Raw genomic sequence first — 72089 nt, forward strand, 5'->3', positions numbered from 1 at the left:
GTTGTGACATTGTGTTGGGCATTCAATAGCTGGTTACTTTAGACACTATAACTTGAAATTTTTCCAAGTTGTAGATGGGTTTTACATATGGAGGGAAAAGAGTGGAATTAAAGGGGTTAAAATTAAACCCATTTGTGGTAGAAGATGGACACAAGCTGCTCAAGGCCACCACGACTAAGAGTAGGGGAATTTTGCTACAATTTATGACCCAAGAAGTGAAGGAGCAGAAAAAAGAATTGTTAGATCCTGAGTTTACCAAACTGGCTGAGTTGAAAGGGGTTTTTAAAGAGCCTGAAGGGTTACCACCACCCCGTACACATAACCATAAAATTGTCGTCAAGGAAGGCACCCAACCCATTGCTAATAGGCCATACCGATACCTGTATTACCAAAACCCTGAGATAGAAAAAATTGTAGCAAAATTGTTGAAGTCTGGAGTTGTAAGACCAAATATGTGCCCCTTTTCATCTCTTGTTTTACTAGTGAGAAAGGCAGACGGGAGTTGTAGATTTTGTGTGGATTATCGGGCACTTAATAAAGAAACTGTGAAGGTAAAATTTTCCATTCCTATAATTGACGAACTGTTGGATAAGTTGGCTGGTTTGATAGTGTTTTCTAAGCTTGACTTAAGGTTCGGATACCACCAAGTGAGAGTGGCGGTGGATGACGTACCCAAAACAGCCTTCCAAACACAAGAAGGGCATTAAGAGTTCTTCGTAATGCCTTTTGGCTTAACTAATGCCCCAGTCACGTTTCAAGGGTTGATGAACGATGTGTTCAAACCCTTTTTGAGGAAATTCGTACTTTTTTTTTTGATGATATACTTGTGTACAGCCGGTCTTGGGGGGGAACATTTGGACCATTTGAAACAAGTTTTATCACTGCTGGAACAGAATTCATTGTTTGCTAAGAGATCCAAGTGTATGTTTATTGTGGGGGAAATTGAATACTTAGGCCATGTCATTAATGCTAATGGGGTAATGGCTGACCCCTCTAAGATTGCCAATATGTTGGAGTGGCCCGAGCCTAAGAATGTGAAGGCCCTAAGGGGATTCCTAGGGCTAACGGGATATTACCGAAAGTTCATAAAAGGGTACGGGACCATCACAGACTCATTAACAGAATTATTAAAAAAGAATTCTTTTGAGTGGAATGGCAAGGCTAATAAGGCCTTTGAGATTACCTGATTTTAACAATCATTTCACTATTGAGTGTGATGCGTGTGGAACGGGGTTGGGTGCTGTGTTAATGCAAGTGGGACAACCCATTTCTTACATGAGTAAGGGCCTTAAGGGGAAGGCCTTGCTGCTATCAACATATGAAAATGAACTCTTGGCTCTTGTGACAGCAGTCCAAAAATGGAGAAGTTATTTGCTTGGTCAAACTTTTATTATTAAAACTGACCAAAAAGCGCTTAAATATTTGTTAGAATAAAGAATGGGGACTGAAATGCAGCAAAAATGGGTGGCTAAGTTGATGGGCTATCATTTTGCTATTGACTATAAGAAGGGAAAAGAAAATAAGGTGGTGGATGCGCTCTCAAGAAGGATGAAGGCCCAATTAAGGGTGAGTGTGCAGCTATACTTTCTTTCCTTACCCCTCAAGGTTAGATGAGTTAAAACACAATTATCAAGAATCAAGTGAGATGGTTATGTTGCTTGATCAATTCCAAGCAAATCTAAATGTGCCTAAGGGGTATTCGTTGAGGCAAGGGGTGATTCTAAAAGGGGGGGCGTATTCTGCTACCGGAAGATTCTGATTTTTAACAAAAGGAGTGTTGCAATTTGTCCATTATAACCCTCAAGCAGGCCATTTGGGGTACTTGAAAATTATGAAAGGGCCAAAATGGATTTTTACTGGAAATGGATGAAAAATGACATTGGTTACGGAGTGTGACACTTGTCAAATTATGAAGAATGAGACAATACATCCAGCCGGGTTACTCTAGCCACTCCCCATTCCCAACCAACCCTGGATTGATATATCACTTGATTTTGTGGAAGGGTTATCAGTGTCGAAGGGTTTCAGTGTAATATTGGTGGTAGTTGACCGACTCTCTAAGTATAGCCATTTTATACCCTTGGCCAATCCCTATACTACTCAAGTAGTAGCGGAGGAGTTTATGAAGAATGTTTTTAAGCTACATTGGTGCCCTAGGTCTGTGGTGTCAGATAGGGACCTAATTTTTCTAAGTAATTTCTGGAAGGCTATTTTCACTGCACAAGGGTCTTCACTGGACTTCAGTTCAACTTATCACACGCAATCAGATGGCCAAACGGAAGCAGTGAATAAATGTGTGGAAGCCTACTTGCATTGCTATGCTAGCTCTAAACCGAAAGTATGGGTTCACTGGCTTCTAATGGCTGAGTGGTGGTAATTTAGGGGTGTAAGCTGGCCTGTTCGGACCAGAAAAACCGACCGGACCGAACCGAAAAGACATAGGGTCGGTCTCGGTCCAAAAAGTAGTAGGATTTCGGCCTTCCGTCCAGTCCCGGGGTGGAGATTTCTCTGACCGGACCGATCGAAATCTTTTTTTTTTTTAATAAATATATTATTTTATATAATAATTGTAAAATAAATTATGTAATTTTCATCTAACCTATCCCTAAATATATTATTATATATAATAATTGTATAATAAATTATGTAATTTTCATCTAACCTTTCCCCATTTAGAATATAAAATTTTAAAAATGTAATTACAAATTAATATTATATTAATCATATATTATAAATTAACCTATCAATTCATAATTAACTAATGTGTGACCACTGACATGATGACATCTATGAGACTATGACCTAAGTTACAACTTGCAAGTAAATATAAAGCATGTATGGAATCATGGATAATTAAATTATTTATGCTTATTAGTTATTGCTTCATATAAAAAATGTAAAAAAATTGTAAATAGCTCATTATAATTTATGCATTAACTTAGAACTATCATAAATTATAATACATTAATATACTTTAAGTTAGTAACAAATAACAATTAACATGATCAATATAATTATATAATTATATAATTATAAATTGATAGCTATACTAAATCACTAAGTTTATAAATGATACTAATATATAACTATACTAATAGTATAATATTAATATTATTATATAGTCTTATAGTTATATTAAATCACTAAGTTTATAACTAATACGAATATATAACTATAGTCTAATATTAAATATAGTTATACTAATATATAAATTTATAACTAATATTAAATTACTAATACTAATCACTATAAGTCTATAACTAAATCACTATAGTCTATTAAAAATTTAAATGTATTACAAATTTACAAATATATATAAATTATAATTATCAATTTTTCAAACCATAAAATTTTTAATTATATTAAATATAGTTATACTAATATATAAATTTATAACTCCCAAGTTTGAATAAACGGTGCCGTTTCAATGGATAAGAAACCCTAAGGTCTAAAATTCGTCCCTCGTCTCTCAGTCCCTCGTCTCTGTCTCTGTCTCGTCTCTGTCTCGGACTCTCGAGTCTTCACAGAATCACAGCCCAACGTCTCGCGTCGCGGCTCTCGCCTCTCTCAGTCCCTCAACTCGCCTCTCTCTCAGTCCCTCGTCTCACCTCTCTCAGTCCCTCGTCTTTCCTCTCTTAGTCCCTCGAGTCCTTGACTCCCTCGTCTCGCCTCTCTCTCTCGTCCCTCGTCTCGCCTCTCCCTCGTCCCTCGTCTTGCCTCTCTCTCTCTCGTCAGTCATCCCTCCAAGGGACACCCTCCATCCCGCGTCTCTTAATCAGCCACGCACAAACCCAGTCACCCACGCATAAACCCACAGACTCTCGGCGAATTGGCCTCACAAATTCACAATCAATTCACAGTAATGGACTTATGTAAATATGTTGTTACTTTCAAATCTCAAAGACTCAAATCTGGTAGATGGTTTTATTGGGGTTTTTGAATCCGAAATTTATTCATTTTGTGATTGTGTTTGTGAATTGTGATTAGGTTTATGTTATTAGGTTTTGTGAATTGTGAATTGTGATTGGGTTTGTGTTATTAGGGTTTTGTGAATTGTGATTGGGTTTGTGTTATTAGGGTTTTGTAAATTGTAAATTGTGATTGGGTTCGTTTTATTAATAATTAGGGATTTATGAGGTTTATAACTTTAAGAAAATGATGGTTGAAGTGTAATGTGGGAGTAATGAGTATTGTAAATTTGTATTGCACATTTATAACTTTACATAGCTTCAGCCTTCATGTTAAAATAAAGGGCATATTTACAATGTTAAAATAAAGGGCACATTTACATTACACATTTAATGTTGATCAATGACTAAACCCAATGTTTTTTCAAATATTGTTAATGTTTGCATTTTTAGGAAAAATGTAGATTGTGTATTTTTAGGTCAAATATTTTTTGTAAGAACTAAATTCTTAATTAGTATTTGATTCTCGTTCTTTCTTTTCTAGATGGACTATATTCCAGAATTGATTCCACAAGATTCTACTACAGATGATGTAAAGTCAACACAGGCTACACATGGGTAAGGCATTCCTCCACTCTCACCCAATGTAAGTGCTAATACTAAACCGAGTGGTAGTGGTAGACATAGGTCAATGGTTTAGGATCATTTTACAATAATACCAAAAGGTGATCTAACTAAACCTAGGGCTGCATGTAATTACTGTGGTGCTTCGTATGCATATGATACGAAGACCAACAGTACAAAGTCCATGAAGTATCACATTGAAAAACAATGTAAGAAATGTCCATTGAATTTGAGACAGACGGATAAGTCCCAAACTACTCTCGGTTGGAAGGCGGGTATAGGAAGTGATAGTGGGGGATTTGTATCCATATCATTTAGTGTTGAGGCTTGCAGACAAGCCTTAGCAGAAATAATTATTCTTGATGAGTTACCCTTTAGTTTTGTTGAAGGAGAGGGTTTCAAGAAGTTTATGCTCATTGTTTACCCTAAGTGGGTAGGGATTCCATCCCGTGTTACGGTTGCAAATGATTGCTTTAGTATGTATATAAGGAAAAAAATTAAGTTAAGAAGTGCTCTTCAAGGGCAACGAGTTTCCCTCGCCACGGATACATGGATATCCGTGCAAAACCTCAATTATATGTGTCTCACGGCACACTTTATTGATGATAATTGGAAACTACACAAAAGAATTCTTTCTTTTTGTTTGGTTGAGAATCACAAGGGTGATATACTTGGTAGGGCCATAGAGATGTGCTTGCATGATTGGGGGAGACCGAAAGTACTTGCAATCACACTTGATAATGTAAGTTCTAATAATGGAGCAGTTTCTTATTTGAAGAAAAAAACCAAGTATAGGAAGGACACTGTTTTGGAATATGAATTCTTGCATGTTCAGTGTTGTGCCCACATCATAAACTTAATTGTCGCGTGAGGGGTTGAGGGAATTTGATGAGTCTATTGTGAATGTGAGATGTGTTGTAAAATATGTTAAGTCCTCACCTCAAAGGTGGAGTACATTTAAGAAATGTATTGGGTTGGAACAAATTGCAAGCAAAAGTGGCATTTGTTTAGATGAACCGACTAGGTGGAATTCTATCTATCTTATGTTGGAAGGGGCTTTAAAATTTCGAAAAGCTTTTGAATGGTTGGAAGAAGAAGATTCGGGGTTCCTTAGTAGTAGTGTTGGAGACGATGATAACGATGATGATCAAATTGATGATGTGGTGAATAGGAGAACATCAAAGAAGTTAGGGCGTTGTTTGTAAGGTTTATTGAACTATTTCATGATGCAACTTTATCTTTTTCGGGGAATGAATATGTAACTTGCAACTCCTTTTTTTTGGAGTTAGTTAAAATATTTGATGCAATTGATGTGGAGTGTGAAATAGGAAGCCCCGTGGTGGGATTAATGGCCACAAATATGAAGAAAAAATTTGACAAATATTAGGGCGACTTAGATAATATGAATATGTTGCTATTTGTTGGGATTATTCTTGATCCTCGGTATAAGATGTGATATTTTGACTTTGCATTGGAATGCATGTATGCCAATGATCCCACAAAAGCTGTTGATTTGAGTTGGAAGGTTAAAAATGCTTTAATCTGCATGTATGAGGCATATGCTGATAATGAGGGAGGCAATAGTTCTGATCTACAACAGCAGCGCACAAGTCCTCCACGTGAAGAAGTAAATTCTACAAATGATAGTGGTAGTGGTAGAGTTGATAGGACGGCAGAAAGAATGGCCATATTCAAGCAACGGTTACAGTCGGAAAACACTTTGCAGAGCAAGAATGAGGTTGATAGATACCTAGCTGAAAGTTGTGAGGAGGCATTCCCAAGTTTTGACATTCTTATTTGGTGGAGGGTTAATTCAGTTAGATATCGTATACTTTCAAAAGTTGCACGAGATGTATTCGCAATACCGGTATCTACAGTGGCCTCTGAATCTACATTTAGCATGGCGGGTCGTGTCCTTGATCCTTTTTGAAGTAGTTTATCTCCAATGATAGTTGACGCTCTAATTTGTACACAGAATTGGCTTCGTTCTTCTTCTACTTCAATCAACCTTAAGACTTTAATGAATGAGGTGGAGGATTTTGAGAGGCAGTTCGGTATGTTTCTTACTTACTTCATTTTATAACTGTTTTTTTTATAAGTACTTCATTTTATAACTTTTTTTTTATAAGTACTTCATTTTATAACTTTTATGATCTATAATACTATATGTTATGAAAATTTATATAATTTGTTTTGTTTCTTTATTGTATAGAACTTTTTCGGGACGGTGACAATTCTATGGAGGCTTCAAATACAATGTCTACAACCAATGCAAGTTGATGAGGTGAACTGTATTTTAGCTCGTTAGTTTTCAATTTTCACTTTTGCTATTTGCTAATAATTCCTTTGTTTACACTTTACAGCGTATTGTGAAAACTAAAAAGTGAAAAGTATGCCAATCCAAAGGATGGAGGAAGCTAGAACTTGGAGCTGCCAGGAGAATAATTGTATAATTTGCATTGATGTAAATTGTAATTTGTATTTAAAGATTTTTAATTTTTCAGTTATTTGGGACTTGTATAATTTTTAGTTTTAATTATCTATGCTTTGAAATGGTTTTTTTTTTTTCTTTCTTCCTTTTAGAAGCCAAATTTGCCTTTAACCTTATTTAAATTGTTTGGATGGATTATTAGGAAGAAAATCAAGTGGTTATTCCTTTTTTGAAGTTTTTGATGGATATAGATAAAATTTATTTTTTGTAGTAAAACTTTTTATTTAAATTTATTCACTATAATTTAGTTAGCATATTGCTTTCTAATTTATTCCTTTTTAGACTATCGGTGAATAGTTTTGTAATTTGTATTTTTTTATAAGCATTTTGTGGCTGGCTTTATAAGTTGTATTTTTTTGCTTCAAATTGGATAAAATGTTAGTGGATTTTACTATTGGGCCGAAAAAACAGAAGAATAAGGTCGGGCTATTGGCCCATCTAAATTTGGTTGGACTGAATAGGCCCAACCGAACCGGACCGGACCAGACCGAATTGGACCGGACCGTACCGGTCCTTATGCTATTCGGTTCGGTCCAAGGTGAGAAAACCCTGGACCGAATTGCTCTGGTCCCGTCCACAAAACCTCATCGGGACCGACCGGACCGGACCGAATTCACCCCTAGGTGGTATAATACCACATATCATATAGACCCTCCACACACTCTTTTATCCTATGTACCAGCACAGTCACAAATGAGGCAGCAAATCAGCTCCTCAACAACAGAGATCAAGTTATGAATTTACTGAAGCAGAACTTAACAGATGCACAACAAATAATGAAGCATTATGCTGACAAACAGAGAACTGAAAGGGAATTTAAAAAAGGAGATAGGGTTTACCTTAAGCTTCAGCCTTATCATAAAAAAACCCTAGTTTTGAGGAGGAATTTGAAGCTCTCTCCCAGATACTATGGGCCTTTCCAGGTTGAAGATAGGGTTGGATCCGTGGCCTACAGACTGAAATTCCCCGAATATTCCAAGATCCACCCCACATTTCATGTTTCTTGTTTGAAGAGGAAGTTGGGCTCACAGGTTCCCATACTTCGTGCTCTTCCTCCCACTGATTCTTCTGTAGAGATACAACTAGAACCTGAGAAAATTTTAGAAAGAAGAATGAGGAGGCATGGGGACCGTGCGCTTACAGAGGTGCTAGTTAAATGGAATGGGTTACCTACAAAAGAAAGTACTTGGGAATTTTTGTAGAAACTTCAAGGCCTTTACTTACACCTTGTGGGCAACGTTTTTGAAGAGGAGGAGAATGTTAGAGCTCTGTTTGCGCTAAGGAAGAAGACAGGAGCTAAGTTACGGAGGTCAAGTGCTTACGGGATTTGTTGAAGTGAAGAAGGAAGACTTGAAGCAGTTCAAAAGAGGCTGGAACGACGTCGTGGAAGTTTGGGACTTGAAGAACAAGACGCACCATATTGCTGGGTGTTTTTATTAGCTGTAGATGGGTGTTATGCCCTGTTTCAATTATCTTTATTATTATGAGGTCTGTAAACGCAGTGTTTGGAAATGTTGCATTTGTTTATCAACTGTCTATTTTCATATTGGTCTGTCATTTATTTTTTGAATACTGTGAGGTCAAGTTAGTTTAGTTGAAATCCTGTTAGAGCAACGTCTCAAGGCATGAAAGGTAGTGGAATTGAGCATCAGAGAATATTGGAAGAAGGAATTCTGTAGGAGGTTGGGAGCCCTTGAAGTTACTCCTGTAGCAATACATTTCTTCTAGCCTTTTATCCGAACACCTGGTGTGCTCATTCACGATTGTATCAGTCCGTAGCATTCCATTTCCATTACATTCCTCAATGCAACATCATCCCAATGAATTAATACTACAACCGCACTCTTCCATTTCCACCATCTTCACTATAACAGTAGAGTGTAATGGACCCTTATTCTGTAAATGATTTCTTTATTAGTTATGGCTTCTTCGAGGGAGTCAGACCTCCAGAAAAGTGATCAAGAGGAAGAGAGAGAGAGAGAGTAAAGTAAGAGAGAGAATTAACACTTGAATACCAGAATTGGCCTCAATCCCAACTCATGGCTACCTCTTTATATTGAAACTATGAAAATACAATGCATGGGAGAGACTCTGTTTAATCTCCTAAAATGAATACAAACGGCGCCGTCTAGTAACTAACCTAACTACTAACACAATGTGCAAAACGATACCGTACTTAATCAACTCATTAAAAAAAAGGGCACCGTATGTAAACTAATTACTACTGCCAATACAAGTAGAAGAACGACACCGTATTTAACCAATTCATTAAAAGAAGACGGCACCGTATTACAACTAATAACTATCGATCCTTATGCACTTCACCTTCAATACAGCAACCTTTCATTGTATTCCCTCCAACCTTCAGGCACATAACATAGAGTTACAAGAGGACTTTAACAGCACGACCATCTCCTTTCCAGCAGCTGCTCAGAGCTTCTCTCCAAATCATATTCCTCAACACGGTAAGATACGAAACCCTAGCCTTGATTTTTCTCATTTGTTTTGCTCGGTTTGTTTGGAATCGGCTAATGGGACAGGAGGGAGGAAGGTTCTTACTCTATTTCCAACTGGGGATGATTGAGTTTTGGTAAATGTTAATGTCGTCTTTAACGTCGAAGTTATTGTTTGATTCCGTTTCTGGGTCTTTGTGACATTGGAGTCTGGTGGTATTTATTAGATTTATGTTTAGCTTAGACTCTTTGTTGTTATTATTGTGTTAGTTGGAATCCGAAATTTCTGGGTCAAATAATTTGGGTTAATTAAGCTTCCGTTGCAGCTGGATGTATTTCACCACACTTTGGGAGGTTAACCTTGGGGGATCGGTTCAGTCATGTCGTCCCTCAGTTCTGTGGGCTGCTAAGTGTATAAATTACATTATTTTAGTGGTTTTATGTCTTCTTTGAGCTTCTGGTGACGGAGATTGATCATGATGTCACTCCGGGTGGCAATTATGTTTCTAAGCTCCTCTATGACAGCAACTATTATGGTGTCATGCTAAGGATTTATTCAGGATGTCTTGGATATATCCCATGTTATATGGTCTGGGAATCGGCTGGTTTTCTACCTCTCATGGTCTCCTCACTGGTGAAGGGTTCTTATTTCCAAGGTGTGGAGAGCTGAAGTATTCAATTGACGAACCGTTGAGATTGAGGTGAGGACAAATAATGCGGGAAAGTGCTGTAATGCTTCTCTAGAAATCCCAAAATTGGGTTTAAGGTACTGAGTTTCTAAGCAATATGCAGGAATCTCGTGTATGTAAGATCTCATGTTAATTAGCCTAATTTCATGTAGAGTTGTATTTCATGTAGAGTTGTACTTTTTGTACATTGTGTGACTCTATAGAAGACTTAAAACCCCTGATGCAAGGAGGCCTCTTAAAAAAGTCTGATTGTTATTACATTGTTGAATATTAAATAACTTGGTTCTCTGATTTTTATTTTTATTTTTTCTTTTGGTTACTTAATTTTTCTGCATCGCTTTCAAAATTTCAATTCTGACATAATTTTTTTTAGATTTCCCGGATAGATTAGAAGTTTCCTCCATTGTCAGTTAGGGGTGCACAGTTTTCCAGTTACCCTACCTACATATGAAACATCCATTCTGTTTCAAATGAGTCTGCATTTTGCTTCCCTAGTCCAAGTTTCTCAACTCAACATATATTAAAAGATATTACTGGAGAAAGGTTTTCTTTGAGTTCCCCGAATGAATTTACATTTATTTGGAGTGTGATAAAGTCCAGATTGTTTGCACTTTCTATATGTGATGGGTATTAATTTGTTCTGCATCTTATTATAACATGCATGAGTTTTTCATCTTTATACTCCAGCTGGAATTTGGCCTGAAGTTGCATTATGGTCTATTGTTTTCCAAGTAAATGTAAGGAAATTACAGAACACCTCCAAGCATTTATGGCAGGTTGCAGTTGAAATGATTGTTGTGATGTTTGAAGTCTCACAATTCTTTTCCTATTACTTCTGCAAAGCATATACTTGATCATATTTTCTGCTTCAACCTCCCTGGATTGTGCAGTGTACAGTTTCTAAATGTTGGAGTCTGTAATTCATTTTGGGCTGTTATATGTTAGTGAAGTTCCTGTTTGTAAATGTTGGACTGTGCAGTGTACTGTTTCTAAATAATTTACAGGGTACATCATTGAGGGTTCTACAAGTTCATTGAACATGATAACAAATAAGAATCATAGCTAAATGTTATGTTCATCATCATTATTTCTGTGTTAAAACACATACTTTGCACAGGCCATGAAATACCGATTTAACGGATGATCTTAAATTCTTATATTTAAAAGTCGACATGGCGATGAATAACAAATTTTTACGTCAGATTATTCAAGCTAAATATTCAATGAACTTGTGTATTTGAGGGAAAATAAAACAAAAGGAACAAGAAAAAGGACCTTGGCCGCCCATTTACAATTAGGAGCTGCATCAAATTATAGCAGGCAGTGTAGATATGAGATTTTTATTTTATAGATTGTTTGGTTGTGAAAATGAAAATGAATATGATTTTTGGAGGTTATTGGAGATTATGAAAATAAAATAAAAAAGTATTTAAAAAATATAAATTAATTAAAGAAATATAAATAATAAAAAATAATAATATTTTATTATTATAGAGAGTGTGATGGCTAATCCAATTTAGACTTTAAGTTTTGAGTGATTAGCTAAAAGTAAAAAAGTTTCATATTAGTCAAATTTTGAAGATTGGGATGACTAATCCAATGCCAATGCTCTTACAAGTCATTATCAATATCCTAGTGATTGAAGACTGTTAATGTGTCGGAGGCATCTTCTTCGATGATTGAAGTGATTTCACCAATGCCCCTACTGCTTTCTCGTGCTTTCCAGCTGCTCCCAAAAGAGATCTCACCATCATAAGTTCCCATGGTGATGATGGTGCTATTCGCTTCCACTTTCATGATTTCTTGAGTTGAAAGGCTTGTTATAGCTGGATTAGGAGTTTGGCTGTGATGCACTTCCTCTTCTGCATTTCCAGGGGAATAGGAAGAAGGGCTAATTACTGCTAATGGAGGAAGGTCGTTGTGTTCTGGGAGATGTTTGCTTTGTGTGTTTGATATTGAAGTCTCAGTAGCGTTAAACTGTGAGGAATTTGATGAGTGTCGACTTGAATTGGATCTATTTTTGGAAAGACTGCGTCTGGCATTTTTCTGCCAATTTTCCAGGCCTCTAACCACACGCTCGGTAAACACTGCTCTCTTCATGCTAGAACCCATCTTTGACAATCATTTAGCACAATGAAAAAATGAATTCAAGTTACAAATCCACTCAATAAACTTAATTCTAAGGATGATTCATTTGTTGTCATCCTTTGCACTTTTAAACAGAATTTTCACATGTTGGCATGACCCTACTTAAATCACGCTTAAATTTTAGGTATCTGTGACGAGAGTAATGTAGCCTGATCAGCTGCCCACGCTTAAAGGATTTTAGTTAAGGGCTGCAAATAAGGACTTTACTTGTGATCTGTTAGGACCCTGTGGGTGAATTTTTGGACTGTTTTAATGGATAAAGCTTTCATTCAAGCTGGGTCGGACAAGGTTCCTCCGACCCAGTTTGGAGGAAATATTTATTTTTATTGATTACTGGACAAACAACTATTTGATTAAGGACCAAAATTCAGTCTATTCAAAGGTATGTTTTCATGGTTATGGAGTATTCAATGTTATTTCTATATACATTCTACATACCAAGGATTTAACCTCCTTGGTTTTCAACTTTTTGGAAGCATTGCTAATCTAGTGCTCCTAATCTTGTTTTAGTTTCTTAACACTAGTTTGCTAGTACATAATTTTATATAAGTTGCATGTTACAGAATAGCTTAAGGGATGCATTTTTTTACCTGGGTAACAAGTGCATAAAGAGGCAGGGTCACATAGCCGCAAAGGAGCTGCACAGCCACACCCATGGTAATCCTTATGGTGAAGTCCTCCATGTTTTCATTGAAGCAAGACCTTAGGCCATACTCATACTGTTATGGCTAATGGGTCAGCTTAGGATGTAAAAATCTTTGAGTTTACGAGCTTAAAAAACCTACCCATGTCCATGTGAAAAATGCCAGCTGAAATGAGTTCTGCATATAACACAGTCCTGATCAGTGTGTTATCATCATATCATGTATAGAGAAATCCATTTTTGCATAAACTTCATTTCTGTATTTCAAGTAACGTTTGCTAATTTGTGGACACTCACACAAGTCAACCTGAACTTTTGAAAAAAATTTAAATTTATTGTGGCTATATATTGTTTGCCATTTTTGCTGTATGAATTTTTCTTGTAGTAGGAAGGTTTAAGCTGCATTATTTTCTTATTATCTATGTGTGTCTTCATTTAAGGGGCAAGTTAATATCCTTTCCATGGTTTAGGGCAAGGCACATTGTTGGCAATATGCAAGAAGATGCACCTTGTCAATCTAGGAACTATATGGTACTCTATTAGTGAATTCTGTTTCTTCTACTACGTTTTGATATCAGTTTGGGCTGATTTCCTCATTTTTTTTAATGTATTATGCCTATTTGTATAACATATTCAAAAGGACAACATACTATGGCCGTGTCAGATTTCATGGGGGCTTATGGATGGATGGTCAAGACCTTTAAGTCGTTGGATTGTAGATGATATGCTTTTCATTCAATTAGTCTTATATAAGCAATGTTTGTGATATTCTGTACCTGGATTAGGATAAGCTGGAGTAGATGGAGAAGCCAATCAGGTCTACCAAACCAGAAATAACTATCACTAGGGTTTACAAGAAAGGTTCCTTGAGTCACTGGGTTCTCCTTGCAACTTTCCACACACATTTTGGTTATTGTGACTTCTAGCTTTGTCCCCACAACTAGAACAATCTTCAATGGAAAATATAAAGGCAGACAAGAGTGAAGTCAGGACAAAAACAGAGAAGAAAATGCAATCTCTTCACTCATGTTGTTTAAAATAGATGAAGTAATAGTGTCGATTGATTATACCACTAGGGGAACAAAAGGTAGCCAATAGTGGTTGTAAAACTCTGCAAAAGAAGTCAGGTAAAACATTGTTAAGAATGAAAATGTGTTTTTCTCCAAAATATCAATAAATGTATATATTTAGTCAAGCAAATATGGAAATTAGATTCAATAGAGTTGTTCCCTACCATGTGCGCTGAAAAATATGAATAGTATGGAAAAGATCCAGATCCAGAACCTGCAAGAGTGAGCACCAAAATCTTAGTCTGAATTTGTTGTCCTCGATAGTTATCTTTTCTAAGGTTTCATGCATATTGTCATCACTGCTGCTATGTTCCTTCTATGTCTCTGATTTTCAAATCTTATGCTAATTTCCTGGGCCTAGACAACCTTGTTGTATGTTGGCAATGATATATACCTGATTCCAACAACCTGCTCAAAATCATCATCGAAAGCCCTAGAAAGAAATTTCTTGAAGTTGAAATTGCTGCCTTCAGCCACATTCGCCTGCAGAAGCAACCAAAAGGAAATTTAGCTATAAGCTGTCACAGAAGCATAACACGTTACAGGGGATTTTGGATTCGTGAGGCTTGCTCCAGTCTGGCCTCCAATCGTTGTGAGCTCATTCATTCTTTTGTTTGGCAGGTTTTTATAAATGCTTTTAAGTAATGCCTAAAGCATTTTACATAATGGTTGCGATTATGTCTATCACTGTACTTGTTTTCTGCTTTCCTACTTGACTAAATAGTCTTATGATCTGGCTTACCATTATGAAACCGTTGCGAAGAGTGAAGTAATCAGCTTTTGAGACTGAACTACTGAATTGCCGAGCAAAACAAACCTAAAGAAAAGAGAGAGAATGAAATGTCATTAGTATCTTTAGAACCATGGTTGAAGAAATGTGGATTTCAATGGCTAGATTTGATCGATATATTTAATGCTTTTGGTATGTGTTAACTGTTGGCTTTAACTAAATCATTGAAGAGGAACAGCCTGATTTTTTCAATGATAAGAAGAATTCCTTAACAATTGTGATCTTATGAACTTATTTTTCTTTCTTATGAAGGAGAATCTTTCTACCATACTCTATTACACTACTGAATCAGACTTCATTTTGGCATAAACTTGTTCTCCTGTGCCTTCAGAACAAGTTAAAAGCATCCAAGTGGTTTTATATGCTCCAAAGAAGGGAGGGAAAAAACTAAGCATGAGAATGAACTTATTTAATTGTTTTAATCAAATAATCGGATGTCCATTTTCCTTTGAGGATTCTTCATATCATTTTCCACTTATGCTAGCTAAATTGTTGCAGATGTGAGGCTCATCATATTAAACTCACGTACTGGCCAAAGTAGGAGAGGGTGATCACTCCAAAGCTTTAGATGACGTCTCCCAAAAGATGTTTGACGGGAAAGCTGGAACCTCTTTGGATCTGTACAGATGACACTATTATAAATGTAAGTAGATAACTGATACATTTCTGAGCTTGTGCTATTAATGTTTTTCTATGATTAGAATTTTTGCTTCCATCGTTATGTCTAGAACAATATATGAATTCCCTTAGCCATTAATTTGATGAAAGTATTTGTTTATTTGATAAATAAACATGATACTCTTTTGTAGAATACATGATCTAAATTGTACAGGTGAATGAGGTACCAACATGTTTGTTTGCTGGTTCTGATCTTATCATTTGATCATTATCAGTGGAGTACAAGATATTGAATCATTTATGGAATACTGCATGTCTTCTTCATGAGCCTAGTAAAAGTGATGGTAGACCTTGATACCAAATTCTCTCTTCAGCATGACTGAAGATTGCCCATGATGTCAAATTTTAATAACAAGTGCTCCTAATTGGATTACAGCCTTTTGCTGCAGTCCTCGTTGGAGTGGCTCTAAGATAACCATATTGGAGTGGCTATAGATGGGCACCATAATATATAGAATAACAAAAAACTAAAACATTTAGAGAACCAGCATTAGGTTACCATTAGCTATCTGATATTGAAGGGTTTGAGTCTCTTCCTCCCATGCTTCCCATTTCCTCATCTGTTCACAGAAGTTTTTCGAAAGATTTAATTGTGGCATTAACTAAATTAAAGGTAGAACAAAATGAAATAGTAATAACAAAAGTGAAAAAATGGCAACCAGATGGTAAACAAGTTTTGCAAGTTTTGTCCTGCTTCAATACCTTAGCTACCCCAAGACACATCGTCAGTATGCAGTACAGAACGTGAAACACTGCCAAAACTGAGATAAAGATATTTAGTTGCAAGATTGCTTCCCTTGACACCAGAGAAACCATTCCCTACAAAATAAAAGAAAAATACATATTAGAAAATATTGTAACCCCTTCCATGTCATGCAGCACAGGTCACTTGGGGTAATGATCGGGTCGGTAAAGGAGCTCACTCATCAATCACAAATCAAAGAATTACTACTATTACATATCTAGGAAGAACTCTTTAGAAGTATTTCGATGTTGTAATTTTAGTTAAATAATTTCTTTTTACGAGAGAGATTCAGTTCTGGTTGAGTTCACTTTTCGTTAGCTAGTGTATGGATTACAAGTACAGAAGGTCTCTTGGCCATAATGATGTTCATTGAATTATTAGTGAGACATCTGCATTAGTCAATATCGTTGGAACAGAGATTTAATTTCATTCCACATGTTCTGTTTCTCACCATTAATGATCATATGAAGCGTGTGGTTCGATTCAATTGTTATTTTTCTATATACGATGTAGTTCCCAGCTTGAAGAGTTTCACTTTGCTTGACAGTAGTTATCCTCGGTCCTCACCTTTGCTTGACAGTAATTATCATCCGTGATTTGATTCGAAAGTGTTTTGCTGGAATTTGATCCTGGAACTTGTTTGGCTGAGGGGAAAGTTGGGTGTACCGAGTCTACAGCATCTTTGCATGGAAGAAAAGAATTGGCCACGGCTTCAGTGACGCAGATTTTTGAGATGGGTACTTCCAATAATGCAAGAAGCAGCGATATGAAACCGAAATTCATCATTTCTGTATTCGGTTCAAACAAGTAATTAATCAAACTTGTTTACGTAATTTAACTGGAGAGAATATAGAAAACTCTCGCCAAGATAGTGGAAGTCTATTGAAAAAGTCCTTTTACCATTAAAAAAGACAGGAGGAGGAGGCCAGCTAGGCATGTACTAACCTGTTTTGATCTTCACCAAAGCCTTATCGAGGGATTTTCTTTTCCTTTTCCTGAGAAACTGAAGCATGCAAAACATCTCAAGCACACTTGCTCAAACAACCCCGTAGACCTTAAATGTCTCAAATACGTACACATATGTGTGTGTGATTGTACGTATAAAGAAAAGAACACATACCTTGGCTAGATGATGAAGACCTGCATCAATCGTAAAAGATAAGAGAAAGAAGAACAAACAAAAGATTGAGACAGCCCATGTTGGCGTATGCTCCAGATCCTCTCCTCCTTCCATCTCTCTCCCTGATCTCTCTCTTCTCTCTCTCTCTCTCTCTCTCTCTCTCTCGAAGTTCTTAGTGTTTGGTCTGTTTAGAAGAAGCTAGCACAGGAGAGGCTATATATATGTGTGAGCGTTTTCATAACACTGATTAGATCGATGATCAATATTAAGATCTAAATAAAGGTTTGCGCTGATCAGCTGCTACAATCAAAGACAAGAAAGAAAGATGAAGTGATGTTTGACTTTGATGAGAGTCATTGTCAATGCTCAACTACGGACTGACTTTTGTTTGTTTATTTGTGTACGTCTTGCCATATCTAAGCAAGAAATTACGACGTTAATAAACTATTAACGATGAAAATAGACAACAACCGTACAGATTGCTAGCCACCGTACACGTTTGACGACGTACAGTCCCGTACATGATTGATCTGCTTGTTAGGTAATTTCCATCATGTATTGATGGTGACAAGATGGCGTCCATGAGCAATAGAAAAGTGCATGAGGGCCTTTCTTTTCTCATGCATTTTACTTTGTCAAGAAATGCTAAGTACAATTATAAAATACATAAATATTGTATACTCGATTTGAAAAACAGTAGAATTTATTATTAAAAAATTAATTTTTTTTCATATAAGTCTCGTATTTATTTATTTTTTTTAAAATGATTGCGTGACATTTACATACTCACACTCACGACTGCAACTACCATTTCTCTACTTTGTTATAAGTTTTAATCGTATTATGTCATGTTCCATCTATTTTTCTTAGATTTTTTCGAGATTCTTCTATCTTTCTCGCATATCCTTCCTTATTGAATTAAAATGCAAAAGCTGAGTGTCCAGGTCGACTATGTGATTCAATTGGCCATAATATTTTCTTATGGGTAAAAATTGGAAGTTGTTTTCTAGTCTAGTTAGTGCATGCAAAATTGGTTGAGAGTACCCCAATGACTATTGGGCTATTATCATAATTTAGAAAAGGAAATAGGACAATAGATTTTTTAGCATGACAGGGAGAGACTGACATTACACGTCCATATATATTTGGGTATTGATGGGATTCATAGGCAGTTGTGTGGAATTCTTCGCTTAGATAAGATTGGTTTGCCTTCTATGAGGTGTTTATAATTTATGTTTTGCTTTGCTGATTTTTATTTTGTCATTTTTTGTAGCTTTTGTTTGGTTTTGTTTCCATGGTTTTATTTTGTTTAGTTTAATGTATAGGTGGGTTTATTATTGTTTGTCTTTTGATGCCTGAGATTGTTTTTTAACTGATTATTTGTAAATTCCTAGTGTCCTGCCTATTATTATGGTATTCCTCCACTATAAGTGAGGTCTATTAATAAAATTAGGATACCATTCTCTTCGAAAATATATATATATATATATATATTATATGAAACTTACACCAAACAAGTAAAAGAGAAATTAACCTTATAAGTCGAGATGGCACTAGATCTCATGTTACCCTTCTAAATTAATGAAGTTTCATGTGTTAGTCTCTATTGATAGATCTTGTCCAAAATATAGTACCTAGATTGCGAGATATAGCACAAGCTAGCTATGCTTTGCATTTATATGGATTTGAAAGACCGGCCTATTACTTACACAACTTCTGAAACATTTTCTTTGTATTCCTGCATTGAGCTACCTCATCATTTCATTTCATTTTTTATTTTATTTTACTGACCTACTCAACCCTTTCCATACTAAAAAGACATTTCATTCTATTCTCTTTATACTACAACTAATGCACTTAATTTTTTGACATTAGATTTTAAAAAAATGTTTGAAAGACGAAAAAATTCTACAATTTTCATGTTGTAGTAGGTACTGATTTTCTATTACTTGTCTCTTTAGCTTTTCTATTACTTAATTCTTCTATAAACTATATGCTATTATATACTACACCAATATTTTACTCTAATTTCATTATATTAATATTGTGTTTCTCATCAACCTGAATTTACTATTATACAAACACAAAAATTTATCTGAAGACAGACCGCGAGTCATACTACTACGACATTGTCACAACGAAATAAAACTGAAATGATATATAGTATATAGCATAATTCTATTGAAATTTTATTTTCTAGTTCCCTCAGCTTATTTCATGATTAGGAGATATTGCTGCTAATATTACAGGTATGACTCCTTGTATCATGATAACGGTGCATGAATGTAGCCAAATAATTGAACAATTTGTTTCCACATAAGGTAAGTTTTCACTAAGAAGAAACTCCAAGTAAAGTATCAAGAGGCATGACCCATATATGTCTATAAACTTGCTATAGAAAAATAAAATCTCTATTTATAAGCCGGTGTGGATAACACACTTAATAAAGTGCTTACATATCATAATTATTTTGATTTAAAAGATAAATTTTAAAATTTGAATCTTACGTACAAATCAAATCTTACTATTTAAGTGATGTAAATGGTGTACTCTACATATCGGCTTGATAATAGAATAACTCATAAAAAAAAAAAAAAAGAAGAAGAAGATTACATACCAAGATTTTACCATGAATTGATATAACCTGCATGCAGTACGCGCGTCTGGATTTGGCGTATATATCACCAAGTCCGAATCTAAAATTTTAAAGTTATCCTATTCGGACCTGATCATCATCAAGAGTACTGCCAATTAACAGATAATGGGATTAGACGAGTATATAAGACTGCAGATAAGAATGCAAATTTTCTCCCTTGCCTTCGCTAATTTCTCATATTTAAATATGAACACTAAGATCAACCATCCAAACATGCGCATGTGATAAGATTCTTCACCACCCAAAAACAAGGAATTAGGTTTGAAAAATTATAAATGGGTGTCATTTTATTATATATATATATATATATATATATATTATATGTTAACATGAGTAAATGTCAAAGACATGCCCATTTCAGTGATCAAAGCAATATCAAGTAGAAGGTATCAAATTATGAATACTCAAGGAGATGTCAACTCTCGTACATAGTTAATTGAATATATATATATATATATATAGAGAGAGAGAGAGAGAGAGAGGTACGGCAGGTACCTTAATTATCTTTATCTTATAGACAAGCTGCCGTGGTACGGCTGGTCTATATTCGCAGTACTTATAATATAAAAAACATTGTCTCCTATTCTTTGTTCCTTTTTTTTGTCTTGAAAGAAGTTTTTAAATGCACCCTCAACGAATATATGTTAACACTTTCAACTCATTGCTTCAATGATCAATGAACTTGTACGTACCCTCGTATTTGTTTTCTCAATGATTTGTAAGTAGTGTTTGGACTAAGCGATCCCTACAAATATATATATATAATATATATATATATATAGAAAAATATTGTATGTTACACCTTATTCAACTTTTATTCTATCGTGACATTATAAATTTCTAAATTTATAATTTTATAAATACAATTTGAGGTAATAGTAATGCCACTTCAACACAATATCATGCGCTATATAACACATGCAATATGTATATACGCAGGTCACGTAGTCAAAAACAATGATGCCACGTTAGCACAATATGCTTGTCTTATTTCTGATTCCAGCTTTTTTATTTTTTAAAAAAGCAAATAAGAGGACTTTAGCCTCAATATCTAGATTTATCGTCATTTATGGAGAAGGAATACTGTAATTACAAGGAAAGCCTAGGAGTGCGAAAATCCTGAAACCAAGCATTAAATTTCAATGATAGTGATTTGAGAAGAAATGAAAATAAAATATTATTTTTTAATATTATTTTTATTTTAAAATTTGAAAAAATTGAATTTTTTATTGTATTTTATTTAAGAATTTTAAAAAATTATAATGATTAAATAAGATAAGATGAGTTGAGTTGACATACTCCTTGAAAACAAACAAAATCAATTTCAAGAGTCATCTCTCAAAATCCCATTTGTATTTTGTTATGCTTGGTTGCTTGGTATACGGGGTGAACCCTTTAACTTTGAAATCCAGAAAATTTAAAACTTAGATATAATAATTCTTCAAAATCAAATATCTCCAAAAAAAAAAATCTTCCAAAGAAAGTAAAACTCAACACTACCACATATTCTCTAAAATTTCACCAATCCACTTATGCCACCAATCACTTATCTCACATTTTTCTTAAAATAATGCTCATGCCAACTATTCCAATTGTCACAACCATCAACGTCATCAGGAAAAAAATAGTAGAGACAATGGAGTGAGTCCACCGCCCGTGGCCTCCATCTCCCTGAGTCATCTCATCTCCCTCTCGGCATCCTCTCAACATCTCATCTCTTGAACCACGAACCCTCGCACGAAACCCTCGCCAAAACCCTCCGCTTCCAAACGAACCCGCACCCTGAACCCACGCTTGCCCCAATCCCTCTCTCCCCTTTATTTTTAAACCCCCCGAACCCTCCATCTCCCTAAGCCTGAACCCTCCATCTCCCTGAGCCCGTTGCTTGCCTCCATCCCGATTGGCAGAGCTCCATTTACAACAACAAAGTCTCTATTGTTACACAGTATGCTTCGTTGCTTGTCTCTAATTTTCACTTCTCTATTTTATGTTTTTTGGCATGATTTATGTTCAGCCCCTCTAACTTTTTGCCATTATTGATGGGTTATAAATTGTAATTATTAATTGTTTGAATTACCATTGTTGTAAATGTTTTCTGTAGTGATTTATGGTTATTGATTTAGCATTATTGTAACAATTAATATGCTTAATTGTAAAAAAGAAAATTAAAGGAAGGAGAGTTGCAGCTTGGGTTGCGTACATTGTTTGAAAGTCAGGAAGAAAATGAGAATTTAATTTGATATGTTTTTTCCTTTTTAATCTGCTCAAGCTAGGTGAGTTGACGTACATATTACATAATATATAGTAAGAGATAAATGGACGAGGTCGGGGATTCAAGAATGGAACTCTTAAGACTACATACTTTCAAATTGAACCTTTGATATTCATACACACACACATAAATATATATAGGTAGAAATTTTTTTTTGTCAAGCTTAACATAGAGTAATTCTATTTAAATGGCAAAAAAAAAGGACCCCAATTAATTGAGCTCCATTTTACATGCAGCAATATCAGAGATTTTGATTTAGGCAATGGAGTTCTTTGCAAAAAGGGGCACCTAACTTGTAACAGCCCGCTAGAAATTCATTGGTGGAATTTCTATTGACTTTAAGAATCTCGTGAAAACTCCATAAGTTTTTACGAATCGACCAATCGCATAGGTTTTAGTCTGTCAACATAGTGAGTGTTATCACTCACTATGGTGCTAGAAATATGAGTTTAATTATTTGAGGTAGTTAGAAGTGTCAGAATGCGTTATGGTCTACGCCGTTAGACTCAGTGGGTTATTTAGGATTTTATGGCGCAATAGCCTATTTTCATAATTCCGGACGAAACGTCTGTTGAAAATTGTGAAATTATTTTTTAGGGACATTTCGGGGTTGAATTTCGGTGAACGATTTTCACTATAGGTTAATATGAATATTTAGAAATTTTTAGTACTAAGTTTATTATGTATTTTTTTGGAGTGAATAGTAACCTCGATAAGCGCACAAATTGCAGTGTTTTCAAAATCACAGTGTGGAATGTCCAAATTTAGGTTAGAAAAGTTTTATTTGGACACTTGGCAAGATCTTAGCCACACATAGTAAATGGTATTAGACACTTGGCACAAAGAAGAACCATTAGATAGATTTGTGAAGGAATCAAGGTGTGAGATCATGCCACCAAAGCAAAGCTGTGTTTCATCTGTTCAACCAATTTTGTGCCAGACCAAAGAGGGTTTCAACCCTAGCAAAACCCTAAATGGGTGGAATCCAATTGAAACTCCAAAAGCTTGGTTGAAACCAAAACCCTAAATGGTTTTCCCAAATCCTAAAGTTGTCCTCTAAACCCTTTTTAATCCGATTTCTAGCATTGTATTTAATCACTTGATTAAATCACTTCCATATGCTGTTAATTAATCAAATCCTTGTTATGACATCATTATTCAACCTTTTAAACCTTGGGAATTTGATTGGGCCAAGAAAAGTTGATTTTGGGCTTGATAGCATCTCAAACCCTAACCAAATCCCCTTTAAACCCCAAATTGAAGCCCACTTGGTGGGGCCCACCAAGGCCCACGAAATTGGCCACCTTGGCAAAGCTTCTTGGAGAAGTTTCCTCTCCCACATGGCAGACCATCCACTGCCATTGGCTGCATCCAATAGTGCCTTGATGTGAAGGAGAAATCCACTCCATCAACCTCCATCTTTCACAGCTGCTGCAGGCAGTCTTTGCACCTCACTATTCTCCACTTTATGTCACATAGCCACCTCCAATCAAGGGTCTTTCCAGCCCACAACTTCCCCCTCCAGGAGTCAATAGTCATGCAAGGCACTTTTCCTTCCATTTTATCACTTCCTTTCCCCCGTTCTTAGAGAGAAACCCAAAAGAGCTCTCTCGGGCAGATTTCTGGGACATTTTGCGTGGCCATTTACGACCCTTTGTAAGTATTTTTGAATGATTATTCCTTCACATAAGTTGTTCATCTTTGAGTGTAGTTTCCGTGGATATCTTATTAGTCTCATTCCATGCTCATTTGATCGGTAAAAAGTATTTTTAACCATGGAAAGGTCATTCTGGGCGTGAAACTGGAGAGTATGTTATGTTTTGGAAGTTTTGACCAAGCTAATGGACATATCTTGGTCCGAAAATTTTATGGAGTATTGTTAACATGTGTTTATGAATGTTCATTGAGGTTTTGTTGCTTGAATAAAGCTTTTGATGATAGATTTTCTTAGAGTTAGAAACTTGAAAACTGGAAGTGGAAAAACAGTTTCTGTTTTGTGAAAGTTTGAATATTTCGTGGTTTAATATTATTCCAAAGGCTTTGATATTTTTATATGATGATCCTAAGCCTCTTATATACATGTTAGGATGTTATTTCGAAGATATTTAGTATTAGTTTTAAAGATATGATTTTCTATGCAAGAGGATTTCGGTTAGGCCTAAACTTTGATGTTTTTGAGTTAGATCCATGTTTTATTAAATTTTAGCCATGTGATTTTAAGTTTGATGGTTGGATCTTCTTTAGGACACATTTTTAAACCATGTGATGTGTTAGTTTGAAGATCACATGTCTTTAAGCCATGAATCAAGAGATTGATCAAAGTTAGTTGGGAAAAACAGTTTCTGTTTTGGACTAAGTTTTAAACCAAAAACTCCAAGTGTTGTTTTGTGATTTTTGGTGAGTTTTGTTTGATGATTTAAAGCATGGTTGATCTTAGGATGATGTTATGATTATGTTAAAAGTAAGATTTGATTTTTTGGAATTCTTGGAGATGTTTTTATTAAGGTCAAAACTTGTGATTTAAAGGTTTACTTTTTGTTAAAAAGTTTGGATCTTTTTACAAAAAGTTTGGTGTTGATGATTAGCTTTTCTTAATGGATATTTCAAGTGTATTTTTAAACTTAGGATAGGAAGATCCTTGTTACAAAATTTTGGTTTAATCATGGGTTTTGAATATGGAAGAAATTGCAACCAAAATCAAGAGAAATAGTCTATGAATGTTTCGGTCATTGTGAGTTTCCATAGTTGTGATTGGTTTTAATTTTTTCTGAATTGTTATTTGAGTCTAGGACAAGATTTACATGAGGAATGTAAATTTTGGTAATTTTTGGAGTTAGGATGTGAAATCCTTAAGTTAGGGGTAAAATGGTCATTTGCCCACATGTAGAGGGTAAAATGGTAATTTTAATCTAAGTTGTCTCTTTTCCCATTTCTAATTGTTAGTAATTAATGTTCTAACGTTTAGAATATCCTCTTACAGTTCCTCGTGTTTCACGCTTATTCTCGTAGAACGCGACGATCGAGGTAAGTTAGCTTTTAACTTACTATCAGTTTAATGTGTATGAGTGATAAGTAATGGAACTAAATTGTATGTATGCATGTTATCATATGTGCCATGCCAAGTCATTACATATTTATCTGTTACACAGAATTTATTCTGTCATGAATTATTCATCTGTTACACAAGATATTCTGTCACGTATTCCTATACATTGCAAGTATGTCATGTTAAGTTAAGTATGCCAATTGTCACATGTTACAGCATGTTAAGAAATGTTGTCTGTTATATGGTATGCCATATTACAAAATGTTGCATGTTATATGTATGCCATGTTATGAAATGTACTCTATTACATTTATGTCTTGAAGTATGTCATGTCTGTCAACTTACGTTCATGTCACGTTATGCTACGTCAGGACTTCTATCTTTTATGTCACGATCATGTTACGTTACGTTACGAAATGTCATGTATGCCAGTTAAGTTGTTCATGTCAATCACGACCCTAAGCGCTAGGATGGGGTAATATCCTAGTGGAACTCCTTTGTTCACACTGGAGTGTCTAAATAGGTGTGAAATTCCCTGGGTTGATGAAGTACAGTTAACAGGTTGCGAATGAGGCCTAATTAGCTGGTCACCGGAGCGCGCCAGGCACTAACGCCGATGGTGCCACACATTATGTTACGTGTGTCCACAGCAAGTGTGGCACAAACAAATAAGTCATGGGGCCACAACAACTGTGGAGCATGAAGTATGGAGCCACAACAACTGTGGAGCATACACTACGTGAGACACAGCAATTGTGACACGTAGAATACGTGGGGCCACAACAACTGTGGAGTACGTATTAACGCACTCACAGCTGGTATAGAAACCTGTGATGTGATGCGGTAATCGGCAGGGACACACGGCTCAAGGGGACCTGTGTAGCACCCATATGGTCACTTTAATGATTAAGTCTATTGAATAAGATTTCAAGTTCATGTATTTCACGTTCAAGTCATGTTTCAAGTTCACGTTATGTTATGTTCAAATTTACGTTCACGCAATCATGGTAATCCCATGAGACAAGAATATGTTTCAAGTTCATGTTATGTTATGTTCACGTTTACGTTATGTTCTAAGTTCACATTTATGTTACGTCATGCTCAAGTTCATGTTCAAATTATGCATGTTCACGTTCATGTTATGTTTCAAGTCCATGTTATATTTCAAGTTCACGTTCATGCTATGTTTCAAGTCCATGTTATGTTTCAAGTCACGTTCATGCTAAGCTTCAGTTTCAGTTTAAGTTATGCCAGTTATGTTATGTTGTATGTCAAGTTATGCTATGATTACTTATGATTTGATTATGCATTCATGCTTTTACTGCCATGCATGCATCATTAACCTGTGTAGAAGTTTTCTGTTAACTTGCTGAGATTTGTAATCAAATCTCACTGTGGTAGTCCCAACTACCATTCTCCCCGAATGGTAGATTTTGTTATAGGATCCGAAGGAGAACCGGGAATCGACCAACTGGAAACAGTCGACTAAGCGACGGTGCGACGTAGATGGTAGTACAGTCGTTACCTCAGATTACCACTTGTATTGTGGAGTTCAATCTCCAGTACTCTTTTGATCACAACCTTATGGACTATTATTGTGATCTTAGTTGTTTAGTATGTTGTTAAGTATGGAGTATGTTTTAAGTATTTAGGATATTTTAGTTTAGTGCATAGTATTGCTAAAGAAAAAAAATTATCCGCTGTGAATATCGCATAATGCTAGATGCATGTTAGAAATATTGCATCTTATATGTCATGAACGGAGGCAGGTAACCTTGTGTTGCATGTCTTGACGCTTCAAATTCCGTCCGATCCCAAGCGGAATCTGGGGGCGTCACATAACTTATGGACTTTGATTACCTTTTCTTATGGGTTATGTTTTACCTTCCTCTGCTAATTGAATGACATGAATAGAATAGGCTGTTCACAAACTTGAAGTTGTACACTTCATTGATGATAACAAATATTGAAGTTGTGTCAAATGAGTAGATGATAACAAGCAGTTCAAAGAAGAGCGGAAACCAGTGATAGAAAAGCCCAAAGGTCCTGTTATAGCGTGCATCCCTTTAACATCATGCATCCCATGAATTTGGTGCTAGGGTAGGAGTTGCAGTTGCTAGGTTCTACCCAACTTTGGTTTTGTATCTTTGGGATTTGGGCAGTTCTGAGATGCACTCTAATATTGACATGTAATGGATGGCATTTTTATGTTTTGGGCATTTCTTGTTGTAAATTTGTAAATATTTTGCTTTTGAGAATGAATAGACACTTTCAGATTTGTGTATATCTCCACATGGCAATTTCAGCTTCAATTTTTACAGGATATTGCATTCCAAGTAATCGCATTACTTCACAAAATCGTGCATTACAAGATATTGTACTAATTCCATTAATACAAAAATGCATTACAGGAAATTGCACTAAGCCTATTACAAGAAGTACATTTGAATATTACATTACAATAACTTAATGGACCAAAACATCACCACATACTCCAATAATTTCCACCAAAACATACTCCAATAATTGTGTCCGTACATAGTCATTTCCATCAAAACATTCTTGCTAATCACCACTATTTATACTTGTCCTGATAATCATCCTGATCCGAGAGATGCAATTGAGATGGTTGGACCTAAAGAAACAAAACTTAGTAAGAACAACAATAAAAAATTAAAAAATGACATTAGTGTCTCACGTTGACATTACCTGCACTGGAGGAGCAATCGCTCCAATACCCAAATAGTTTGTTGTATATACTTGCCTATGTGTATACTATAGTCATAAAAAAAATTTTGTGTCAAATGTATCAAAATGTAATATCATAATGTGTCCAAGCAAACTTTATCTTTTATATTTTTGCGAAGGTTTACCTGTGAAGGAGCATCAGTCGCTCCAATTCCTAAATAATCCATTGTGTATACATGTCTGTGTGTATACTATAGGCATAAAAAAATGTTGTGTTAAAATCAACAAAATGTAATAGTGGTACAAACTTTATTTTTTATATCATTTGAACGTTTACTTGCAAAGGAGGAGCAGTCGAAGGAGTAGAAAACAATTTCGGTGCATGTGTCTAAACTTGATTTGTTATATCCTGTAGCAATATACAATAGCATTATTCACATACACAACATCAAAATATGGACAAAATATACATATTGCTCTCACAACAAAAAACCACGAAAGGAAGTACTTGGGTTTGAGGAGATACATATTGTGTGCTGCTCATATTGCATTGATCTGCTATTTGACTACTTTGCTCTCCAGGAACCTCAATAGGGTCACATCGCAATCTCCTTCTTGTACTAACTTTCTTAAGAACCTTCTCAATAGGGTGTACTTTTTCTCCTTGATGGTGGTCTTCCCTTACTTCGAACTACCAACAGACTAAGAACTGTACTTTTCCTGCCCTCCATGAAAGTAGGTGGATCAATTGGTTCGCTACCTGTCTCTTCAATTAAAGTGTCTCCCAAGTGTAGAAGATATGTAGTTGTTTCTAGGAAGAGTACCAAGGTTGATTTCACAAGGATTAAAGCTTTTCAAAGAACTGAGTTGTGGTGTTTAAAATGAGGATGTTTATTTATTCAAACTTATAGAGAATGGTGATGAAAAAAAAGGTGGAGACAAGCCTTTAGACTATTGAGTTTGATCTGGTATGCAATAAAATGAAATGATGTGATTTAATCTTCCTTTCCCTTCTACTTGAACAATGCTTCTATTCTACTAAATTGTTTTGGAAAATCTTTCGACAATACTTGGTCTTTGCAGATTCAATAAAACAAAAAAAACTAAACAACCTTTTCAATATCTAAGGGACTTTTTGTCAAACACTTTGGCTCGGGATTTCTTTGAGCGGTTTGAGTTTCCTAGGGTTTGAGATTTCTATTGTGCTTAGCAAGTAGTATCCAGAAAGGTTTCTTATAAGCTATTATTTGATGTCATTCTAGAGCTCACTTACCTATCCTTGATCCATCGTTGACTGAAGGGCAAGGTGTATTCTTGGTTTGTGTGAGACTTTGGTTTTGTTAGCATACCTTATGATAGTTTGGTGTCAACTTATTGGAGGTATTTCAGAGTTTATTTTGAACGTGAATCATATATATTAACCAGACATTTTGTTCGACCGAAATGATGTTTGAAGGAAATTAGAAAATTCTAACCCTCCTTGTGGAACCAATCCGTGAGAAGGAACCCGCAGTGGACTGTGCAAGACTTAAAGAGATTCAAGGCAGAGGTTAGCTATTTTTTTTATGATGACCCTTACTTATTTAAGTATTGTTCTGATCAAATAATTCATAAGTGCATCCCAAATGTTGATATACCATATGTTCTTACTACCTGCCACATTGAGGCTTGTTGGGGGCACTTTTCTGCAAAGAAAACAGTTGCCAAAATCTTACAATCTGGATTGTATTGGCCCTAGATGTTTAAAGATGCCTTTGAGTTTTGTAAGAGGTGTGAACCATGCCAAAAATTAGGAGGGATAACTAGGAGAAACATGATGCCCCTGCAACTAGTTTTAGTCTTAGAGGTTTTTCACTATTGGGGCGTCGATTTCATGGGACCCTTTCCCCCTTCTTTTGGGCACCTTTATATTTTGTTGGCAGTAGACCATGTGTCAAAATGGGTAGAGGCCATACCATGCAAAAAGAATGATCACTAAGTGGTGCTTAAGTTCATAAAGGATAACATTGTGTCTAGATTTGGCATGCCTGAAACTATAATTAGTGACAATGGGACACATTTTTGCTATAAACCAATGGAATCCCTTCTGAAAAAATATGGCATTCATCACAAGGTGTCCACACCTTATCACCCACAAACAAATGGCCAAGGTGAATTAGCAAACAGGGAGATCAAACACATCCTAGAAAAAAACAGTGAACCCAACTAAGAAGGAGTGGTCATTAAGGTTGATTGATGCCTTATGGGCATATAGGACTGCCTACAAGACCATACTTGGTATGTCTCCTTATAGGTTAGTCTATGGAAAGGAATGCCACCTGCCTGTGGAACTTAAGCATAAGGCCTATTGGGCAGTGAAAAAATTCAATTTTGATATGGAAAAAGCTGGGTCTTTAAGAAGGTTACAATTGTTCGAACTGGAAGAATTGAGAAGAGATGCATATGAAAATTCCAAGTTAACTAAAGAGCATATGAAAGCATTACATGATAAAAGCATACTCAAAAAAACTTTTGAACCAAATCAGCAAGTCTTGCTATACAACTCTAGGCTTCATCTGTTTCCTTGGAAACTGAGATCTTGTTGGACTGGGCCTTACTTAGTCAAAACAGTTTTCCACCATGGTGCCATTGAAATAATGAGCCCACAAAATGGAAATACTTTCAAAGTTAATGGCCAAAGACTTAAACCCTTTTTGGGACTCTTTGTATTAGAGACTTGCACTATTCCATTGCAGGACCCCACTGATAAGGTAGCTTGCTGCTAAAAAAAAAAAAAAGAAAAAAACTTCCGTTGATTTTTTTTTTTTTTTTTTTTTTTTTTTTTTTTTTTTTTTTTTTTTTTTTTTTTTTTTTTTTTTTTTCTGTTCTCTCTTTTTCTATTACCTTCCTTTCTTCTGCTCTCACAAATTTTCTTTGTAGGGTTGTGTATTTTCCTTTCCTTTAAGTTTAGTACTACCCAAATGTGTTAAAAGTTGCAGCTCAGGTAATATCTTCAAATTTCTATTTTTATATCTTACCTAAATCAGTACCAACATTGAGGACAATGCCTATTCCTAGTTGGGGGGTGAAGGGTACTAAAGATATTGGCATTGAGATGGATTTTTTCTTTATTCTACTTGAACATACTTTAGAAGTTTCAGTTTGAGAGGTAAGTGTTAGGACTATGGGCATATTGATACTTAAATAGTTTAAGAGTAACGTTAATGAGAATTTCATATAATAAATGGACACTTGAGTAGGGGAAAAGGTAAAGACTTTGCTGACTGCCAAACTGCCACCCTTACAACTTAGGACACTTGAGAAGCATTTCTACCTTATTGGCATCACTTGATTTTACAACTGACTAGGCTTTAATGAACCACATCTTAATGGTTTAGAAAGAAAACAGAAGTAAAAGAGAGGCTAAAGTCTCCACCCAAGCAATCCTTGCTACAAAAACTTAAAAAAAAGAAGAAGAAGAAGAAAATGGACAAACTAGAGATCATTGAAAAAAAGGGTGCTTTTGGAAAAGGCTGCCTATAACCGAGGTTTGAAAAAAAAAATCTTTTAAAGTGTGATAGCGTGAAAGCCAACAAACAACAGTGGTTTGGAGTTAAAGTGAAGACAATTCTCGGTTATGATCAGCTATAATCTGGAGAGTGGCCTAATAGGATGATATGCACCTCTAGTGACCTAGTCACACACTGAACACAGTTTGGGGAATGCAATTGTATTATCTGTTTCCTGTAAGGGAGTGACTACATATTATATAAACTTTTGAGATAAGCCACTTTCTGAACTGTAGAAGTTAAAATAACCCATGCTTCTGACAAAGTCCTTAATTGGCTGAATTCTAAATGACAGTTTGAATAGTTGAAAAGAAAAAGAGATTCCTGAGTATCTATAGCATCATTTGCTAGAGACTAGCAAAAATCTAGTTGGGGGGTGCACAATAGAAATCTCAAACCCTAGGAAACTCAAACCGCTCAAAGAAATCTTGAGCCTAAGGTTTTGAAAATTTACTCACACATAGTGTGTTGGTGAACAACCAAAGAGAAGAAAAAATAAAGCATCATCCAATTTTGTTCAGTGGAAAAACACAACTCAATAAGAATTTTTCCGAAATCTGCTCTATCCAAAAAGACTCCTTTTTTTTTTAAGTCATGCATCAAACTTTCCTTCTTTCTTTTTAATGTATTAAACTAGCATGTAACGCAATTTTGTTCCAAAATTGACTCAACTTTATGCTTATTTAATACATTTATTGTCACTCTATCACTACCACACTGAGAATTGATGCCAGGGTACACTAACTTCAACTGCTCTATTTGGCTAATATATTTCACACAACTGCTCTCTGCCTTTGAAGCATTTGAACACAGTTCATAGAAGGAATTTTGAATCCTATCGTACCTTTCTCCATCATGGTTGCTACTCGACTCATAACTATTTTTTACAAAGGTGTATTTTCACTTTATATATTTCCTCCACCGATCCAAGATGTATTTTGATGGTACTGTACTCTTGCCTAGTAGAGCCAAGATAGGAAGAGTGTGTCTGCATAATATGCCCCTAAACTCAAACAACTTGCAACTGCATTTAACATCCAGGGGATCTTGATCGACCAAAACACTGTAGTTTGCATGTTTTATTAAGTTATGACTCACTTGAACCTCATCGGCTACTACATACGTGTATCTTCCACCCATGCATCCCAAATATGAGGTAGTCAAATATAGAAATCGTCAAAATTCATCTTGTACTTATTTGAACTTGGAAATTGTGTATACTTTTTGAAACAGCTCCTTAAGAGGATAGTGACTGATGCAATGAACACAATATTAAATGAATTGAAGTCGGCAATGGCTTCATTCTCCTCCTTCCTCCTAAGAGCTGAATCGTATTGATTAACAAATTGCTTTAGAGTGGTCTTTGAGTTAACGTAGTCATCGAAAAATGCATTCATGCCTTCACTCTATTGTGTAGTGACATTCCAACCCAAAATGTGTCTCTAACGTAGGTCGGCACCCAAAACTGTCGGTCACTATATAGTGATCCCAACCATGCATTCTCATGCAAATCATACATGTCGAAGAAATCAGACCAACTTTCTTCAAATTCATGCTCACTTAAAGAGTCATACACGCATTTCTGTAGTGCACCCTTAATCTCATGATATCGAGCATGTGACTCAAACTTCTCAGGAAGTTGTTTCATTATGTGCCATAAGCAGAAGCGATGCCTAGATGCTGGAAACACCCTAGCAATTGCAATTTGCATTGCCTTGTCTTGGTCTGTGATGATTGCACTTGGTGGTTGGTCCTTCATACACTTCAACCATAACTTAAACAATCACTCAAAGGTATATGCATCCTCATTGGATATCAATCCACACGCAAATATGATTGACTAACCATGGTGATCACACCCACAAACGGTGCAAAGAGCATTTTGTAGGCATTAGTCAGGTATATTATGTCAAATGTAATCATATCTCCAAATGATTCATACATAGCTATACTTCGGTCCTCTGTCCAAAATACATTCTTTAATCTCAAATCATGGTACACGTCTATGCAAAAATAAAAATCTGGATTTTTGTTTTTTGCATTTCTTGGAAGTAGTTACATAGAGCTTCAACGCCTCCAACCCCAAGATGAAGTTATCTTGCTTTGTCAATATAGTTTCGACACTCCTTCTCCCCGAATGATAGTTTATCATAACCCCCCGCCTCAACAATTAGAGACTTGAAATTCTTTGACATTCGTATTCCTGCCTCATCATTTATTTTAAGTCTTTTAGCTACAAGAGCATCAACCTTCTTAAAACATTTGAAAAGTCTTGCCTTTCCCAGACTATAAATGTGTGTGTGCTCCAAGTTTACTTTAGTCAAGGTATATCCGCCTTCATCTTTCATCGTCACATTAATCCTAGCCATACACCCTATTTTCTCTATTTTTCTTGCCTTGAGAACATTGGCAACGTTACTCTTTGATGTGCCTTCCCTCACACATACTAAGGTAAACCATTTGACTTTACCATTATCATCCTGTTTAGAATTTCGTTTATACACTCCAAATCCCTCCTACTTACCATACTTCATATAGTAAGACAAAACTTCTTCTGCAGATGAAAATGTCATTCCGACCTTTGGTTCATAGACTATTTCAGCACATTATTGCTCATTATCAACTTTTACCTCTTCATACTCATTATCTGCATGTTCCATATCGGAATCCATTGCAATTATAGTGTTTGAATTATCTAAGAATATCCAACCAGATTCAAATCAAGATATTAACTTGAATATTGAAATTAATCATATACAATCAAAGAAATCATATACAATCTAAGGGATTTGAAAGAAAAGTGTATGGTTTATTTTTGTTGTAATTATTGACAATGAGTTTTACATTAAAAACAGTACACTCAAGGGGGCATTTTTACCAATCAATTAGTGTACTTTAAGAAAGGTACTGAAGACGTGAAAAGGAAAAAAATCATACAAACTAGCTAAAACAAGCAATTTCTCATATAAATTTTTGAATCCATTGATAGTTGAGCTGAATGCTCAGGCCATTGTGTGCAAACACATCCATATGTAAGGCTCAAATGCTTAGAGATCTTTTATTGGAGTTATGATAAGCAAAAATCACTAAACACAAGAAGTTGGAGCAGGCCATTTTTTATCCAAGAGAAAAAGGGAAAAAAGTGGCGAAACAAACAAAAAGTTGGACCACTTTGTATGCACAAAAAGTGGAGAAACAAACAAAAAGCTGGACCACTTCGTATGCACAAAAGGGGGGAAACAAACATTTTTATACAAAGGAAATAATATATACAAATATGTACAAATAATACAGTAATAAACTGTATATGTCCAAAATTCTAAGGTCCAAAACTGAATACGTTCTGATTCAAACAAAAAGGAAAAAAGCTAAATACGTCCAAAACTGTATACGTGAAGTTTGAACACAAATAAAAATCTAAGGTCCAAAACTCTCCAACACAAAAGGCTCAGCAAGACAGAAAATCAAAACAACTTCTTTTATTATTTAATTCCTAGTGGGTTTGTATTTTCAAACAGATTTTATGTTTTTGAGCACTTATTTTTTCTAATATTTGTAGATAAAAAAAAAAAATTTAAAAAAAAAATAGATGGAGGGGGAAATGAGGCCGACGGAAGATGGACTAGTGCTGGAAATAGAGGGAGAAAACACTGTAGGCTATAGCAATATAAAGAGGAGAGGGACGAATGGTAGGGATGACTGTCAGGTTTGTTTTCATTTTTGTTTTTGATTTTTTTTTAATTCACGTGGGGACGAATGACAGGTTTGTTTTATTTTTGTTTTTGATTTTTTTTTTAATTCATGTGGCATGCCAATTCAAGAGGACATGTCATTCGGTAAAAAATTTATGTGCCTAGCTTCGGTGACTGTAGCAGCTTCCTATAATTAAACTAGCACATCTAAAATAAGACAACACAACTAAATAACTCCATGATGATAAACCCATAGATCCAATTCTTCAAACCCAGTTACTACTCACTCAACTCCAAGCTAACCAAAATAACTTTTGGAGCTACTCCAATTATGAATATGTCCATACAAATATTTCTTAAGCACTCGTTACTTAACAAGCCGACCCATTTAAATGAAATGTAACCTCATCTCATCATATATGTTTACATCATAGACACCAATTTCTAACATTTTGAAAAATTGCATAGAGACTTTAAACAACCCTCCATTATTTATCATCCTGAGACCTAATGATCCAACTTCCACACTCTAGACATAGCAGGTGAAACCTCCCTATAGAAAACTCATTTTTAGAAATTGGTAGTAACACACCCAACCAACCATATTCAAAACCATGTTTTAATACCCAGTGACTCACAAATAAACCAGCTGATTTCACTAATTCTTCATCTAGACCCATTTACTTCCATCTCCAAGTCAACAATCAAATTCTATCCAATCTCCTTGAAACATTACCGCAACCAAACCATTAATACACCTAGAAATGCAAATCAAGCTCCACAAAGTTTTTAGAATTGTCCAGTTACTCCACATTACGGGTTGGCCACAACTAATTAAAGAGAGAACATCCTCATTGAACTTGCAGTGGTACTCAGATGAGTGGAGGCGGTGCCAAGGTGCCTTGTGGTAGATTCATGTGACAATGGGTTGAAGTTCAGTCCTTAATGTTAACAGTGGTTGTATGGTGTGGCCTAGCAACATGATCGGAGAAGAGAAATATATTGATGGAAAGACAATATCAAGGCATTAGAGAGAGAGAGAGAGAGAACGATTGAGAGAGAGTGGTTAAGAGACTCACCGACAAAGACTGTGTCGAGCTACCAAAAGGAAAGTGAAATGGAAAGAGTGAGACGCGAATAGGGAGAGTGTGAGAGGAAGAAACAAATAGACATATGCGAGAGAGAGAGAGAGAGAGAGAGAGAGAGAGAGAGAGAGAGAGAGAGAGACTTACTGGCATCGATCATGAACTAGCAGCAAAGAGTAGCAGATGCAAGGATAGTGGACAAACGACATTGGCACTAAGGGAGTGGTGATCAATGCATGGGGGCTCGGTTGCAACGTTGTGTGGTGAAAATGATTGGATGGTGACGGGTTATGATAGTTATGTGCAACGTGGTTGAGCAAAGAACAACAGAGAGAGAGAGAGAGAGAGAGAGAGAGAGAGAAATTAGGGCTCTGTGTGCCTGAGGCGTCAAGGGTGGGGGAAGGAAGAGGAAGAAAATGGTTTTAGGGTTGTACCCAAAATGGCTAATTTTGGCCCTTTTTTTTTAATAAAACTCGGTGGGCTAGGCTTAATGTCTTAGGTTTGGGCTTCTAACGAGTTGCGTTATTACATTTTCCCCACTTATAAAAAATTCTTCCTTGAAACTTGCTCTATGTGACTTATAACTAATTCCCAAGCACTTATGGAGTAAAAAATCTCTACCTCTACTTCCATAGGTTCTTCTAATATAACCATAGCTAGTTCCTCAAATAGCAGATCACGTCGAAAGTCCTAAGGTAGGCCATGCAATCTAAATCTCCAATTCCACAAAGATGTCTCCTACAACACCCATGTACTTTAATGGTTATTTCCTTCACATTTTCAACTACACTATCCATGGCTGATGCCTAAGCTTTGATTTCCCAATCTCCATTGCATTCAACACTTTGGTCGCCTATTGGTCTCTTCTAATATTAACCATTAATGATTGTAAATGTGTACTCCAGCATGGTCAACCCACAATCAATAGTATAATGTTAAGTTTTAAATTCCTACGTGATCTCAAGGCACAATTGATTCCTTAATATCCTCACATATTACTAAGTACCACACTTCTAGTATGCACTTTGATAACTTCATCAAAATGCATAAAGTTTGGACCTCTTAAATATATCGCCATTGAATCTAATTGAGCTCAACACTTATTGGAACAACTCTAACCATACTTTGATAGAAAAATAGACTCATCTCCCAAAAGCATGAACTCTCACATATATTCCTAAATTGTCTTTTTCATCCTTACTCAAAATCAATACTGCTTAAAAATAAATCTGCGATCAATGATAGCTGTGATGCTCTCAATTCTCTTCTTGGGATGTAATGAATTCAGAGTGTCGGGACATGCAACACAAGGTTACATACCCCCGTTCATGATAGTTAATATACAATGCATCCCAATATCTAACTAGCAATATGTAATAATCGTAGCGAAAAATAGGGTGACTTATAAAAATCTATGTCAGAATGAACTAAACATCCCAATAATTTTAATAACCATAAGTTCAAAATTAAGGATAACATTTCCTTAATACAAAATACTTAATCCAAGTTCCATAGTTCGATCAACTCTTTCATATGCTCTGAAGTATGAAGAGCCAATGCATATAAGCATCAAAATTATATCTAGTCTTCGCTCAAGGTCTGGCTCCTCTTCAACAATCTGTATCCAGCGGTCCAACCTAATCATCCTCTACCGGTCCTAACACTTCTATCATTTCGAGGGAAATAATAGTGGATCCGTACGGGTGAGATTTACTTGAAATTTGAGTAAGATAAACCAAGTTACACAGAGATAAGATATGCATTATTAATGATAAACATGATATGCATGCGATTCAAAAAAATCAGTATATGTCTCCCATCCAGGTTCCTTAACATTTCTCATAAAACTTTAATGCACATTTCTTTCAGAGAAAATTTTTCACTTTCTCGTTTAAAAAATATGATATTTCGAAAGAGAATATTTCTTACCTCATTTCTTTAAAAAACATAACATTTCATCGTTAGTAAAACCATCATTAACATACGTCCCAGGAGTTACTACTCCATTTTTACTCACTCCAGAGTGGATAGAGGAGTCCTATTTGGATAATTCCTCATCCTAGCCTTTGGGGTCGTGAAAAAATTCATTTTCGTGCTATGCTTGAAAAATGTATTTCATGATATGTGCATATGTAGTAAACTTATTTATGTGAAAATGACGTTTATATATGCAATATTCTAAAATGGTGAAAATTTCACATATCAGGTAAGCAAGTAATCAAATAGTCAACGGTGTATCATATGATATTTCATACTCAAATGACATTTATAATATGAATATAACGCTTATAAAAGAATTATAAATAAATTATCTAATAGTAAGTTAGAAGCTAGCTTACAAACTTTCCGAGTTTAGAGAATTGAAGCCTTTGTAATCAAAGTTATATTAAGTTAAGATTTGAACCTCTAAGGAAAATGTTCATAATCAAATGGTTCAAAAGTTCAGTATTTATGAAATTGCCCCTATCCTTAGTAAGATTCTACTAAGGCACTAAATTCCCACTATTTGCATTGTTGGCCCCAAAATTCACCAAACTTAACAACCCTAATATTTTCTATGTTCTAAATCCATATATAACCTTATAATTTAAAAAATAAAATCACAACTATGCCAAAACTCATCAACCCGTGGCATGCATCAAAGTGAGACTATTTGTGATTTCAAGCCTATAGCTTCTATGCATGCATGTGTGATCAGTTTCAATAAAAAATAAATCCATAACACTGATCTTGGAACATGCTTACAACTTATTAAAATGCCACACGAGTTCATCCCAACACTTAGGCATTGAATAACACCAAATCATCCAAAAACTTTAAATCGTGTGTATGCATGATGTTTCTAGCTTCTCTTTGTCAATGTAAGTTTTAAAGCCTAAAGAAATCATGCATTTAAATGACTAACATGATTATTATTGGTTCCTAAAGGTTTATAAGGCCATCCTTGAGGAAATAGGACATGATGTGACAAGATCATTCTCATACAAGTGCAAACCAAATACTTAGATGATCAACACAAGATATGGATTTATAAACCTATCATGACATGCTATTTTCTTTAAATTTAAAACTTAAAATAAATCTCCAGAGATATTAGTAAAACATATAAAATCATATCAAGACATGTCATGGCTAAAATTTCATCCCAAAATAATTTATTCAATCAAAACTCTAAATTTGAATCGATATGCAACACCTTGAGTAAAACCTCATTTAACTCAATCAAAATTGCATTCTCATGCCATGATTCAAAGCCTAAAATTTTAATCTAACACCCAACAAGAGATAAGGGAAGAATACGTACCAAAATTCTTGGCCCTTGAGTTCTCAAAACTCAACTTATTCCAAGAACACTCTAACTCACTCGATTTCACACTATTGTCACACTAAGAGGGAATGACTCTCAAGATTGCTAGAGGAAGGCTTTGAGAAGTGGTCTACGAAAGTGAGGGGTGAAAGGGGGGGGGGGTATTCATTGGAGTCCAATGGAGGGGTGAGAGTTGAAGGGTTGATGGTCTTGGATGAAGGGAATGTTGTGATTGGTGTGCGTGGCTGGTGGAGTGCTTGAGTGAAAAATGCCAAGGGTAACATCTCTTGGTTCAGTTCAATAGTAGTATAAAGTGTTATAATTTTATCATGGAAGAGAGCTAGAAGACATGCATAGGTGCAAGGGCTGCATGATTCAGATTTTTGAAACAAAAATTCAAAAGACAAGCAATCCACTATCTATGATTTTGGGTTTCCTTCAAAGCTATCCAGATTTTTTATCCTCTTTTGTCCCATTCTCTTGGTCTAATTTGTGGTCATTATGAACATCATTTGAAGGCTTTTTCAGGTGAGGAAGAGAGGCATGAGTGGTTGCCATGTGATCATGCTTGGGCAGAAAAAGAAAGGTGTGAAATTGATGATGGTTCAACCAAGTAATTTCAAGTGAGTGCCTCTCTTTGAGCCAATCGGTTAGGCTGCCTTCTGGACATAATTGGATAAGCTTTCACTTGAGTGCTTTGAAGTACTTCCAAGGGAAAAAAATACAAAGGAGGTGGCGTGGGGAAGTGAGGTAAAAAGGTGCAAAAAATTCTTGAAGAGACTAAGGATAATTCGGTTTGGTTCCAACTAGATTTCCTAAGGAAATGGTTGGATTTTGGTTTGGTTTGTTGGAGCCATTTTGCTCAATGCTAGGTCTGGTCCTTGAGTGATGTGGTGATGTTAGGGGCTAATTTGATTAAGTGCCCATGGTTTGCTTCAAAGGATCAGTCGATTGGTGGTTTGTGTTGTCATTGTCAAGGTTTGTTTCCAATTAACATGGGTTGGGTTAATTCTAACCTTCAAGGGTTGTCTAAAAATTCTAGATCATAAATGTGAAGAAAAATAATTTAAAGATAACTATGCAAACATCATGGTGTGGGTTACTATTCATGTGTGAGATGAGTAGTGTTTCTTAACTCAAGTTAGAAGCTTAACCATGGTTGGGAGGGAACCCTAGGGGCATGTGGTTCATCTTGGGTTTAAGGAAAACCCATGGTATGGTGTAGGTGGACTCCAATTGGAAGAATGAAATAAAAGACAAGGCTTTGGGCTTCAAGAGTTGTGCTTTTGTTGGGCCAAATGTGAAAGCCTTGGTTGTGGGCTTTGGAGTGGTTATTATATAGACCTTATGTCTAGATTTGTCGGGCCTATCTATGGCCTCAGAGCCCTACTAGGTTGGGTCCTAATCTTTGGGTCTTTCCTCATTTGGGCCAAAGTCATGAACCTTACTAAGTTAGGCCCAATAGTCTTATGCTTACTAAGTTGGGCCTAATACCTTGGGTTTAATAAGTTAGGCCCATAGTCATGTGTCCAATAAGTGAGGCCTAAAATTTTATGTCTTCCAAGTTGGGCCTAAGGCCTCCACTCTTACTAAGTTAGGCCCAATGGCTTTATGTCATTTATATTGGCCTATTTTCTAATGTCTTTCAAAAAAGACTTAAAACTTTATATCTCCAAAGTTGGGCATAAGGCTTTTTAACATCTTATCATTAGCTCATCACATTCTTTGTGCATTACGGCCCTAAAGTCTTATGTCCATCAAGTAGGGCCTAAAATTTTATTGTCTCTCCTAAGCCTTTATACCCAAAAAGCTTGGACCCTTAGTAAACCACTATTTTGCTCTTCTCCAATTCCATCAAATATTCAACCCATATTATTTACCCCATTAGTGTGGCAATCCTCCAATATGCAATGTGTCATTCCCTTATGGGCCTCTTGGCTTCTTGTTCTCAAAATTAATAAATCACTAAGAATTGTCCAAAATAATATTACTAAACCAATCAAGCTCCAAAAATTTCATTTTCCTCAAAATCAATATTGCACTAGAATCTTCTAATAATTCTACTAAACCCAAAGTATACGGTCCTCTTGCTAACTCAAATATCCAAAAATGGTCTTATTTTCAAATAGCTCAACTCCTAATTAACGAGGATTAAGGCTACTAAGGTCAAGGCCTAAGGAGGTTTTTAGGCGGAGTGTTACAATAACATACTAGTACCAATCAACCTAAGCACACCAAAACGCATAAAACATATATTGCCATATCAATTGGGGGTAATGTTGACACTAAAAGGGGTCATATAAAAGGGTCTATCCATGACATACTTTCTATCGATTTCTTCGGAGTGAATTTGAGAATTTAGAAACCCATGCACTAAGTCAAGCCCATGCAATGGATAAGGTTCAATAGTCAAAACTAAGTGGTAAGAAGTCAAGCATAATCAGGATTTACTCGTATGATTCCTATCAAGAAAACTGATGAATTGAATGAAGTCACATCTGATTAACATGGTGTGCTCCATAGGTCAAAACAAAGTAGTTGGTTTCAATGTTAGTGCTTCCAATGAAATTATTTTTTGACAAAACATACAAGGAAAGTAAAATCATACAAATTTATCAGAATAGTTTCAAAAATCCTCGTAAAAAATGCTAATTGAGTCACCCAAAAAGATTTCAATAAGTTAGAAAAAGAGGTTGACTTCTAAAAAAACATAGATAAAATAAATAGATAGAAACAAAAGAATAGTTTTTTTTTTTTTTGGCCTCAAAGTCCAACTCTAGAAAGGTTTACAAAACCAGTGGTTTTCCTTCATATCAATTCTCAAAAGATTTTTTTTTTTTTGGACCATAACCTAATAATAAGCTAAGTTATGCCAAACAGATCATTTTGCAAAGAACGTGAAAGGGTATGTTTCAAGGAGTGTAACAAGTATGAGTGTAAGGATGCCTAAATAGTGGGGAAGAGTTAAGTTGACATCAATGAGAGTGAATCCCAATGGTAACGGGAATTGAAGCCTATGAGGCAAAGAAGTTCAAATGGTTTCCTCAACTCCTACACATGCCTACACATATTTTATTGATCAACTTTATGGCACTACCACTAACGATCAGCATTATGGTGAAGGTATCCTCAAACTTCATCCAAGACACATTTCCTGTCTAAAATAAGCAACAAGCTCCAAAGGTTTGAACCCAAATTCCAACCAAATGTTTAATCTATCTAGTCCTACACTCCACAAAGTTTAATTGACCACATCAAACAATCTAACATAACAACTGCATCATTTCCAATGGTATGCTAAATCTATGTCCCTAGATTTGGAAGAAGATCACTGTCTAAAATTTGCCAAACCCATAACTTCCAATCCGATGTGCATAATTTTCCAAAGCTAGATCTCCAAAGTCTACAACCTTAAATCTGATTAATAATCATTTCCTAAAGCCTGCATAATCTATAATAAGGTAGATTTGATCAAACTCAGGTACTAAAGTCAACTTAATCAATTACCTCATATTTGATCAACAAAATCCAAGTGTGTGGTTTCTATAACCTTTAATGTGATAAAAGTCCTTTCCTACTGTCAACAGAATCTAAAACCTTAAATCTTATAGGAATCATACCGTGAAGTCTGCACAATATAACAGCTCAAATCTCACTAAAATCATTTCTTAAAGTATACAAAATCTAGAACCTTAAATCTTGTCAAAACTTATTTCTTGAAGTCTGCCAAATCTAAAACCTTATATTTCATATAAATCATCCTAAAGTCTGTAGAATCTAAAACTGACGTAGGGCTAGAATATGAGGTTATTCTGACTGCTAGTTAAACAACGAAAGCTAGAGATTGAGATTGAGAAAAATCACAAACAGGGATAAACTCTGATATTAGGGTTTTACTATAAAATAAATCAATCATTCTTTCTAAAGCCCACAAGCCGGGCTTAAATAGCTAACAAAAAATAGAAAAACTGTAATTAAGGTCAATCAATAGAATAGAGAATAAGTTAACTATGATTAAAATCTAGCCTAAGAATCCAAAATAAAATCTTTACTAAAGATAACATTACCATAAAAGAAAATTAACCAAAAATGAAATAGTTAACTAAAACTGATGCTTCAGAGGTAAAAATGATTGATTTTGGGATCGAAAAGAGGCCTACTAGGCGAAGAATGGTGACCATGATGTGTGCACCAATGAAAGCTTTGGTTACCACGATATGCATGTCAAAGAGAGCTTTTCGGATTGGGGTTATATGCGCGATTTTGACACTTGTAGCCAAAGTTATAGTTAAAATACAGATGTCACCCATTTCTCCTCGCTCATCGCTCAACCAAGAGATAAGTTTCCTCGCCCAAATATGCCACTTTTGCCCAAATCCTTATCTTTTCCCAACAATTTTGCACTGATCTACCTTCTCAAATTAGTCCAGTACTTTTAATGTCGCATTTGTCTGTTGAGCCTCATTGGCATTGGATTCAGACTTGAATCCCCCTCCATCAGCCTCCCTGGGTTGGAAAGAACTTGCGCTTGAGTTCACGGCATCATTGACAAAGCAGAGGCTAAGGTGTTTGACGTTGAACACATCCGAAGCTCTCATATGATTGGGAAGACGTAGTGTATATGCATTGTTGTTGATCTTTTGGAGAACTTCACAAGGTCCAATCTTTCAATCCTTCAACTTATTGTACTCGCCAATAGGAAAACGATCATGGGTTAGTACAACCTAAACAAAATCTCCAACATCAGAAAGTACATGGCGGCGACAATTGTCGGTGTGAACCTTGTGCTTTACATTGCTCACCTAAATTGCTTGTTTGACTTGGTTGTGTACTCCTCGAAGGTGCTCTGCCATCTCCTTGGCCTTGATGTTGAGGCAACCAATCCGTGGTACAAGACCCATATCAAGGACGCCTGACAAATTCTAACAAATGGTCTCAACAGGGTAGTCTGGTTCTTGGATCGGTTGTAAGCAAACTCTGCCTACGGTAAGGCGAGGTCCCACTGTTTTGGCTTAGTACCTGCCAAACTTTGCAAGAGGTTGCCCAAACTTCGATTCACCACCTCAGTTTGTCTGCGCGTTTAGGGGTGATAGGTACTACTAAAGTTTAGATTTGTTTCGAACTTTCCCCACAAACTCTTCCAGAAACTACTAATAAACTTCATATCCCGGTCTAAGGTGATAGACCGAGGAACACTATGCAAGTGAGGAGTCTCCTTGAAATAAAGGTGGGTGATCCAAGTGGCGTCCATGGTATTTCTGCAAGCTAGAAAATGGGCCAGCTTAGAAAATCGATCGACCATGACGAAAATTGAATCCATGGCGCGTTGGGTCCTCGGTAAGCCTAAGACAAAATCCATACTGACGTCAAGCCGCAAACCATTAGGTATGGGTAACATCAGGTATAGTAACATAGTGTAAAGGCCAGCATTGGTGAGGGTTTCCTTTGTTCTATTGCACACAAAACATCCCGTCACGTATCGTGCCACATCACTGGTCAACTTGGGCCAGTAATTTACGGTGATTAAAGCCAATGTCTTTTCTCGTCCAAAGTGCCCCTCGCCTTGCAATTCCTGTATAATGTGCTCTCTTAAGGAAGAGTCTGGAATACACAACTGTTGGCGACGGAATAGAAATCCATCGTGCAAAAGAAAATTACTTCACCTTCCCTCAGTTACTTAAGAATCTTTCCAAATGATAGATCTTTGGTGTACAAATCCCTGAAAGTGTGAAAGCCTGCCACTCTAGTACTAATGGTGGTGAGGAGTGCCACTCGTCGGCTTAAAGCGTTTTCAACCTAGTTCAAGCTCCCTGATTGGGGCCAGCCTACCAAACATTTTCCAACTTGATTTTGGCATCACTTTTTATTTTTTATTTTTTAGAGCGAAACATTAGGTACCCAAGCTTGTTTTTTGAACTTGAATTAGAGAGAGAAAAAAAGCTTGTTTCTTGTCCTTTTCCGTTATATAATGAACATAATGAACATATAATTAATGGAAAGCCGCCACCAATAAACGAAAGAAGACTCATTCTTCATTATTATATAAAGTGGGAGAAAGCAAGCCACTTTGATAGCGTACAATGCACGCAGGCATAGATGAAGGGCAAATATATATAAGACATGCAATAGTAGTACGTACTATATATATTAATAAATTATATATCCACGACATGCAGTTTTTCTGAACTCTTGAAAGAGCTAGCTTATTAATTCAAGGATAAACCTCAATGAGAGAACTTAAGCCCAATATGTGGGTTATCTTGTAGTCACTGAAACCAGCATCGAAAAACAGCTTTGCCCATTGTTTCTCGTTTCTCTCTTTTCCAGTTACCAACACCATAATCAGAATGTCAAAGAAGAGTTGCGTCTCAATCGACTCCTTATCATCTTCCTTCTGGTTCTGTACTATCATTTCAATGATCATCACCTTTCCTTTCTTGTCGTTGCTCGTGATTGCCTCCTTGCATCTTCTAAGTATTTTAACGCATTCCTCATCGTTCCAGTCATGCAATATCCACTGCTTGTCATTTGCATTCACAATCAATTTAGTGACAAGATATGTTTTCTTATACAATTGTTTGATAAAACATTATTAATTACTTTTTAAGACATTAATTAGTATTTGAGCCATATTCTTAGATCCAGCCCAAGAAATAGTTCCAACTAATAGCTAGCGCGCCGGACGCAAACTCTACGACTTTTTTTTTTTTAAAATTTCGTTCAAGTGATCAATTTAAAGCATTGTGTTAAAATATTTCACTGGTATATCATTATGGTATTAATTATATATATATATATATTTATTTGTATATATAAACGGATAAATAATAAAATAAATATATGTATATGTAAGTCACGTGTATCATGTATGTGTCATGTGTATATATATATATGCCGGATAATTGACGATTTATAAAATGTATATATGTTAAAAAAAAAAATTAGAGATATATATTGGTGTTAAAAGATAATATTAAAAAAATCACAAACTCGGAATGAGACAAAGAAAAAACGAAGAAAGAAAAATTAAAAAGAGGAAGAATTATTAAAAATAATGATATCTAAAAGATGAGAGAATCATGGGACACATTTTAAATCATAAAAAAAGCTCAAATTATATAAATATCTTTTAGATTCTAAAATTACATAAATATATGGATTTTAAATTTAAAAAAATGTCATCCAAACTCTAAAAAACTACAAATTTGACGAAATGGAATAGCGTATGGTCGAAAAATAGTATCAAAATGACTGGAACATGACGGAATTTAGAATGAAACTGAATGAGGAGATATAATATATCAAGTACTACATTGGAACGAAAAATTCCAATTGTAATGGCCAAAACATAATGAAATTCAAAACTCTGGTATGATTACGATGCAGGGAAATGTTTTTTTTTTAGACAAAAGTTTTCAAAAAATATCATTTTCGTCGGAAAAATGTACCATATATATACGATCACTTTGCTTTGGGGATGTATTTACATGCATGCGAGTACCTGGTTTGTATATGCTAGCTTTATAAGCGATGCATTTACCTTAAGTAAAATTGCATCTGCAGGAGGAACTACCTCAAACATGTCCCCTCCAATATACTTCAAGTTCTTACTCCCTTCCGAGCCAGCAACCACATGTGGGAGATCAAGCACCGTGCACTCCATACTTGGGAATGCGTCGGCAATGGCCTTGGCCACAGTTCCGGTACCGCCACCAACATCAACCAATGACTCCAATCCACCAAACACTGCACTGCACTTGTCAATAACCACGCGCTACAAGAGATATGGCTTTCTGTCATGAATTCTTTTTCCAAGACACTCAATCGTGGCAAATAAAGAGCTTATTACACGAAAACTGATTGTGGGAATAAAACAAGCCTTTTCCCACAAGATTACATTAGCAAGTAAACATTTATGGGAAAAAGATGTTTTTTAAGTGAAAAAATGGTTTTTTGAGACGACAAAAAGTCTTTGCAAATAGTTTGGCAAAATTTTTTGACTCGTACTTTTGGTGACAAGGTTATTAACTTTTGCGGCGACTTTTTATCGCCACAAATAAACCACTTGAATTATTTCTTCTTTTTGCTTTGTGTTTTGAGGCGAAATTAATTCTTTTGCGGCGATAAAATGTCTCCACAAAAGATAATAAATACCTGCGTTTTCTCCTTTTTCCTTTCTTCCCCTACCCCCCACCCCACCCCACGATGCTCTCCTCTCTCTCTCTCTCTCTCTCTCTCTCCCAACGACTGCGATCTGCGACCTCAACTCTCTCTCCCTTGACCGTGAGCCTCTCCCCCCTGCCGCACCTCACCCAATTCCCCCTTAGCATATTGTGTTCCAAAAAAAAAAGGCGAGTTTGAATGGGCTTTTAGACATTTTACTGGATTCTTTATCAAATGTTCGAAAAACATGCATTTTTCTCAGAATTTGAAACTTATACCATATGCATGCAGCTCCCAATATATGCCGCTACTCACCCTAAGTTTCCATGGCTGATGCCTTAAATATAATTTATCAATGCCTTAAGTAGTGACACTAAGCATATAGGGAGATAACTGTATGTGGTCTAGCTATGACTTAATTTTGTTATTTGTAATATACGATACTTCTCTAGATGAAGCATGTTCTAATTAGCTAGCTAGTATTGTTCAGAAACATTGTCATTTGATAACCCAATATGTGCATTTATCTTGGGCTGTGAGGATGGTTTGTTAATCCTGCTCTATTAGTTATTGTTCTAATTACTATTTTCCTGGTTGGTTGTTGGGTTCAATGATCAAACTAGTTACTTGTTGATACAATACTTTTTGAGTTTAGCACAAGGATGGTGCAATTTGTAACTGGAGGAAGGAGAGGATGTGGAGGACGTGTTATTACAGTATCAAGCCCTATTGGTAGAGGCCAAGAAACAGTACCTCCGAGACAGAACCTGCGTGACGAGGTTGACAAGAGAGTTGATGGTTTAACTCAAGCAGCACCGCATGTGTAACACCCAATCCCACCGTGAAACCCAATCCCAGACCTGCTGAAGCCTAGCCTTCAAGAGAAAACGATGTCGTTTTGGGTAACTACCTTCGTTTCAAAATGTTTCTTGACCCCGACAGTTACTGCTCTTATCTCTTCCCATTCAGTTTGTTTTTCACACCCACGAATCCCTCTCCACCTCGAGTTCCACCTCCCCATGCCTCTGTAACTTTTTTTTCTTTCTCCCTTGTAAGTTTTTTCTCAAGCTCTCGGTTCTCTCTCTCAGAGTTTCTCTCGTTTCACTGCACACCTACATGCAGTCACCGTTACCTGGGTCTTCACACACTGCTACAACAACACCAGCCTCCCTACACGACTGTCCTCCACTCTCATGGACCATCATTAGCAATAGATAGTGCCCGACATCAAGACTCCGTTGTCGAAAACAACCCCGTTGCACTCCTTACAAGAGTCGCACATGCAACCACCGTAAGCCACCCCAAAGTATAACTCCTCCTCCGACGTTTCCTGTGAATCAACCACCCCCATGCACGTTCAATAGCTTTAAGCCACCGCGTCACAATCTCCTCTCTCGTTTCACCACCGTGCCAGCCACCGAAACCTTGGATGAGTGTACCCTGTTGCACCCCGCCAAAACAAGGGAGGTATTTCCCCACTATAAGACACTGCAACCACCCCCACTATGAACTACATGACGTTGAGAGCCTGCAGAAAATGCCAGTGAAAACTTCCAGTTACCCCCTGTTCGCCACACGCCACCTCAGTCTCATGGTGAGCTGCATCTCTCTCTCTCTCTCATGCTTGGCTTGTTCATCCCGTTACCTCTCTCTCTCATCACATGGTTTCCCTCTCATCACCCTCTCTCTCTCAGTGCTCCGCCTCTAAGCTCACCAGCGATTTCATCTCAGTTGCTCATCTCCGTCGACGTCCAGCTCCATGTCCCTGTCACAGTTGATCCATCTCTCTCTCGGTGAGCTTAGTTTTTACGTATGTTATGGCCGATTCTTTTCTGTTTCAAAAACTTTGTCTATGATTTTTTTAGCTTCCCATTTTTATTTCCTAAAACATCCCTTTAGGTAAGTTTTATATTTATAAGTCTAGTGCTCATTTTATGAGAGTATAATATATATATATATATATTTAAAATATGAATTTTTAAAGTGAACAGTAAGTACAAAATATTTTTGATTTAACCAAAATTATGATTTTTCTACTTATAATGATTTTGATATAATTATGTTATTTAGTTTTATATTTTATAGTTAGACCTCATTAGTAATTGAGTTGGAATTTAATACTTTAGTAAGAGATTAAGTTGGATATTAAGGAATTTGGAAAGTGATGATATTTGTAGGGATTGAGAATTTAGGTTTTTGAGGAATAAAAATAGGTTATTTTGGCATCTTAGGCTTAAATATTGAAATACATGTTCGATTTCAAATTTACGAGAATTGTGTGATTTTTTTTATAGGTGACGATTAATATTTGTTCGACATTATCGAGGAAATTTTCGAAAGGCTAAGAAGTCTAGGTAAGCAGGGTTCATATACTAGTTTTGCATAACAGAAATGAAATGAGATTGACTTTGAAAATAAACCTGTTTGTTTTTTAAAAGAAATTTGAAAATGACCTCAGATGTTTATTCTTCATATACATAAATTCTTTATAAGAGAGTATTTTCTGTCATGACTGGTGTAGACATGAGCTAATTTTGTGCATTCTGTTTCTGAACTATGCAAAAAGGGCGAATATGAAAATCTAAAAATTTTTGCTATGAATAAATGAAGATGTTTTGGATTCTGTTTATTTCGAACATGTGAAATGATTTGAAACTATTCAATATTTTGTTTTGATATGACGTGTCATCTGAAAACCTTGGCATGAAGTTATGATTCTGTATCTAAATGTGATTTGAGTCCGATGATGTTCCGTTCTGTTTCTGTTAATGACCAACCACGGGTATAATGGTGGTTTATAACCCTACCATGGAGGTGAAACAGGAATACAGCCCAACCACGGGTATAATGGTGGTTTATAACCCTACCACGGGGGTGAAACATGGTATACGGCCCAGCCACAGGTATAATGGTGGTTTATAACCCTACCACGAGGGTGAAACATAGTATACGGCCCAACCACGGGTATAATGGTTGTTTATAACCCTACCACGAGGGGTTAAACATGGTATTTGTCCCGATGTGATGCTATGAGATGATATGAGTATATTGTTTCAGTTTGGATATGCCAATGGATTTTCTTTTTGGGAATATGTTTGTTTTTCTGAAAATTTTGCTCTGATATTTTGTACCAAGTTTTGTTTATGATTTTTGAAAGTAAATATGTTGTTTCTGCATTCTGAAAGTAAATTTTTTGTTTAGCATATTGAACTTTATAAATGCTCATGTTTACATGCTAGTATATGCTCTCTGCTTATTGAGTTGTTGATAACTCACCCCTTATCTCCACAATATTTTTCAGATATTTTGATGGTTCAGTTGAGGATCAAGATTATGAGGTATTGGGTGAGATGATTTAAGTATAGTGGCTTAAGGATAGGAAGTTTTTATGATTATTGTCGATTTTTATTAAGAAATTTTACTGTGTTATGATAACTTGACATTTTGAAAAATTGGTTATATTGAGAAAATTTGATTGAATCGAATTTTTCTATTTGATATTGGGAATTTGGAGTCTATTTTTATATTATTGAAATGTGAGTTTAAGTGTTAGGAAGTAAATCTCTGACCCGTGCGGGATCGGGGCGTTACAACAGAGGTGGGCGTGGAGGAGTCGAGGGGTGATGCCAATGACAATGTGGGGAGTATTATTACAAGTATTGCACTTGGTTAGTAATGTTATAGTAAATTACATTATGGTATGAATTGGGCAATCTAGATTCACCATAATCGATGTCTTTCTTGTGATTGATTCATATAATTGCTTTTGTATACATAGTTCCACCCACCCGTAAACGTTGTCATGGGCCGCCGAAGGGCACAAAATTTGAAAGCCTCCGAAGGTTGGGTAAGATTCCATTGGATATCAAGGATGACCATAGAAGTCCATCATATGAAAATGACATGATCTTTACTGGTCGAGTGTCATGGATCATTAAAGTACATGCAAATATGACGCATGCAAGTTAGAGTGTTGCTTCCCAGAAAGAGAAAGATGAGCTCACCGATCATGTGAAAGTAGGCATTTATTAAATAGATTGAGAAGTGAACAATGTTTATAAAAATTGTTAAATGTTTATATGATGGTAATGAGCATGGATATCTAACATTTCTCATATTCAGGCTGACTTTGTTCTTGATTGGACAAGACTAAATCAGCGTGAAACTGTGATGATGGCGTTGGCTGATAAGTATAATGCATTTCACTATGAACTGCACAAGGAATACTTAAAATATGCCACACATGAAGAAGCACCATCTGGTGGGACATCGTTGGTTGAGAAACCAATATGGGAATCCCTATGCTAACGGTTGGCCAACAGCACCTTCAAGGTAATTTTGTGACTGTTTACCCTAATTTGATGCATTAGTTTCTATGTAGAAGGGAGTTATAACAACATTTAGTTCTACATTGCTCTCTTATTAATAGTTCTATATTTATTAAGCACTTTTTTTTGTTTTTGTTAAAACATGATATGTTCAGGATATATCTCAAAGACCGCGGGCTTCTCTCTAAACCCCTTCTCTCTAAACTCTCCCACTTCTCTCTAAACCCCCCGCAAACTTCAGACCGGCTTGAGGGGGTGGGAGCTTAGGCTCCTTCCCCCCTCACTCCTTCCCTCCCCCTCTCTGTTTTCTTCTTGTGTAGTATTTAACTTTTTTTTTTTTTGTTTTTTCAGGCCAAATAAAGGGAGAATCGCCGTTCGTGACCTTTTGGTACCCAATAGCCAACACGCGCCCCACCAGGAGGTTGCCCGGCGACCAATCTACACGTCCACCAAACGCAGCCCTAACTGGAGCGGAGCATAGCCCGCACGCGCGGGACGAAAATTCCGGAGCTCGTCGGCGCGTGTCCCTCACGCGCCACCAAGGAGCTCTTCGCCATTACAACCGAACCGGCGACTCTGGATCTTCCAAGATCGATCGTCGATTTTCCCTTCTGTAGCGTTTTTGTGCATTGTTTTTTCCTTTTTATAGTGTTTCCTCAATGTAGTTTATTTATGTCTTGTCTTTATTTTCAAGAAAACAAAAAATCCAAAAATGTTGTCCCTTCGGACTTTGGTCCCAAGGGTGTTCCCTCCGCTTAGGCGGTGATGTTGGGGTTTGGTTTCTCCATACTTCGTCTAGTTGGATATGGAGTTTTGTTTTTGGTTACTGCAAACTCTGTCGTGGACAGAGTTGTGCTATCTTTTAGACTTCGGTCTTTAGAGATATGTCATCTGGACTAGACTATGTCAGTCACAATAGTGTACTGGGAATCTACTAACGTTTGTAATTGACTTGTTGTTTTAAGTCAACTTTGTATGTCCTCCTTAAAAAAAAAGGATATATCTCAAAGAAACAAGTGTAATAGGCGAAAACAAAGGGTTAAACATATAGGTGGCCGAAAGTCATTTGTTAGGATTTTGGAAGAAAAGGTAAAATCCACCAACAATATTGATACTAAATGTGATTACTTTTTCTGAACTTGTGCCTTACACTTAGGACTTTTTTTTTTTTACTTGAAGCGTGAGATGGCACCGAATTTGGTTGCTTTCTATAAAGAAGAGCATTGGTCAAGGAAGAAGGGTGAATCTATCAATGCAACAAGTGAACACAACTATGTGAGTGATATGTATTTCTTTTGCTTATTCAAAACTTCATTGTTCAGCCTCATAGTATATAATGTGTATTTGATATTCAAAATCTGATGGTTGAGAAGTTGAATGAGAGGGAACCAGATGAGGATGATGCTGATGCTGATACTGCTGAAGTGGTTTTCGGATGCAAGATCCCTTTGTTTATGAAGATCATTAGGTAGAATGATCAAGTGAAAATAATGGGGCTTATAAGGTGTGTACTTTTTGCAGTTAGTTATCACCCTGGGGATGGTTTGATCAAGAGGCATGGGAACTTGTTGATGGGGACAATTATATGACAAAGTCAACCACAACTATGCAGCATGTCCTTGTTCAGTTGCAATATGAACGTGATTTCCTGCATGCTTGGGCTCGTGAAGGACGTATTATGTGTGACTCGAGTTTTCGGTTGTTTAGATGGACCAAAGATTTTGATTTGTTGAAGGAATCTACCCTAGCGCCTCAGTGTATCTTTCTACCAGGGCTGCCACTTCATCTGTATCGTACGGATTGTTTACAAATTTTAGTGACTCATTTTGGCCGTTATTTGGGAATTGACAATGCCACTCTCAATAAAACCAGAGCATCTAGCGCACAGATGTGTGTAGAGGTGGATCTCACGGAGGAATCGGTGCAGTGGTTTCCTATTATGATATATGCAATGAAGAAGATGGGCTGCAAGTGAAATATTAGAAACATGGCTTCTATTGCTTTAAGTGCCATAGATAGGGGCACACATCAGTGGTTTGTAGGATCGGTGTCTGGAGTTTTGAGGGGGATCAGATTACTAAACAACCACCAAAGAGGGTTTAACAGGAGTAAAAAAAAGAATGTCTAAAAGACAGTGAAGGAAGGGGACGGTGCGGTATCTGGAAAAGAAGTGGCTGAGGGGAATGCTGGCACTGGACAAGGTGGTACCTCATCATCTGTTGAAATTATGGAAAAGGAAGGGAAGACTGTGGCGCCCTCGACCCCCACGTGTTATTTTAGTGGAGTTCGTGACACCGGGATGATGATCACATGGATCACGCACCCCATCGACCAATGCTCAGAGTGTGTACAACATGCAATAAGTGTACAAAATAATATACGCAGCAGAGAAATAAAAAGTCTTTCTTTATTCAGTACCAGAATTTGTTTTAAAAACATATAACATAACTTTACCAGGATTAAACAGTCATCCGACAGATAAAGTAAATACAGAAAATAACATAGGGGAAACAAATCCCACAACACTGAACAGTAACTCAGCAAGTCAACCCTCTGGCGGAGCTGATTCCTCAGGTTCATACTCAGGCTCTGCGTCAGATTCTACGGAACCATAAAACGGAACCGTAGGGTAAAACACCACCATGAGATTATGACATCGCAGTACATAATTAACCGAAATAACATTCAAGAGATATAAAAAAAAAAAACACGTGTCCCCAAACGCACATAATTCACAATAATACCAAATATATATTTATTCCCAAAATACTCTTTTTAACCATATACACCAAAAATCCCATTTTGGTCCAATCAGAATTATTAGTCATTAAGCATGCGCCACGGTCTCCCCTAGGGACCATCCGCACGACCTGGCTCTCTTCGTCACATCACGGGTAACGTCCGTGCATGAGACTTCGTAACGAGTGATGCTCGGTTCCGCGCTTAGCGCGTACATAGCCGATCATCCTCTAACCTCGCCAGCCAAAGGTCACAGAATCGGTACGGGAGCGTTACCGTCTCGTCCGTTCCCGTTGTCGCCCTGCGACAACGAAGGGGACGTCACGTCAGTCTGTTTCGCTCCCGAGTGACCAGAGAAGCTCCACCGAGATAATGCCCCATCTCGGCTTGGGGTCGTGAAACACACGCATCCATGCAACAGTATCAATATCCAACAGACTTCGTGACATCACCGCACAATTTAATAAAACGATAAATATGCTTTTCCACAGCTTATTGAAATATGCATTTAAATAATTCAATTACAAATTCTCAAATAACGTCGAAATACAGTTTGATAATTTCACGCGTAATCCCATCCTCCAATCCGACTCAAGGCCCAATTTCCAACAAATTAATACAGTCAATAGTTCCACAAATACCACAATTTATAAAGCCAATAAATGCAACAATTTATTTATAAAACTGGAAAATTACATACACACGTTGAGTGGAATAATCTGAAAGATCAATCGAATGGACAGTTGTACAAGGCAATGGTGCAACAGCAGCACACAGCAAGACAGTGCCCAAAAACTTGGGTTTTTGTTACACAGCAACAACCAATAATTTCACAACACCATACACGGCAACAGTCTCACAACACTCACCATTTACAACCCAAATTTAACAAGAAATTGAGTGGAACTAATTTTCAAAAACACAGTACAACATCCCTCTTTGAACTCTCGGAACAAAAAATTCACACTCGAAAAAGCTTACAAAATTTACTCGGTTTTAAAACTTAAAATTCACAGATAACACCAAAATCGGAGATCCCAAAACCATGAGAAGCCGTGCCCTATTTATAGGCCAAATGCGGAGGTTCGCATGGCGTGCGTGTCGCACGGTGGAGGAAGGAAATAACGGCAGCATGCCGTGAAGAAAAAGAAGTCCTCTCGCGGACGCGTGGCACGGCGGCACTCATGGAAGCCATGCCCATCGACACCGAGGAGCTTGCGGAAGGACAAGTGACCGTGCGATGCCACGGGTTGACAGCAAGCTCACGGGGTGCATGCCGAACGACACGAGAGAGAGAGATGAAGGTGGAGGTGGCTCACGGCTGGGTTCCATTTTCAGCAGCAGCTGCGTGCTGCGCGCAGGAAGAAGAAGAAGAAAGAAGGAGAAGAAGATGAAGAAGTGTGCGGCGCAGAAGAGAAGAGATGAAGAGATGAAGCCCTAGCTTCTCTTTGACCCAAACGGCGCCATTCAACTTAAGGGGAGGGGCTGGCTGCTCACAGGCCGCACAGGCTGGGCCGGGTCTATGGGCTGGGCCGGTCTTCGGCTGGGCATCAGCTAACACTCACAACACACACACGGCCCAACGAAGTAAAACACAAATAATAAGCCCAAAAACAAACACAAGCCCAAAAATAAAAATAATACAAATAATCAAAATAACATACTCTAAAATAAATTAACAAAACAATAAAATAAAATACCAAAACAAAAAACAAACAACATAATTAATTAACACATTAATTAAAATAACAATATAACACCTCAAAAATAAGGATTTAAAAAAAATATAAGTGAAACTAGAGATCTCACAACCTCCCCTCCTTAAAAGAAATTTCGTCCTCGAAATTGCCAAGTTCATCATTGATTCAAAAACCAAGATACAAACAAAGCTTATCAAAAGCTTGAGAAAGAAAGCAACATTCAAACTATCCAAACAAGTAAGGATAGAACTTTCTCATATCTACCTCTCTCTCCCAAGAGAAATCTTGAGCCAAAGGATCTCCCCATGATACCATAACTAATGGTATCGTCTTAGATCTCAACTGTTGTTCCTTTCTATCCAAGATCTGAGTTGGAATAACTTCATACGTGAGATCAGGCCGAAGTTGAATGCTTCCGAGGTCAACGAAACGCGGTTCTTGCTGCCCAAAGCTCTTCTTTAATGACGACACGTAGAAAACATCATGAATCTCTCCAAAATATTCAGGCAAGGCAATACGATAAGCAACGGGTCCAACCTTCTCCAGAATTTGAAAAGGGCCAACATATCTCGGGCTAAGTTTCCATTTTTTACCGAAACGCTTAACGCCTTTTATTGGAGAAACCTTGAGATAAACCCAATCACCATCCTCAAATAATAAATCTCTTCTTCTCGTGTCCGAATAACTCTTTTGACGACTCTGAGCAGCTGTCATCTTGTTTTTTATAACTTGAACTTGATTTCTCGTCTCCTGAATAATTTCTGGTCCAAGTAGATTACCTTCGCCGACTTCATCCCAAAACAAGGGAGACCTACATTTTCTCCCATAAAGAGCTTCATAAGGGGCCATTTGAATAGTCGCTTGAAAACTTTTATTATAAGCAAACTCTATAAGCGATAGATGATTTTCCCAACTTCCTTTAAAATCCAAAACACAGGCTTGCAACATATCCTCAAGAGTCTGAATAGTGCGTTCTGATTGGCCGTCAGTCTGGGGATGATAAGCACTGCTGAATTTTAACTTGGTGCCCAAAGCTGTTTGCAAACTTTTCCAGAAGTGAGATGTGAAACGTGGGTCCCTATCTGACACTATACTCTTGGGAATTCCATGAAGACGTACAATTTCCTTGACATATAACCGAGTCAAACTTTCCAAAGTATTAGTATTAGATATAGGTAAGAAATACCCAAATTGAATTTTTCCCACTAGGCGTTCTTGGTAGTCCTATAACAAAGTCCATTGCGATGTCGTCCCATTTCCACTCGGGAATAGGGAGTGGTTGAAGATAGCCAGCAGGCCTTTGATGCTCAGCTTTAACCTGTCGACAAGTAGTACATTTTTCAATAAATAAAGCAATGTCTCTCTTCATACCTTCCCACCAAAAACTTTTCTTCAAATCTCGATACATCTTTGTACTTCCAGGATGAACAGAATAAGGAGCTGCATGGGCTTCAGTCAAGATTCTTTCTTTAAATTCTGAATCTGTAGGAATCACCCTACGATTTCGGAATAAAAGAATATCTTCTCTACTTAGACTAAAATGCGCGGGTCCTTGCGACTTCTTGACTCTTTCTCTAATGTCAAACAACTTAGAATCATTTTCCTGCAGAGTCTTTAACTCCTTAAAATCAAGAACTCGAATATCAAGAATTGAAGTCAACACTTCTTCCTGATAAGAACTCTTAGCAAGAAGTCTCCTCATACTAAAAAGAAGAGAGTCCAACCCTGGTGACTCAGCCTCATTAATCGAATAAGACTTCCGACTAAGTGCATCTGCAACCAGATTTGCTTTTCCAGGATGATATTTAATCTCACATTGATAATTACTGATTAACTCTAACCATCTCCTCTGTCTCATATTAAGATTTTTCTGCGAGAAGAGATGTTTAAGACTTTTATGATCAGTGAAAATTTCACAGGCCTCACCATATAAATAGTACCGCCAAATCTTGAGAGCGAAAACCACAGCTGCTAGCTCCAAATCATGAGTGGGATAATTCTTTTCATGATCTTTCAATTGACGAGATGCATATGCCACGACTTTTCCTTCCTGCATAAGAACACATCCCAAACCAAATTTGGAAGCATCGCTAAATACCACAAATGGTTTATGAGGTTTTGGAAGTGCCAACACAGGTGCTGTAGTTAACCTCTTCTTCAATTCTTGAAAACTTTTCTCACATTTGTCAGACCAGACAAACTCCACATTTTTCCTTGTAAGTGAAGTGAGAGGTCCAGACAATCAAGCAAAGCCCTCCACAAACCTTCGATAGTAACCAGCAAGTCCCAAGAAGCTTCGAATTTCGTGTACCGTTGAAGGACGCGGCCATGCCAAGACAGCTTCGATCTTACTTGGATCAACTACTACGCCATCCCGGGACATAACATGACCAAGAAACTTAATCTCCTCCAACCAAAATTCACACTTATTCAGATTTGCATAAAGCTGATGTTCTCTCAACTTACTCAGAACCAAACGAAGATGACCGGCGTGCTGCTTCGGATCTCGAGAATAAACTAATATATCATCAATAAAAACAATCACAAAGGAATCTAGATAAAGTCGAAATACCCTATTCATCATATCCATAAAGGCTGCAGGGGCATTGGCTAAACCAAAAGGCATCACTTTAAACTCATAATGCCCATACCTAGACCTAAAGGCAGTCTTAGGTATATCCTGATCCTTAATCCTCAATTGATAGTATCCCGACTTTAGGTCAACCTTTGAAAAAGTTGTTGCACCCTGAAGTTGATCGAATAAGTCATCAATCCGAGGTAAGGGGTATTTATTCTTGATGGTTACTTTATTGAGTTCTCGGTAATCTATGCACATTTTGAGAGTACCATCTTTCTTTTTAACAAATAAAACTGGTGCGCCCCAAGGTGAATAACTAGGCTGGATAAACCCTTTATCTACCAGTTCTTGTAGTTGACTTTTCAGCTCTTTTAATTCTGCTGGCGCCATTCGGTACGGGGCCTTATGAACTGGTGCCGCACCGGATTCTAGATCGATGGCGAACTCCAAATCACGAACAGGTGGTAAGCCAGGTAAATCATTCACAAATACATCGGAAAACTCCTCCACAATCGGAATTTTTGCTAAAGATTTCTTTTCTGAAAGTACAGACATTACTTGAACTAAGAAAGCATCAGCTCCACTTGCCAAGTCTCTACTTGCTTGAATGGCAGATATAACTGTAGGTTTTGACTTTACTTTACTCCCAGCAAACTCTAAATACTTCCCTCCGGGTAGTTGGAAACTAACTATCCGACTACGGCAATTAATACTGGCAAAATACTGATATAACCAGTCCATTCCTAAAATAATATCAAATTCAAGTAGCTTAAACATTATCAGATCTGCTTTAAGAGTCATTCCACTAATCATCAAAGGACAACCTAGGGTAACCTTAGAACACCAAACAGTCTCTCCATTTGGCAACTTCACCAATAAAGACTGCGATAAAGGTTTAAAGACTAAATTGCACATCCGTGCAAAAGTAGTAGATATAAACGATTGAGATGCTCCAAATTCAAACAGAGTGCATGCATAAAATTCAAATAGTCGAACTCTACCTAAAATAAATTAGAAAATTACTGATGAAATCTATCAATCAAAACACACAATACATCAATATCAAATTGATTGGATAGGAATCTGAACCTGTAATGACTCCAGCATTTTGAGTCTCTGGTGCTTCTTCGTCTATCTCACCGGGGGTCACTGCATAAACCCTAGCCTGAACATATGGTCTTGGGGTAGTCCTTCCACCTCGGTAACCACCTCGGTTTGCCTAAAACATGGTAGGGCAATTGCGAGCAAGATGCCCCGTTTGCCCACATCTGAAACATTGAATCCTAGACAAATGACACTCACCTACATGCGACCTATTACATTTGTCACAAACTGGAGCTCGTCCCCCCATTCGTACTCCAGTGGTCATCTGCGGTCGGGCTCCAGTCCTGGTAGTAAACTTAGATGCAGACCCAGTACTACTACCTTCCCCGAAATTTCTTTTCTTTTGTCCAAATGAAGCGGTAATAGGCTCAATAAATTCCCGCTCTGCAATTGTAGCAACTTCCACCAGTTGTTGGAAGGTCGGAATTTGCAGACAAGCAACCTGTCTACGAATTTCCCGACGTAAACCTTCCTGAAATCGCTCAATCCGCATTTCCTCAGTGGCAATTAAATGCGTAGAAAATTTCCCGAGTTCTATAAACCTCCGAGCATACTGCTCAACCGTCATCTCCCCTTGCACTAAATTATTAAACTCCCGGGCCTTCTGCTTCCTCATAGTGTTCGGGAAAAACCGGTCATTAAATTCCCTTTTAAAACGTACCCAAGATACCGCTGCAATAGATCCTAACTCCATTACCAGAAGTTCTCGCTTGGTTTCCCACCAAGCAGTTGCATCACCTTGCAGTAGGTAACTTGCGTATAAAACTTTCTGAGTTTCAGTGCACCCACATATCTCGAATGTCTTTTCGAGATCACTAATCCACCTCCCAGCACGAAGTGGATCCTCTTGTCCGGAAAACACAGGAGTCCTATGAGCTAAAAAGCGTTCATACGGACAACCATTTTGTTGCTCTCTTTGCGGCTGATAATTTTGTTGGAGAAATTCTGTCATACGGGTCAAGGCTCTAGCCATAGCATAATTCACATCAGCATGAGTCAAGTCATTCTCAGGTTCCGGATGTGGTATTCCAAATCGGTCCATCCTTCTAATAAAAACGTATATTTTTTAAAACTCGATATTTAAAATAAATAACAATTAAAAAAATATACAAAAAAAATTTCTGGTACTGCACCTAGGTATTTACATGGTGTTACCCAGAGCCAGACCGCTCTGATACCACCTGTGGCGCCCTCGACCCCCACGTGTTATTTTAGTGGAGTTCGTGACACCGGGATGATGATCACACGGATCACGCACCCCATCGACCAATGCTCAGAGTGTGTACAACATGCAATAAGTGTACAACATAATATACGCAGCGGAGAAATAAAAAGTCTTTCTTTATTCAGTACCAAAATTTGTTTTAAAAAACATATAACATAACTTTACAAGGATTAAACAGTCATCCGACAGATAAAGTAAATACAGAAAATAACATAGGGGAAACAAATCCCACAACACTGAACAGTAACTCAGCAAGTCAACCCTCTGGCGGAGCTGATTCCTCAGGTTCATACTCAGGCTCTGCGTCAGATTCTACGGAACCATAAAACGGAACCGTAGGGTAAAACACCACCATGAGATTATGACATCTTAGTACATAATTAACCGAAATAACATTCAAGAGATATAAACAAAAAACACGTGTCCCCAAACGCACATAATTCACAATAATACCAAATATATATTTATTCCCAAAATACTCTTTTTAACCATTTACACCAAAAATTCCATTTTGGTCCAATCAGAATTATTAGTCATTAAGCATGCGCCACGGTCTCCCCTAGGGACCATCCGCACGACCTGGCTCTCTTCGTCACATCACGGGTAACGTCCGTGCATGAGACTTCGTAACGAGTGATGCTCGGTTCCGCGCTTAGCGCGTACATAGCCGATCATCCTCTAACCTCGCCAGCCAAAGGTCACAGAATCGGTACGGGAGCGTTACCGTCTCGTCCGTTCCCGTTGTCGCCCTGCGACAACGCAGGGGACGTCACGTCAGTCTGTTTCGCTCCCGAGTGACCAGAGAAGCTCCACCGAGATAATGCCCCATCTCGGCTTGGGGTCGTGAAACACACGCATCCATGCAACAGTATCAATATCCAACAGACTTCGTGACATCACCGCACAATTTAATAAAACGATAAATATGCTTTTCCACAGCTTATTGAAATATGCATTTAAATAATTCAATTACAAATTCTCAAATAACGTCGAAATACAGTTTGATAATTTCACGCGTAATCCCATCCTCCAATCCGACTCAAGGCCCAATTTCCAACAAATTAATACAGTCAATAGTTCCACAAATACCACAATTTATAAAGCCAATAAATGCAACAATTTATTTATAAAACTGGAAAATTACATACACACGTTGAGTGGAATAATCTGAAAGATCAATCGAATGGACAGTTGTACAAGGCAATGGTGCAACAGCAGCACACAGCAAGACAGTGCCCAAAAACTTGGGTTTTTGTTACACAGCAACAACCAATAAATTCACAACACCATACACGGCAACAGTCTCACAACACTCACCATTTACAACCCAAATTTAACAAGAAATTGAGTGGAACTAATTTTCAAAAACACAGTTCAACATCCCTCTTTGAACTCTCGGATTACACCCAAAAATTCACAATTTCCGAACCAAACACACTCGAAAAAGCTTACAAAATTTACTCGGTTTTAAAACTTAAAATTCACAGATAACACCAAAATCGGAGATCCCAAAACCATGAGAAGCCGTGGCCTATTTATAGGCCAAATGCGGCGGTTCGCATGGCGTGCGTGTCGCACGGTGGAGGAAGGAAATAACGGCAGCATGCCGTGAAGAAAAAGAAGTCCTCTCGCGGACGCGTGGCACGGCGGCACTCACGGAAGAAGAAGAAGAAGAAAGAAGGAGAAGAAGATGAAGAAGTGTGCGGCGCAGAAGAGAAGAGATGAAGAGATGAAGCCCTAGCTTCTCTTTGACCCAAACGACGCCGTTCAACTTAAGGGGAGGGGCTGGCTGCTCACAGGCCGCACGGGCTGGGCCGGGACTATGGGCTGGGCCGGTCTTCGGCTGGACATCAGCTAACACTCACAACACACACACGGCCAACGAAGTAAAACACAAATAATAAGCCCAAAAACAAACACAAGCCCAAAAATAAAAATAATACAAATAATCAAAATAACATACTCTAAAATAAATTAACAAAACAATAAAATAAAATACCAAAACAAATAACAAACAACATAATTAATTAACACATTAATTAAAATAACAATATAACACCTCAAAAATAAGGATTTAAAAAAAATATAAGTGAAACTAGAGATCTCACAAAGACTATGGAGGATTTGACTCTTAAATCCTTACAGGAAATGAAATGGAGGATGAGGAGGTATGTGAGGAGATTAAACGTGAAGTTGATCCGAGAGTGGCTCAATGTGGTGTTTTGATCCAGCAGAGTGCTCAACTTTCGTTAGAATCAGAATTGCTTGAATTTGAGTTGTTATTGCAAGGTTTTTCTGCTGAGGGGGGGATTGATTGTGGATAGTGTAATGTGGTGTCAAAGGTTTTGGAGATGGAGAGTCGTGGTGGGAACTCGGAACAGGGTTTACAGTTTGAAGAACTTAGGGGCTATATGTCGGATAGGGCAGAGGATGTGTAACACCCCAAATCCGGGTGGCTTGGAGAATTACTACCTGTCACTTATAAACATGTCTCCCAACACATCCAAAGAAAAATCTCCAAAGACTTCATAAGCGAAATCAATCTCATAGCTTCTAAATAAACTCATTACAAACTCCACACAGTCTTTAATGCAATAATAATAAATCAAAGGGTCCACAATCTCCCGGTAATCTTAACATACCAAACTGATAAAACCATAGGTCCTACTAAACCTAAAATATAATTAAATCTTAACATAATAAATTGATACATCTTAAGTCTCAATAAATCTAATCATCAAGAAGAACCTCAAACTCTTCTTAACAATGGTACCCTTAGGTACACGACCGTCTATCCATATCTAGCCAATCCCCAAATTCTATTCCTGGCCCCCAACTGGGTCGTCAATATCATCTGAAAAATAATGAAGATAAGGGGGTGAGTTATCAACAACTCAGTAAGCAGAAAACCTATACTAGTGTGTAAACATGAGCCCTTTTTAGAAAGTTTAGTATGCAGCTACAAAACATTTTATTTTCATGTGCATATCTCAATACGTATTATTGGAAAAAATCAGAGCGACATTTCAACCCTTTCATATTCATAAACCATTTCATATTCAAGAACCATTTCATATTCAAGAACACTTTGGCATAACATAACTGAATATCTTCATCTTATCATATCATATCGTATCATATCATATACCATGTTTAACCCCCGTGGTAAGGTTGTGCTATCCCCGGTGGCCAAACCAGGCAGTATCATATTGTGAAACTTTCCCTTTTTCAATCTCGGAGCCCCGAGTGTGCACATAGGAAAGAACACATAAAAGACCACTTTGTTTCCAAAGTGGGTGCACTCATATCATATCATATCATGTTGGTACCAACCATATCACGTGAACCAGTATCATCATATCAGAGACATACTTAGAATCAGAATAAAATAGATAAGTATGCCAAAGGTTTTTCATATACATATCGTACTAACCGAACATATTCACATCATTTCCATTTGATCATAAACAAACCCAAATCATTTTATGTCATACGTACAAAATTTCACGGATTTCGCAATCGCTCTCTTTTGCACATTTCAGAATCATGTCAAATATTGCTCATGTCTACACATTTCATGTTAAAAGCATTTCTTTTCTCTTTCATACGTATCTCATGAGTAAATGCAAAATATATTTACAGAGGTTGTTTTTCACATTTTCTTTTAAAACAACATGCACATTTTTACAAACCAATCTCAGTTCATTTCTTTTTATGCAAATCTAGTATAGGAACCCCGCTTACCTGACTCTTGCAGTGTATTATCTATGCCTTGAAAATGACCTCTATCAGTCTCGTCACCTATTCATAAAATAAAATATATAAACTAAGTGTTAAAAGAAAATTGACATAACCTCCATCTAAATAATTAAAACCCACAATCCCAAACCATATTATAGCAAAAATAGCTTACTAAGCCAACCATGTAGTAATCTGGACAGCCCGAATTTCAATCCAAAATACCATATACTAATCTTAATATTTACTAAAACACCCACCAAAGTCAACGTCAAACACCAATAATCAAAAGATCAACCTCACTTCAATGGCCCCTAACTCCAAGCAATCATCACAACTCAACCAAAACTACAACAACAATGTAACTCCAAACAATTTAACCTCCACTCCAAACTGTCGTATAGCAACCCGAACAGTACAAAAAAAAAAATAGCCCCTAATCAATCCCAAGTATCACCCGGTTTACTGCTCGACCAACCCACAATAATCAACAATTCCAAGACCATTCCAACACAAAGTGTTTGCTTACTCACAAAAATGCCCAAGAACACGAACTACACTTTCAAGTATTTCATTGAAGTGAAATAAACTGACTTGAAGTGAAAGTGTGTGTGGGTGCGTATGAGACCAAGAACGAGAATAGCTTACCAATGAAAGTTAAATTCTCCCATAATGGTTTCATTGGTTACACGAAAAGCCAAAACCGAAGGCCCAAGAACTAGAAACCACAAGCAACAACAACGTCTGCAAGTGATGAAACAGAGAGGGTCGAATGAGAGGGTTGAGTTCAGGGTCTAACATGAAGAATAAAAGAGAGGGAGAAAGAGATACTTGTAGGCAGAAAAATCACCAAGTGGAAGAGGAAGAGCGGTGTAAGAAGAGGGAACAAAACCAGCTACCAAAAACAGAGGTACACGATAAGGGGAAACACAATGATCTGCTGCCATGGAGGGAAAAATCGAAATGAGGAGATTTAGGCCATGCGCACGAAATCAACCCAACAAAAACAAAGAGATGCGGTTGGTGAAAATGGGTTACCTATGAAGAGAGTGTCTGCGCAAGGGAACCCAGAAGAAGCAGAAAAAGAAAAGAAACCGTAAGAGGAAGAGGGGGAGAAGAAATCGGGGGGAAAAGAAAAGAGGTTGAGGAAGGAATTACTAACCTCCAAACGACGCCGTTCGCACACCTCCAAGGAAAAGGGGTTGGGCCCTCACGCACGAACCGGCCTCACAAAACAAAACTGGGCCTTACAGGATGAACATGTGGGCATACTGATAAAAGATAAAGCTTATGAGTCTGATCCAGAGAATAATACTACTAACCTCGTCAGTAAAGTCTAGTGTGTGCAAGGGGTTTGATAGTCACAGCGGGTTGCTACTCGCAACTCTAAACTGAATTTATGATTAATACAATTTTGGTGTGGAACCTTAGGGGCTTGGATACTTCTTGGAAGCGCCTTAATATTCTACTCAAAAAACTCAGGGTGGGTATTGGGGGAATTTTGGAACCGTTCCAGGATTCTGGAAAAATGTCTCGTTTGGCTTCTTACTTGGGGTTACCTAAGTTTTGTTGTAATGAATCTTTTGGGGGGAAATTTGGATTTTTTGGAAGGATATATATGATTTTGGAGTAGTGCACATGTCCAACCGATTTCGGGTTGGCTGAGTTTGGCTTCTTACCATATTATGGTGACCTTTGTCTATGCAAAATGCACTCAGCTAGAGAGCAGAGGGCTATGGGAGGAGCACGGAAATATCCAGGTTAATGAGTCCCCATGGTTGGTGGTCGGTGACATTAATGCAATTCGTTCGGATTCTGAACGGCTTGGGGGCAACCCACGGTCATTGTTGGCAATGTCAGAATTTAATGGTTGTGTGGATATTTGTGGACTTGTGGAGATGCGCTCTCAGAGCCGAATAATATCATGGTGTAATGGTCATGAGGGATCCTCAAGAAGTTGGGCACGTCTATATAGAGCCTTGGTAAATATTAATTTCTCTAATACTTTTGGGTTGACTTTTATGGAATATTTAACAAGGAAGTCGTCTGATCATTGCCCAATGATGGTGCATTTGAGTTTACCGAGATCGTCATATGGACCATCTCCTTTTCACTTTCAAAATATGTGGTGCTTGCATGAATCTTTTTCAAAATTTGTAGAGGATGTTTGGGTGCAACCAGAATGTAGTCATGGTCTATTGAGGCTGGCTGCTAAACTGAAAAAGCTTAAAGTTGCATTGAAAATGGGGAATAGGAATAGTTTTGGCAAGGTTGATCTAACTATCAAGGCACTGGAAGAAAAAATGGAATTTCTGGATTTTCAACTTCAGGAAATGCGTGAGCCAAAAGTGGAAGCAGAACTCCTATTGACTAAGATGGAATTGGTTGAGTGGGAGGCAAGGGAAGAAAGTAGATGGCCACAAAAAGCAAAGAGAAAATGGCTTCAAGAAGGGGAGCAAAATTCCGGGTTCTTTCATGCTTCAGTTAACCAAAGATGGAAGGCCACTTTTGTCTTGTCCATGCATCTTGCGGATGGGAAAACGTTAGCAACGCCGGAGGAGATTCACCAAGGGGCTCTAGACCACTTTAGAACTTTTTTAACCTTGAGGTTGAATGTGCAACAGGTGGATTTAATAGATTTAGTCCAACCTTTAATTTCTGAAGAGGACAATAGATGGCTTTGTGATGCCCCTTCGGTTGAGGAGGTTCGAGAAGCAGTGTTTTCTATTCCAAAACACAGTTTGCCTGGTCCGGATGGCTTCGGATCAGGTTTCTATATGGCTTGTTGGGAGATATTGAAGGATGACGTGGTGGAAGCGACGAGAGAATTTTTTAATGGGGCTTCTTTGCCGAGGTTTTATTCCTCTTCTTACATTGTTTTGATACCATAAGTGCTAGACCTAAAAGGTTTGGTGGCCTATAAAAGTTTTTCTAAGATTTAGGCTAAAAAATTGACAAATTTGTTGCCTAAGCTAATTTCGCAGGAGCAATGAGCTTTTTATTCTGAGCCGTTGTATTTTGGAAAATATTATGCTTGGCTAGGAGATGGTTCATTCGATGAATAGGAAAAATAATGGCAGTAATATTATAATGAAGATTGACATGGCGAAGGCCTTATGACAGAGTCCATTGGCCATTTATGTTGGAGGTCCTTGCTGGTTTTGGTTTTAATGGCCAATTTTGCAGGTTGGTTGCAGAATGTATTCAATCCCCGTGGTATTCTATTATGCTGAATGGTACTTATAAATGTTTTTTCCAACCTACTAGAGGCTTGCGACAAGGCAATCCACTTTCGCCTTACCTGTTTATTATTATGGAAGAAGTTCTCTCCATACTTTTGAATAAGAAATTTATGGAAGGAAGTATTGGTAAGTTTTACCATCCGATTGGAGCACCTTTGATTTCTCATTTACTCTATGCTAATGATCTTTTGATTTTTCAAATGGTGATATACAGTCGTTTTGGATTTTGTTGAGAACTTTGGAGCTTTATGAAAATTGGTTTGGACAACAAATTAGCAAGGAAAAATCTGCTATTTATTTTTCCAAGCATATTTGTCGCGTCAGCATGCTTTGTTGAGGTGTTCAGGTTTTGTTGAAGGGAATTTTCCTATGACATATCTAGGGGTTCCTCTAGTCTCTTGTCACCTTAATGTCAGAACTCTTGAGCCTCCTTTACAAAAAATTCGTAATAAGGTGGCCGGGTGGAAATTTAAGTTGCTTTCTCAAGGGGGTGGTTAGTGCCTTTAAAGCATGTTCTCTTGTGTATGGAAACGCACTTTTTAGCGGTACTTGATGTACCGAGGGTCACGTTGAGGAAAATAAATGTCATATTATCTACTTTGTTTTTGGGGAGATGTGGATTGTAAGGCTAAGAAGAAATGGTTCTCTTGGACCAAAATGTGTGTTCCGATTGTTGAAGGGGGTTTGGGTCTTAGGGAGTTTGGGGATATGCAACAGTCTTTGCATATGAAATTTGTGTGGCGTTTGTTGGCTGTGGATAATCTCTGGACTCACTTTTTCAAAGCGAAGTATGTGAAACATGGTCATTTACTACTTGCAAAAAATTCACTAGCTTGTTCGAGATTCTAGAGGTCGGTAATGAGAGTAATGCCAGATGTTTGTGATAATATTATTTAGGGGGTGAGAGAAGGAAGGGTGTCTTTTTGGTTTGATAGTTGGCTTGATTCAGAGCCACTCTGCTTACGTGCGTCAGCAATTGCTAATCCTCTCCTTCAAATACAAGAGTGTTGGAAAATGAATGGTTGGGACTTAGAGCAGTTAGAGGAGTTGGTTGGAGTGGAGACTATGGGGGAGATTTTATGTAGTTTACCTGCACAGAAAGAAGGGACGGACATTCTCATTTGGAAGCCAACTTCGGATGGTGTTTTCTCGACAACTAGTGCATGGGAGGTCATTCAACTAAAACATTCAAAGTTTCCTGAAATGGAGTGGATTTGGCATAAGCTTTTGCCAAAAACAGTATCCTTGTGTATGTGGAGGGCGAGGTTTAATTGTCTTCCTATAGATGATAAAGTGCTAAAATGTGGTATTAATTTGGCGTCTAGATGTGATTGCTGCACTAATCGGCAATGTGAGACTTTGGCACATGTGTTGTGTTCGGGTGATTTTGCATCTCAGGTCTGGGCTCACGTGGAAATGGTAATAGGGATGACCGTGATGACTGCAGGTACCTAGTGGGGGCGGGTTTCCACTTGGTTTTCAATAGCAAAGAAATTGTCTCAAAAGGGGCTACTATTGGTTTATTGCCCACGATTATTATGTATATACTTTGGCAATGCATGTGCAAGGTGCGCATGGAAGGTCTCTTGGAGTCTATTGAAGGTGTTTGGTTATCTGTTAAATATTGGATCAGAATGTTGATGGCTGAACATGCCAAAGTAGACTCTGTCTCGGCTAGTGATGCACAGGTTCTTGGTTTTTTGGATATTGCTATGGTGCATACGCACGCCTGTAGACAACGTATAGTCCTATGGTGCATACGCACGCCTCTTCATGGGGTAAAGCTGAATGTTGATGGGAGTTGTAGGGGTAATCCGGGGTCCTGTGGGGGAGGAGGTGTTATCCGAGATGGCCATGGTGAGCTAAAAGGTGCTTTCTCTGTTTTGTTTTTGTCAGGGTACTAATAATGAGGATGAACTCCGGGCCTTACTTGAGGGAGCGAAGTTGTGTAAAGAAATGGGTTTCATTAATGTGGAAATTGAATGTGATTCCAAAATAATAGTTGATTGGATCATTTATGGTAGTTGCACGGTGTGGTACCTTTGGGAGTTTTGGGAAGCGGTGAATAAGGAGCTTCAAGGGGTACTTTTCTCTATTAAACATATTTATAGGGAAGCTAACCAAGCTGTAGATTTTTTGTCTCGACAAGGGGAAGCTGGCTTGACTTGTAGATATGCAGAAGTAGATGTTTTTCCGTGACAATTGAGAGGCATTGTTAGGATGGACAAGATTGGTCTTCCTAATCTTAGATACTAATTTTTGGTTTGATTTTGTTGCAAACTTATTTAAAGTATGCTTGTCTAGTTGGTTTTGGTTTATTTGTTTAGTTTATACGTTTGGTTATACTTTTGGTCTTATGATGCATGGGATGGGTTTTTTAGGTTTTTTATTGTAAATCTCAAGTGTCTAGCTTGTTACAACGATTTTCATCTGCCATAAGTGATGGCATATCAATAAACTTGGGATGGGGTCATTATATATGTGGCTACCTGCTCTTCAGTTAAAAAAAAAACTATTCAACAACATATCTCCATCTACTTGTAAGATGTATGTATATATATAGTGAACAACATATATATTTTGAAGATGTTGGAACTGCAGTTGCAATATTTTGGTGTATGTGAAATGGATGTAATCCCCAACATCTAAAAAAGTGTATTTTCAAATTGTATGTGATACTTGATAAGTGTGTTAAAGTGTATTCTCTAGTCTGGAATGAGTTTATTTCTTATGATGATGTGCTTGATATTTTAGTGTCATGGGAAAATTTTTAGCATCAGAAAGTGGATCATGTGCTATGTTTATCAATCATATGGAAATCCATGTAGTCTATGAAAAAAATCTATACATGAGTATTGTTTTTTTATTTAAAGTTTAAAGGTCATCGTCTACAAGCTGGACAAAAGTTATTAGGATTCAAACTTTGGACCTAGCATTTGGATCCACACACTACTTAGCTAATGCAGTACTGATCTACTCCTAACTAACTGTTATGTGTATTCAATAATTCTCATGCACACTACTTAGCTAAACTATAGGCTGATGATTTATTAAAATAGTAGCATAAATGAAAGGATTATGCAAATGTAATACTAAAATTGAGTCACTTCATGAAAGTGGATGTTAAGTGATATTATGCTGTAAAATGATTCAGAAATGTATAAATGGATGTAATGTTGGTTTGGGGTGCACGTAAAGAGTCAAATTTATGATCATGTCAAAAAATTTCATTAACAGCTGGAGGAAAAAGAAATAAAAATATCATTTTTTTTTTTTTTTTTTTTTTATGTAAAAATAGATAATTTTTATCCAAATAATGAGGGGAAAAATATGTGGAAAAATGATCAAATTATCACTATTTTCTACCACCAAAATCTTCTAAAAAATAATGCTTATGCTGACACTATTTTCTAAACTATTTGTTGCGGCTTCTGTCCATGAAAATTGACCATTACTAGGAACTTAGTGTTATGGGAAAAAGGAACAATCATCATAAAAAATGAGAAGGATCTATCGTTGCAAAAGGCTATTGCCCACCTTAATTTTTGGTGGAAACTTATAAACCCACCGTATATCCTCGTGGAAAAATATCTTCATTTTTCACGGTGTGGAAGACCTC

General features: G+C 37.1%; 3 protein-coding genes and 1 long non-coding RNA gene across 11 annotated transcripts; 2 read left to right on the forward strand and 2 right to left on the reverse strand.

Moving 5' to 3' along the window:
- The first annotated feature begins 9324 nt into the window (after nucleotides 1-9324).
- Nucleotides 9325-16915, forward strand: LOC109008008. Of its 8 annotated transcripts, none has more exons than XR_004802536.1 (6): nucleotides 9325-9488; nucleotides 9803-10242; nucleotides 12877-13487; nucleotides 14388-14618; nucleotides 15315-15459; nucleotides 16374-16768. It is a non-coding gene; the product is annotated as an uncharacterized LOC109008008 (long non-coding RNA). The 8 variants fall into 8 exon arrangements; XR_004802535.1 differs by having other exon boundaries at nucleotides 12877-12970; nucleotides 13397-14618; XR_004802533.1 differs by lacking the exon at nucleotides 16374-16768 and adding an exon at nucleotides 16820-16915 and having other exon boundaries at nucleotides 12877-14618.
- Nucleotides 11710-17628, reverse strand: LOC109008007 (MLO protein homolog 1-like). Its single transcript, XM_018987932.2, has 14 exons — nucleotides 17360-17628; nucleotides 17185-17242; nucleotides 16807-17027; nucleotides 16197-16313; nucleotides 15994-16054; nucleotides 15346-15434; nucleotides 14769-14843; nucleotides 14421-14509; nucleotides 14191-14240; nucleotides 14027-14067; nucleotides 13733-13906; nucleotides 13099-13134; nucleotides 12904-13032; nucleotides 11710-12277 (listed from the first exon to the last, which is right to left on the reverse strand). Exons 1-14 carry the CDS (start codon nucleotides 17471-17473, stop codon nucleotides 11798-11800), a joined length of 1734 nt encoding a protein of 577 aa, XP_018843477.1. The 5' UTR covers nucleotides 17474-17628; the 3' UTR covers nucleotides 11710-11797.
- A 28236-nt stretch (nucleotides 17629-45864) lies between these two features.
- LOC109007980 (probable O-methyltransferase 3) lies at nucleotides 45865-48837 on the reverse strand. The gene is made up of 3 exons (XM_035695162.1): nucleotides 48727-48837; nucleotides 47194-47427; nucleotides 45865-46170 (listed from the first exon to the last, which is right to left on the reverse strand). Exons 1-3 carry the CDS (start codon nucleotides 48835-48837, stop codon nucleotides 45865-45867), a joined length of 651 nt encoding a protein of 216 aa, XP_035551055.1.
- Nucleotides 48838-66913: 18076 nt separating this feature from the next.
- On the forward strand, nucleotides 66914-68119 carry LOC109007983. The gene has a single exon (XM_018987902.2). It carries the CDS (start codon nucleotides 66914-66916, stop codon nucleotides 68117-68119), a length of 1206 nt encoding a protein of 401 aa, XP_018843447.2.
- Nucleotides 68120-72089: the final 3970 nt, after the last annotated feature.

This window comes from Juglans regia, chromosome 10 (genome assembly GCF_001411555.2).
Source record: "Juglans regia cultivar Chandler chromosome 10, Walnut 2.0, whole genome shotgun sequence".
Classification (NCBI taxonomy): domain Eukaryota; kingdom Viridiplantae; phylum Streptophyta; class Magnoliopsida; order Fagales; family Juglandaceae; genus Juglans; species Juglans regia.

Bases quoted from the DNA above. Each gene is read 5' to 3' on its own strand.
- LOC109008007 (XM_018987932.2), bottom strand. From the start codon at position 17,473: ATGGAAGGAGGAGAGGATCTGGAGCATACGCCAACATGGGCTGTCTCA. The intron at 15,435-15,993 runs GTAACCTAATGC...TCATCTGTACAG, and splicing joins TCAATATCAGATAGCTAATG to ATCCAAAGAGGTTCCAGCTT. The intron at 13,907-14,026 runs GTATAATCAATC...TTTCCATTGAAG, and splicing joins TACCTTTTGTTCCCCTAGTG to ATTGTTCTAGTTGTGGGGAC.
- LOC109007980 (XM_035695162.1), bottom strand. From the start codon at position 48,837: ATGGGGAGGTGGAACTCGAGGTGGAGAGGGATTCGTGGGTGTGAAAAA. The intron at 47,428-48,726 runs GTAGTTACCCAA...TATCTCTTGTAG, and splicing joins AGAAACATTTTGAAACGAAG to CGCGTGGTTATTGACAAGTG. The intron at 46,171-47,193 runs GTAAATGCATCG...AATGACAAGCAG, and splicing joins CAGATGCAATTTTACTTAAG to TGGATATTGCATGACTGGAA.
- LOC109007983 (XM_018987902.2), top strand. From the start codon at position 66,914: ATGGTGACCTTTGTCTATGCAAAATGCACTCAGCTAGAGAGCAGAGGG.